We start from the raw sequence: 71,688 nt of genomic DNA on the forward strand, positions 1-71,688 counted from the left end.
CGCTGGAATAAGTTTAAATTTGGAGAGGGGGCATGTAAGTTCAAAATTAAACAGCAAAATCATCTAGCCCTTCGTCTAATGATTATGATGGTTGAACACAAAGCTTTCTTCGTGCGAAATCGAATGGGAAATGGTCAAAGTCAAAGACGCTGCGATCAAAAGACCAAACTGCGTGCTGGTCAAATTCGACGCTTAACTAGTCAAAGTTTAAATCCAAAAGGCAACCAAGGAAACCCATACGATAGAGCTTTGCGATAAACCATCATCGTCGTTAGACGGTGTGCATGATTTTTCAAGCGTAGGTGGCAGCTTGTAAACCGACCGCAGCATTCAGTTATGAAGCTGAGTACAGATTTCGGGCACCCTCCTGTCTTGCGTCCTTCAGCCACGCAGGAATTGGTTTTTGAAAAACCATTTACCAACTAACCAGCAACCATTGCAATTCTTGTAAAGCAATGCTTCTCCACGACAAGCAATAACGTTCTACTATCATGCGGTATTTATTCTATCAAAGATTCCCGATGGCTGTAGGAAGAGCATTTCTGTGAAATTAAACACGTTTCAGCCGGAAGCGTCGTCCGCCACGATTTCTGTTTTGAGGTAAATCTTCGAAGACACCCCCGAACTTTGTCTTTCGCTTGTGCACGACGTAGACGCCGTTTCGTTGGTTTCGTCATTAACTGCCAAAGGCCAGCGCCGCAGCATTCCTAGATCGGTTGCACACACCGGCTTTATGGGAGCATTTAGCGGCAATATACTCCTCGATTCTCGAAACTGCATGCAGGCATGAAAAAATTGCATGAAGCAACGAACTTTCACTTCCAGCTTGACTTCCAGCTTGACGCATTGAGCGTCGTCTGCTATTTGTAAATACTGAGTATGGGCGTAAATAACACACATGACATGCCTCGTAAACGTCACATCCACGCTCAAGATATACCGATCTGAAAAATGCACGGGGGGTTACGTACGCTTTGCAAGCCGCACCGCATCAGAACGACAGAAAGCCATGCAGAACTACGCTGCGCTGAAAGCCACCGGCATTCAGCGCAGCGTAGTTCTGCATGGCTTTCTGTCGTTCTGATGCGGTGCGGCTTGCAAAGCGTTGGTAAACCCCACGAACTTTTTTTCACATCGGTAAATCTTGGAGTTAGAGGCGACGTTAAAGATGCATACCTTGTGTGTGATTCACGCCCATGCATTTACGTTTCCTGGGGAACCAATCCCTGTGTTCATGCTTACTTTTTTTTAGTAACGTGCACAAGACGATATGAAACCGACGCCCAAACGCGCTACAAGGATATCGCCCATACTACCAACGGTTCACACACCACCCTCGTCATCCTGGACTCTACCGGCCATCTCGCCACTGCAGCCACCTACAAGCATGCACCTACCAGTTCCCACAGCAGAGGCACTCGCCGTCGCTCACGCGACCACCACCCACCAAAAACAGCCCTACCTGACCATCATCACCGATTCTCAGCAAGCATGCCGGTGGTATCAAGCTGGCCTGGCACCCCCTCAAGCTCTTCCCATTTTTACTGCCTCCCCGAATAAATAGAGATAACAATAGTTTGTACCCCTGGCCACTCTGGTCTTGCTGGGAATGAAGCGGCCCATGCCGCAGCCCGCGCTCTCCACAACCGGGCGCTCCCCTCTGCTATAGGCTAGACACCACAGGACGTCCAGATTCCGTTAACACCGCTCGGCTATACCTATAGCTCCATCCTTTCCCTCTACACAAACAACAGAAGAAGGTATCCTCCTCCCTACCCATCCTGAAGCCTGTCTATCGCCGCCTTCAGACAGAAACTTTCTATAATCACACGATTCTCTCACACATCTCCCCATCCCTCTTCCCCCATAACTGCCAAGCGTGTGACCTTCCTCTTACTACCTACCACCTAGTCTTCTTCTGCCCGGGCCGCATCACCCAACCCCCCCTTCACTCCCCCACCCTTGATCAGTGGGAGTGCACTCTGACCAGCTCGTCACTGGAGCAGCAGCTCGCCCTGGTGAAACGAGCTCTGGAATCGGCGCGGGCTCGCGGCCTCCCGGACATGGGAGGCTGACCACTTCCCCTTCCCTCTCCCCTAAAGCTCAAACAAATGTTTTTACCACCACCACCAGCCGACGATACCCCGATGATCTGCTCGGATAGGAATAGCGGAAAATATAATATTTGCTTTGTCCTGAACACTTCACGAATTCGTTTTCCAAATTTTAGAGCTGTAGCTATGTCTTAGCCAACGCCCACGCTGTTATATGTGTAAGCCAATTCACGTTACAGCTTACTTCACAAAAGTTTTTGTACGAAACCCCTGCAGCCACTGAAGCTACTGCGGAGGCGTTATCATTCGCTCTAACTCATCGATCGTTAGTTTCAAGTGCGTAAACAATTATTCCGCTAAAGATATATCTAACATGGGCATTCACAGGAATTTTCCCACAGGGCGACAAAGTGTGGGTATTGCAAAAGGAGGTCAGGTCATTCAATGTGTAGAATTTTAACCAACTTCTAAAAAAAACTGCTCATTCCATTTTCCTTCAACAATAGACGAACGCCATTTCCCTTTGCGTAAAACATACACGATGCGCAATTATCGTAATGACTAAATAAATGACGGTTTGGTCAGCCTTTTTAGAGTCAATATAGGGTTGTAGCATGGCGGCTAGCATACGCTAACGTTACGGCGGCGGGTTACCAGCACCCGACTGCGCATGCGCGCGCGAGGAGGGCGAGGAGGTTGCCCCATCAGCGGAACGAACGCGCGTGCTCGGCGAGGCGTAGTTTCTCCTGGCGCGAGCAAGGTTCCGCAGATATCAACGGCTAGGGATGACACAGGAAGGTACTATCACTGGCTTGGACGACTATGCCCATCTTGCTCACACTTTGAATGCGAGATTTTGCGAGTCCCGCCAGTGTCAGGTAACTTTAACCAGCATCAGATGCAGAATACCGCAGCTTAATTTTTATTTGCATCGCGCTGGTCTCACCTCCTCCGGTCTTTGTACTGCTTGCGGTGAAATTGAAACAATTGAACACTTTTTCCTATACTGCCGCGGTTTTTCTTTTATTCGGAAACGGTATCTAGCCGCACCAATTCAACGCATTGGCCTTCCTCTGTCGATGCCTGTGCTCCTTTCATTCGATGCCACATCTCTGGGGTTTTGTCATAGAGGGATTACTGCGGCCATTCACGCGTGCATATATATTAGAGACCAAACGCATGTCCTGCTAACCCGGTCAAAATTTTTTAGCTTTTTCTCCCAAAAATGGCAACAGTCACTGATTCTTCTCCAGATCTATTATATAATTCGGTAACCGTTTCCCCAATTCCTACAGGCTGATTGTATAGGGCTATGAGGTGGGCGTTTTAGCCCCAAAAAGCCACCCCGTTTCTTGGCCAATCCCCCACGTGGGTATGTGCCACTAGAAGAGGAACAACAAAAGCATAGGCGATCGTCCCCGCAGAACGAGTGCGCACCTGCCCAGCCGAGTCCCGCACCCGCCGCCGTAGCGTTAGCGTACGCTAGCTCCTATGCAGAAACTCTGTAACAACGTCAACATAACATTGGGGCCCGTCAACATCCGAAGATCCGCGTCTGGTGCCGCTGATTTTATCGTGATTGACGGCTGACCTTTAAAGAGCGTTTTCTTGACGCTACCTTGAGTAATTTTTATAATGTTTGCCAAAATTATAATGTGCACATTACAGCACTAACGCAACAGAAGAAAACAAGCCTCTGCGATGTATGGTTAGGCAGGGCCCATCGATCAAGAGCACCTTGCGTGCGCTTGATCGAAGGGCTGTGGATTAGGGTAACTTCTAATGAGGAGTAGCATTGACTCGGAAGTATCTTCACACAATCGGGCGAGAGGACAGCCCAGACTGCCTTCTGTGCGGTTGTCCTGAGACTTTTGAACATTTTCTTAGCGCTTGTCCAAAGCCCTCTAGTGAGCGAATGAACCTTGAGACAGCTTTACTACGCTTGGACACTCGCCCTCTGTCTGAAAAAAAGATTTTGGGCCCGTGGGCTGATAACAGGAAGCAAAGCCTAGCCGTTAAACCATGCTTACATTTCGTGGTGACTCCTCTTTTGATTCTCGCCTCTAGGTTGCGGCAAAATTGAACGGACTGCGAAATAATGTCTGAGCAGTTTCTTTTTTTTTTAATGGATGATAGTCATCTGCTGAAAAGTGAACTGTAGTCATCTGATTCAGCGCCCCGTTGTACGTGAGACGTTTATTGGTTTTACTGCTTGTACATAGTTCATTTCGGAAACGGAAAAAATGGTCCCGGAAAAAATGGTCCCGGAAAAAATGGTCCCGGAGAAAATGGTCCCGGAAAAAATGGTCCCAGTGACCATCTAGGAAAAAATGGTCCCATGGTCCAGCCAACGTGTGTGCCTTCAAGTTAGTCCGATCTGAACTGTGTTGCAGTTTAATTTTGTCCCTTTGCGTTTGAGCTAAATGTTTTACAAAGAGATGGAATGCTTTAATATTCCTATAAGGGGCCGAAATTAACGCCTTTGGAGGCTAAAATCTAACAAAGGAAATTGGGTATACAGACAGACCGACGGACGGACGCTTTGATGGATGGATGGATGGATGGATGGATGGATGGATGGATGGATGGATGGATGGATGGATGGATGGATGGCAGGGATGGCAGGGATGAGCATGGATTAAACATTTTAATGCAAGTAATTGGATTAAAACCGCACAAGCAACTGCGAGGCCTGGAACCGTCGGTTTAGTAGCTTAGTCGAACACAGCCATCTCAATGTCCGGAAGGTCATAGAAGCTCTACGCTGCGAGGTTTCGTCAGTATCGCTGAAAATTGCACAAGAAGCCGTGGGAGCTTCATCAAAGAAGCTCACAGCGTCGTCCCGGGTCTAGGACATTTCGGTGCAAGGCATATCGGTGCGGGACGTTTCTGTGCAGACATTTTGGTGTACGGATATTTCGGTGTACGTACATATCGGTGTATGAATACCGTTTCGCTGCAGGGACACCTCCGTGCGCAAACATTTCGGCGACCGAATTATCGTGTGCTTGCTTGTTTAAAACAGCCGTTATATTTTTATTTTCGCTTAACATGGGTTGTAGACAACAATCTAGCGCAGCTTGCGCTTGAATTTTTAGATTGGTGCCGTCTTCAATTTTTTCCAGGTTTTTTAGAAAGTGAACATTTGTATATATTTTTTTAATACCTCGTTCATTTTAGCAAGACAAACGTTCTTGGTTCGATTAACCGGCTTTACTCGAACAAGACTTTTTAGTACCTTGGCTTCGGGACCAATTTTTCCGGGACCATTTTTTCCTACCTTGGATTTGGGACCATTTTTTCCGGGACCATTTCTTCTGGGACCATTTTTTCCAGGACCATTTTTTCCGGGACCATTATTTCCGGGACCATTTTTTCCTACACCCGTTCATTTGTCGCTTTCATTGTCATTTCCCATACCTTCCATATTCATTCCTTTCTCTTTCTGTCCCCAGTACCCTCCCCCCAGAGGGAAGTAGCAGGCCCAAGATCAATTCCTCAGGCCGACCTCTTCTCCTTTTCAATAAACATTTACTTTCTATCTCTATGGAGGTAACCTACGCAAGTTTAAATTTGGCGCGACACCAACAAGCCAAGCGTTTGCTGCGAAGCTTACAAAAACATTAACGTAATAAACAATTGTATAAACTTAATTATCCTAATTTTTATTATAATAAAAACAACTAAAAATTACTGCTTATGTGATTTGACAAGTTATCTGCTGCCATATGATCTGCTGCGGGTCGCCTGTCTTGTCGTCGTCAATGGCAGCGTAGGCAGCGTCGTTCCCATGGAGGAAAGAAAAGCTTTTTTTCCTCCATGGTCGTTCCAAAGTTCCAAAGCCGGTCGTGGTCGTTCCTACCTGTTCTCCCTCCTCCCTGTTCTGTGGTCGTTGTCATGTTGAGGTTATGGAGCTGCCGTCTTCGTAATGTCCAAGAAAAGTGTGATGTACTTTTGGGACCCGGACTTAGGGAACTTTCACTACGGTAAGTGCACTGCCAGACCCGAAAGCCACGACAACAGCGCACCTCTCTTATTTGTTCCGAAACCGGGACGACCTCAAGCACCGCCGATGCCGAGAAAGATCGGTAGTGAATTGCCCAAACTGCTCAGAGCTTCTGGACGTGACATCACTTTCATTTACCGAGTCGCATGGAAGTTGGAACTGCCGGAAACAAAGATTTTGGAAAGGCTGTTCGGTCACCTACCGCGGCGCATATTTCGTAGTAGAACCGCTAAATAGTCTACTTTATAGTCTGTCTAGTTAGTTTCACAAAGTCCCAAGTCCTAAAAGTGTCCCCGCTTTATTGAGAAGTGCTTGATATGCTGCAGCTCAATCGTCTAGAGAAAGACGCGAGTTCCGGTGTCGAGAAAACAGACATTTTGTGGTAATGAGAAACTAGAATTACTTCGATCATGTTCTGCGTGCTTTCGCCGATTGAGTTTGACATGCGCTCCTTTTTTTCCACTCCCAGGTCCGGGCCGCAGCGACTGTCGGTGGCGCACAATTTGGTAATGCACTATGGCTTGTACAAGGAGATGCAGGTGAGCGGGCACTTGGTGAAGGCCGTCACCCTTGATTGATGATTGTAGGGTTTAACGCGCCGACGCAACGCTGGCGATGAGGCGCGCCGTAGTGGAGGGCTCCGGATTAATTTTGACCACCTGCAGGGGACCTTTAACGTGCGCCGAAATCCCGTACACACGGGCGTTTTTGCTTTTCGCCTCCATCAGAAAAGCGGCCGCCGCTGCCGGGAATCGCACCCGCGACCTCGTGCTGAGCAGCACAACGCCTTAGCCACTGAGCCACCGCGGCGGGTGACCGTCACACTTAAAGGGTCCGTGAAGACAAAATAGAACTTTGTTTAATTTGGAAGAACTTGGAATGTTTTCACGAGCCGAGACAAGTCCGCACGAAAACCGTATTGTGTTTTTTTAGGAGCAGTATTTTTTGGTTTGTTGCTGGACTGTCTAGCGACGAGCCACTGCTGTCGAGGCTACTCATTTGGAAGTGCGCAACCTCATATTCTCGTGTAGCGCGCAGCTATTGGCATTTTCTCTCAATGTCATCAGATCGGCCTTGCCAGAAAGTTATTCCACAGGCCTCTAATGCCTGATGTAAGGTGAGAAGGGGCCGTAGGCAGGTGCGCGAGGCCCAAAAACAAGGCTTGGGGTATCCTTCGTCAATGTCTCCCACGTCGGGCAATCGTATTATTCAAGAGGGCAAAATCTCCTTGGGAGCGTGTGGGCCATGAGGCAAAACGAGGGAGTCGGCGTCCTTCCTTAGCGTCGGTGAACTCGCATACAGACACGAGGCACAGGGTATGGGCACGAATGCAAAAACTCAAAGGACAGCAAACCCAGGGCCTGCCCCTGGTTAGCACAACAAGGGACACACTTGAGGACCAGGCTAATGCCAACGCTTCCAACATGTGTCCAATTCATGTCACTACACGAACGCCTTCCTTTGAAAGAACGTCTGTACGCTCTGATCGCGTGTACAGCTTGAGCCTGGGGGGCAGATACCATTGCTTGCACCGTGATACAACGCTTGCACGCCGACACCCCTGAGACGCCCCTGCACGCATTTGTACACACGTATCGTGTTTGGGGTGCCTTGCCAGGTCTTGGAGGGAGGATGTTGGGGGGGGGGGCCTGACAAGCTGTCTTGGCAAACTTCTTGAAACTTTGAGAGAGCTGCCAGGGAGGTTTTGCGGTCAGTGGTTGCCCTGCAGAGGGTTTTTTTTTCTTGTAACGAGTGTGCACTTGTGATTCATGCAGGGATGTGGCCTGCCTTGGGAGTGATGGCGGAAGCAAGGTGGCTTTTTGCCTGTACATTGCCCAAATGCTAAGCACGCTGTGTCTGGACGGACTGCGGGGAACAGTTTGTGTCCTTGTGTCGCCTACGAAGGAGCTGGCCATCAAGTCTTACGAGGTGATTAAGGATGTCGTGTTGAAGGGCACCGCGATCTCAGGCGCATACTTGGTGTGCGGAAGCCCAGCTAGAAAGGACGCCGACGTCGCCACTCGTGGCTACAACATCCTCGTTGCCACCCCAGCCAAGTTCCTGGTGGTGATGAAGGTATGTTAGTGGCTGTCTCAATCGTGGCGGAAAGGGGCGTCATGTACAGTGTAGATGCGCATGCATGTGAGCAGCATGTGCACGACCGGGATGTTTGGAGGCAGTTTTTCAGCTGTCGTTTTCTTGAGGGCAGGCACTCACGAGTGGCCGATTGAGCGCCCTCGTCTCGGTGTGTCCAATTGGGAATCCCGGGGCTTGCTTCTGCCGTTTACTGTGCTGGGACGGCACACTTGCCGCTAGGAGTGATGGTCTGGCACTTAGCCGCAGCACAGTCTGTCGCATTTCGAAATGCCACACATCACTGTCGTGTGCCTTGCACGCCGGCAGGAGTCTCCAGTCTAGTTTGGCCATAACCGCACGCTTGATGCATTCTCGCTCCCTGCAGCACTTTTGGTAGAAAAAAAGCCATCATGGGCCTTAATAGACCGAGTAAGTCGCATGTAGGGCCTCACCGTGCTTTAGTTTCAGGGAGCCACTCCCTGCGTCCTGTGCTGTGGAGTGGCGGGACTTGAAGGAAGAACTGGGGTGTGGCGAGCTGGAGCGCTGTGCCTGTAACGGCGTCTGTTAGACGAAGCGAAGATGCATGTGCCTGTCAGGGGCGATTCCGATGTGTTATGAACATGATTCCACGCAGAGCCACTGAATTTGGGGCAAAGTTCTTGCGTGTAGTACAGTGGATGGGGCTCAAGAAAACCTTGTTGCGTTCCAACCAATTTCGGCAAAACCTCAGGGACTTCTGCAGTTTCTTTAGCTGATTTCAAATAGTTTTCCTGCAGTTCAATTAGTTCTAGATTGTTTCCGAGAACAATAGGAAAAATATACTGCCCGAGAAAAAATTGCAAGCAAGGCGTGAATAGAATCGAAGTTGTGGGGAATGCAATGTTGGAAAAAGCTTGTTTTTTTTGTCCCGTGCAAGCTTACATCAGTCCGTGCTAAAAGTGCACCCTGCTAACCAAATATCTAACGCTGATTTAACAATTGTTTCCAACATTGCAAGCTTCAAATATTCGGCTTCACTCTGTAACACGAGTGATCTTCTTAGCTGCACTACATGCTGGGATGTACCTCTAGAATTTCCAATCGCTGCGATGGCGCTCGTGGTAGAGAAGGGGGGGATATATGAAGAAATAGTTACTTTATTTGCTGAAGTCGGGCCTGTGCAGCTTTTACAAGTACCTGGTACTGTTACAAGTGCGGAATTTTCAAAGGAGAAATTGCGCAAACCAAGAAAAAAAGGGATATCTAAAAAAATGATGCTTCTTCCGGAAATTATTCGTTCCCAAAGACCCCTATGCCCCTTTAAACGTATTTGGCACACCGACACCTTTTGTCGATATTTTCTGCCTATGCACCTTACGCCACTAGCCTGGATATAAATGGAAGATTAGAATTGCTCTGCTTCTTCGCTAGTCTGTAGAGCAGTTGTGGCGTGTTGAAAAAATAGTTGTACTGTGTCTGCTTTGGAAGCCTAAACGTTTAGAAATTAATGATTTAAATGCATTGACTTGAAGGAGCACTGACACGAAAATTTTATGATCCATTTTTATCGCTTTTATCGATGCTAAATGGTCTGGCGAACCTGACACAGCACTTAAAATACTTCAGCGCGCGATAATTAATTACGTTGAACGGCCTGAAAATCGTTTGTTTTCATTTTCCCGCGCTTTCAGCCCCCGAAAGGTGCATATGACAAAATCCCGGCATGACCTCACCGCTTTGTGCGGACGTCAAAACACTGCGGAGGCCGGTAGGGGCGTTGTTACGACCGCGCCACTGCCAGAGCGGAAGGGCTGAGCTGCCTGTAGGTGCTAGGCCTACCATTGTGGCGGAAATTCGGTGACTGCTTTCAATAAAAGCCCTGAGGGTAGCTTCTATTGCGATTCCGGGCTATATTATCGCATCCTTTCCTGTGTGTGGAACTTTATTTTTGCCAACAGTGCCTTCTTGGTTCTGGGCAGTGGTTATGCCTGTGGGTCGGGCTACGTGCACCCGTTTGTGAATGCGCCGGCGCCTAGTCGCCGCTCGCGGGGCTGTGCGCATGAAGTGATGACACGAGTTTTTGAACAGCGGTGTTCACGTCACTTCTTTTGGGTACCACGGGATGATGTCGCGCTGATGTCCATTTCCTGAGTGCCGCTCTGCGTGCTGTTCCGTCGGCACGATAAATGAGATCCAATTAAAGTGTGTGCTTTGCGGCGCAAGCCACTCATATTTCAGCCAGTGTATTCTGTTGAGCAAAGGAAGCAAAGTGTGCAATATTATTAAGGCCGAAAATTGGTGTTGGCACTCCTTCAAAAGCATTGCTGTGTTGCTGTTGGCTGACTTGCATTACAACGTTCGGAGCCTTTCCTGTTTTTTTTTTTTTTTTTTTTCATAATGTTTTCGTCTTTAATTCTACAGACAGTCACACTTTCAACAAGCGGCAGAAAGTAACTAAGCCGAGGAAATTGCAAAGCCGTTCTTTTACGGTTTATGAAGTCGATTGCGCAGATTTTAGGAAGAGATGCTGGAGGGAGGGATGAAAAAAATTGCTAGTCAAAAATACTTGTAACACATCAGCAGGGATCACAAAGGTGTGCTTTCCCTGAGAAACTGGAAAATTGTGTAAAACATGTCACCCGGGAATCTCGTGGCCTATGTGAGCGTGGTGTGTAGCACTGTAGGTAGTGTTAAGATATATATATATATATATATTTTTTCATTGCCGCCCCCCCCCTTCTTTTTTTTTTCTATTCCAGATGAGTTCTCGGAACTTATGGTACAAAAACCTCCGTGTTGTGGGTTTGAAGAGATTGGCCGACTTGGCGACGGCAGTTTTGCCAAGGACTTGAAGGAGATCCTGAGCCTCCTCCCAAGTAATCATTCGCCTGTTGACTGAGTTTCCCCATGTCTCTGCAGAGTCGCGTAACGTGCTGCAGTGAATGCAGCCATGTAGTGTACCTGTGCCTCTGTTTAAAAAACTGACGTGATGTTATTGGTGGAATTTGTACACCTGTTACGTAATTGGTAGAAACGAGAAATATTGAATTTTCCGCCAGCAGAGTAAGGAACATTCATTGGGTCTGAAAAATCTCTGCCAATTGCACACTTTGTTTAATTAAGGGGGGGAGGCTGGTCTTAGACAAAACTTTTTTATTTTTCAAGCTATTGAGATGAAAACTTTGAAACAGATGTATTTCAGCATTCTGATTTCAAATATCAATTTAGATTTTGGATATCGCAAGTAGTTCTAATTTCATACAGATTTCATTGTCAAAGGCCTATCCCCAATAAAAAAAAAATCTGCTTTAATGATGCTTCTAAACTGCACTTCATTGCATTGCATAGCAACCAGGGAGTGCAATAAAAGTATTCCCATGCTTCTAGCCTTCCTACAACCAATTGTATGAGGGTTCAAACTTCGTTGTTTGAACAAACTTCGTTGTATGAGGACGAAGTTAGTTCAAACTTTGTTGTTCAGGGTGTTGCGATTACAAATCCACCGTTTGCAAACGCCGAAAATTCCAGGCATGTGAAAACCAGTGTCGACAGCACAAACTGCGAGTGTGTGGTGGAGCGGGGTTTGTGGAGCTTGCCTAGCGTTTTCTGGAACCGACGCAGCGGCAGCAGGGACACGCAGTGGTAAAGCAAATGTATGTGGGAACTTCGGTGGTTGTTCGCTTTTCAGAAGACGCAAAAGCACACCGAGAACGCAGCGTAGCATTTGACGCCACATGCCAGGCTGTAGGCCGGGCTTCAGTTTTGACTTCACGGAAATGTTTCGCTTTGCGTGCAAGCGCTGCCAAAAGACGCACGGTGCAGTCGGCGTGATCGACCCGAAACGGGGAGGGCGAGAATTTATTTTCCAACACCTGCTACCAGGTGGAGGCGCGTCCCAAACCGTGACTGGAAAGCCTCGCCGATGTTATTCTTTTCCGTCAATGACGAGTAGGCGCTTGGGCACGCCGCCGCACCGAGCTGGTGTCAAACGAGCCCTTCCTGATTGGCTGCGGCGGCATTGGAAGCCGATGAAGACAGGCTTTCAGGGAGCTGGCGACGACCTTCCAGGGACGTGGAAAAGTGGAAGGGAAAGGAGCGGGAGAAATGCCAGCCCTAATTGCATTTTTCTCTCAGCTGACAACGCATCGTTGGCTGTCAAGCCAGGGTGGACGGGCGGGCTGCGGAACGTGCGGTCTCCGAAGCGGAATTCCACCCGGCCTTTGGTGTCTGGTGTCTGGGCCTGTGGGTCCATGTTGTTCAGGAAAGAACCAGTGATAACACGCTACACAAGAGCAGAGACGAGGTCCAAGGGCAGTCGCAGAGGCTTTGCTTTTTTTCCCATTCTGCTTCGAGAGAGGAAGCAAATGTTTGTGATGTCCAGTGGAGGATTCAAAGACAGTGAGGCAGGCTTCAGAGTGATACTGCGGGGCGAGCCATATCTCTTCATGAACACGGTGGAGCAGGGCGAGCCGGACTTGGCCAGGTGAGCGTGGGCTCTTGTCTGCATTCACTAGGACTGTTTGCAGGCGCCTCCTCTTTGGCACTGGGCCCGAGGACTGGAGCACTATTTCTGAGCACTGGGTGCGGAAGCGAGCTGTGCAAAGCGTCCGCCCAGTGCTCGACTTCGGCACCTGGTTTTTAGAGCGCTTTCCTCAGGGGAGAGAAGTGGCAGATGCTTCTCTTGGAATGGAATAGCCGGAGCCCTTTCGTTGGTGGCACTGTTAAAGGGTGTTGGCTGTTTTCGGAGGCTACAGCCACATCACATGACACTTGTGCATTGGCTGCTAAGGGCTTCATATGTGGGCTCCAGCAGTGCACGGGGCATTCTTGGCAGAATATTTTGGCACCAGTTTACAGGAGAGGGCTTCCTACTCTCTTTAGAGAGAGAGAGAGAGAGAGGAGATGCACGTCTGGGTCCGGGCTACGCAGTGCCTCCTTCCACTGCTCCTCGGATGTGATTAAGGGAAAGCTATTTTGAGGGCAGGCCCACATTATGTGAGGTAGATTGGCTGGGACGCCGCATAGGGGGCAATCAGGTGTGGGGTATATTGTTGGGTGAATGTGCGTTAGCCTTGCGGGGTTTGGAAAGGCGTTTGTTTGTAGGAGGCACCAGATGTGTGCTTGCTCGTTAGTTAGGTTTTTCTCGGCTGGAGGGTAGACCCGGCGGCAGAGGCGGTAATATTGCATGATGTCATTGTAAGACACGGGTCTGTCTCTTGCAGATCTGGTTTCGTGGTTTGGATACAGGCTAGCTCCCGCCTGGATGGTGAGGCCTCAGGCCATTTCGTGAGCTGCCTCGTTTCTGTCGAAGCCAGAGTGTGCCGGTGTCCACACCAGTTCTAGGCGTCGTGGTAGCGGCGCTGTCTGTATCGTGCAGCTTCGTACCAATGTATTACACTAGCCACTGTGAAGAGGAGGCGCGCTTCAGCGAGCGGAATTATCAAATTTTTGTAAAATGGAAAGTCCAGAAAGATTTGGTTCTCGCGGATTGTTTAGAAGCGGCACGCCAGGTGAACCAGAAAGCAATGTGACCCTTCTTTGCTGATTTTGGCTTCGAGACAGACAAAAGAAATGTGCGCCAGTCCACCCTGTGCAGGTGGTTGGAAAGCTGTCACCCGTTTCCTTAAATTAGGGTGCACTGTCAGAAGATATGGGGAGTCGACTCATGAGAGCCAACAAAACCCCACCGAATCTACAGGGCACAGGTGACAAAGGGGGTGGCCGTCTGATGTGCGGCTTTCGCCGAACAGAGCGGCAAGAATGAGCAAGAGCCTTGATCGGAAAACAGCACCAAGACTTATATTTAAACAGGCAAGTTACAAACACAAGCACGAGATAGCGGATCGATAATGACAGACAACTTAGATGGAATTCAAATACAAGAAACAGTCCAATTAGACCAAATGATACAAACAGGAGCGTTAACAAATGAATATTACGAATCGGAGCAGTTAACTAAAAGAAAATGAACAGTTCGATGCTTATGAGAGACAGAGTCCCAGCATATTCACCGACCGGGCCGGACGATGCACCGCTGTCGGAGGCGAGTCGGCTACCTGGGAAGCGTGGCTTCGCTGTAGGCCAGGCCGTCCGAGACGATCACGGTCATTCGAGGCCCGGGAGCACGTTGGAGTCCTCCAGGGCGCGGGTCGCCGATGGTGTGATGAACGAACTGGCAGGGGCCGTTGTCAATCACGACGTCCAAACATAGCTGGTTTGCTTAGGCGCGGCTTCTCTTTTTATAGGTGCGCCGGTGCGGAGAGGGAGAGCACAACACACAACGCGCCCGCCGCCGTCAGCGAATAACTTCACTCTTCCCCCTTCTAGAATCATCGACGCTCTTTAGAACTGGCAAGGCCACGCGCACCTCCTCGAAAGTACTGGAAGCTTCGACGAAACCGGAGCGGCGGGGGTTTTATTTTTGTTGTTTTCTTGCCGGCGAGCCGGCGGGTGATCGTATTACCGCCTATTCGTTCGCGAAAGTTCCAGCCTTGTCTCGGGGCGAATAGAACCGGACTGAATGAATCGGACGAGTGTAAGAAGAATTAGGCGCTGTACAATAAATGAAAAATTTATACGGTACGTTTAGATGTCGTACGCTCGAGTTTGTGACAAAAGCCCACCGGGTGCTTCACGGTCGACATCTTTAATTTTGATGAAAATTTTGCTCATAGCTCCTGGTGCACAGGGGAAAGCAAATCGGAAGTTTTCTTGGGCAAAAAAAAAGAAAAGAAAGAAAATTTCCCTTTGACTAAAAAATCCCCAAAGCCGGCTCGGGTCACGGCGCATTGAGCGGCTCACGGAAAATTGGAAACTTTTACAGCTGTAAAACAACTGCTGCAGCTATCGCCCTAGTTCTTTCCATGTCAAGACTTTGCATACTCTCAAATGATTTGGCGTATTCGTCTTTAGCTTGCAGAGCGAATTCCTTTTAATAGAAATTCCCAAATTGGGAGAAATTTTCAAAGCTGCCCAATTGTGGGGCTCTTTTTTTTTTGTCCGAATCTAAACTAGCTAGGTAGTTGCAATTTTTTAGTGCTATTCTCCTATCCTTGTTCAATCTTTCTACCAGTTTTAGTTTATGCGGCCAAGGCGCTTCACTATGAAGGAAGCCCTGTGCTGCAGGAAAGTAACGGATATGGGTATAGTTTGAAAGCCAATTAAAGGGGAACTCGCGTCTTTGGGACCGAAAAGGTGCCTCAAAATGCACACTTTTCATAACCATCATTTTTGAAATGTACAGGTCTTTTTCTCTCGGTTTGCAGAGTTTTTCCCTCCGAAAAGTCGGTACTTCAGCAGTAACGGCTACTTATAAAAGCCACGCAGGTCCGATTCTTCGAGGTTCTGACGCCAAAATAAGAATTTTTCTGTAATCCCTCACTGCTGCAGAACGGGCGGTATCGCAGCGGTCTCGGTCTCATTTGAAATAGGGGACTTCGGTCTTCAATTTCCCGCAACTGCGATTCCTGCCCGCTCAGTGGTAGAGTTAGTGAACACGCCAAAGAAAGCAAGAATGCGTGTTCCTATTCGCCGGCGAGCGCACGTGACTAGCCAGCACGATGCGATTGGCCGAAAGCGGCGCCTCTCGTCTGCTCCACGCCATTGTCGGCGCAGTCAGGCGGCAACCCACGGCAACGACGTCCTTTTCTGTTTACATTTTCTTTCCCCCTGGTTTTCTCCTTTTTTCCCCCAATCAATTCTGTTGGAAAAGGGTACTCATCGTGCAGTTAGAAACGCCAGTCGTGGTCAGGCAGTGCTGGATCACTCGCTGTAGACTAGTTGCACGCTCCTGCCAGTTCATTATATCTGGAACAAGATGCCATTGCCTCAATGCATGCCGTGACGGTCTTGTCGCGTTTGTTCCTTGTAACCGAGCATTCGTTATAGCTGCGGCTGTTATAAATGGGCTCGTGGGTACTGCGAAGGCAAGTGTGGTGTACCCAAAGTGGTTTAATTTCGACCATCCAGTCCCGATGGGAGTATGCGCCACAGCGCCACATGGATCATCGCTTGAGCGAGACTGCAACACCAATGGAGCTCTCTTGCCGGTTCACCCTGCCCCGCTTTATTTGGCATCCTTGTCTCACATGCTCAGTTACTGTGTAACTGGATAACCTTGCAGTTCTCCGATCACACGGGTACTTGCACTGCCTTTGCAGGGCTACGTCGTCTGCAGACGCCAGCTGAAAATGGCAGCACTCACGAAGATTCTCATGGAGCAGGAAAAGAAAAAAGTGGTTGTCCTGTTCAGGACATGTGCAGACCTGCGGCTTGTGGAGCGCCTCTGCCAGGCCATGAACATCTACACCTTTGCCGTCCACGTGAGTGCCACTGCTCTCACCTTTTAGGAAACAAAGTAACGGACTGAGCACTACTCAACCTGTTGTGTTTGCATCCATCTGTGTCAGGGGTCGCAAGAGACTGCCGAGCGAGTCTCCACCTACCATATTTTCCGGTGTATAGGTCGCGTTTTTTTTCTGAAATTTTCGTTGGTGCGTCTTATCCACCGGTGCGACTTATGTATGGAAGAATTCCGGTTCGCGGCGGCCGCGCGTGGGCAGCGCACGTTAGGAGACACAGCTCTATGGTCAAAATGAATCCGAAGCCCACCGTTACTGTGTTTCTCATAGCCCATATGTCGCTTCAGGACATTAAATAAAAAAATTAGCAGTTTATTCCAGTCGGAAACAATGATAATGGCCTGCGACAAGTCAACCGCGCGCCACTTTCTGCTATGCGCAGTAACAACAGTTCAGAATAAATTCAAAGTAATATCAAACTGGGTAGCAAAAATAAAATGCAGCTTATAAATTATCACAGAGAGTTACTCTGAAGGAGGTAAACATGCTGCTAATTTTTAAAATGACAGCTTGCTGATAAGTTTCGATTTTCAGGCCGCTTCCGGTCGCATCACTTCCGTCTGCCATGACACCTTTATGCGCTGATTTACGACAGCACGCAAGAGACGCGCGACATTTGGAGAGGTGGCCAAATGGGTCTCCGACTTATGGGACTCCATTTCTACAAAAGCAGTTGTAGCCGGGTTCATAAAGGCCGGAATGATCCGTTCCGCGAGGGGTGACGATGTCGGCGAAGAAGATATCAGTGAGTCGGAGGGTGATAGCGATGTGCCGGCGGAACTCCCACTTGAAGTTGCTGAATTGTTTGTTAGTGAGTCGGAGGAAGAAGACTTCGATGGTTTTGCCTAACGCCGTTTGTAAGTACATGCCATCTGTGTGTACCAATAAACCATTTTTGAGAACTTTGTTCTGTCAAGACTTTGGACGGGAGATCCACATGTCTAGCCCTCCTCACCGGGTGATGCGTTGATAAGCGGCGGCCGCCGCAACCATGTACTTTCGCCGCCCTTTCTAACGATCTGATTCACTGTGAGTTTACCTAATTAACAAGTGCATCTTGTACACCGGTGCGACTTATATGCATTTTTTTTTTTCGGAAAAATTGTCATTTTGAGGGGGGTGCGACTTATACAAAGGTGCGACTTATAGACCGGAAAATACGGTACTTTCAGTTCATGGAACCATCGGGGACACTGTTGGCTTCACACTCACTGTCCAAGCTCCTCTACCTGGATCCAGTGCACACCACCGTGTGGTTCACCCTGTCACATGGAGAGGTTTGCCCACAAGATGTTTTCTCTATTCTGTTTATCTCGCATCCTCGTCATTGTGCCAGCTACTTGAGGCACGTTAGAGCAGAGGCCAGGCCTTGAGGCCGAGTTCAGCATGTGCCCAAAGCAGGGACCACCGTCATTTTATCTACCATGTCCAGTTGCAAAGCAGCGATAGTGTAAGGCACTGCGACACTCCTTGCTTCCAGAGCACTTTCCGGCTGTTGTCGCGAAGGCTGTTTACAGCTCGTGTGGAAAGTCAAATGTTCCGTTATCTTATTTGGCACTTGTACTGGAGGGTCTACCAAAGCTGCCCGCCATTTGATTGTGAAATGGCAACAACTCTGTGGGCAAATTGCAAACGGCCATCGAGGTTGTCCTGAGCCACTCTGTCATTTCTCTTCCCACGAGGAGGAGTGACGAATTCTGGAGGAGTGCGCCCTAACTTTTCTCTGTTCACATTGACAGTGCACTCACAATCAAGTTTCCAGCCACATAGAAGCTTCGATGTGAAGCACACATTGGCTCTGACCAGTGAACTGCTGCACGATTACAAAGCCTCAAGGGGGATATGGCATGTAAGACTATTCTTGTTTACAGGATAAATTTCGTCAAATTAGGGGCATTTATGTAGTTTGTCTTCTGTGAGCTACACGAATAATGATCACAGTTGCTCCAAGATTCAAGGCACAGCGCGCAGAAATTTATGACCTCTTGAGACCCTTTTCAATGTAGTCGGTCTAAAGAAGACTGCAAGACGCAAGGTGTCACAGCAAAAATATGCGCATGCACAGTGCAAAATAGTGAGCGGAAATTGGCGATTTCGAGGCGGAAATTGACGGGTGTGGCCACCATGGCCAAGTTGACGCGACATGGCAGCGGGCTTGCGAATAGCTGGCCGCACGTGCTCGGAAGCCCCAAAAAAGAAAAGAAGCATGCCCAGCAGATCTGGACCGGTGCCCCTGGCTGGCTAGCGGACCAGGCATCCGGCTGGCCACTTTCACTTCGTGGCTGTTTGCGCGATCTGGCGGTGCTTGGGGCGTTCTCTGCTAGGGAGCTGCTTTAAATGCTTCTGGCCGACAGGGCATCTTATGGGGCCACCAGCCATGCCCTTGTTGGTTTGGGGGCGCGTAAATGAATTTGACCAGTGCAAAATTTCAGTGCAGTTGGCCTTACAATTTTTATTTCGTGTGGTAGGAAGGATCTTTTATTTTTTTTTTTAATGCAAGAGACGTCAGAAATAAATTTCACATCAAAAGCAGGGCAAACTCTGGGAGGAGCCAAAGTTTGCGGGCAGGAAGGGGCATGTTGGGCGGGTTTGGATACGCTCCGTAGGCGTTGGTGATTCGATAAAGCTGCCTTTCAGTCACTGTTAAGACTGTCGGGCTCCTTAAACCTCGTACCAATGCAGGAAAGATGCCTCGTTTTTCAGAACTTGCCCTGCAAACCTGAAATTCGAACTGATTCAGCTTGGCTGCAACTGAGGCTGTTGTGCGCGAGGCAACCTGAGCATTTGCGGTCACTTGCAGGAAGAGCAAGGCGGGGTGGGCTGCAACACGCTGGTGATGATTGATAAGGGAGACTGAGTCCCTGGCCCATGTGAAGACTGAGCTGAGGCTGGAGGAGTTCAGCATGGACGAAGAGGACCTAGAACGCATCGAGCAGATGGTGAGCGCAAGAGAACGGTGACGTGCGGCATCCTGGCACAAGTCCATTCACTCCTTGTGCTTGCCATAATTTGTGCGCAAGCTGTGGCATGTCTTGCAGGCAGTTGCTGGGAGGCTGACCGGCACTTGGTGTTCACTATTGCCACGTTGGTTCTCGGGCCCCTCGAACGGGTAATGGGACACCGGGGACTGCGAAGTCTTTACTTGCAAGTAGCACCACGGCCAGGCGCATTGCCAGGGACGACCTTTTTGCCTTGTAAAGAGCCACAGACACAATGTTCTTGTCATAGCTTATGCAAGGGTGGCTTGGTCGAAAGCAGTGTTGGGCCTGCGCGCATGAGGTGTGAAGCACGGTAGCTCGCAATGGAGCTTGCTGGTGCCGTTGGACAACAGACTTCGCATCACATGGTGAGAGAGAGAGAGAGTAAATGTTTATTGAAAAGGAGAATTGGTCGGCTGGAGAAATTGATCTTTGGCCTGCTGCTTCCCTCAAAGGAAGGGGGGGGGGGTGGTACTAGAGACAGAAAGAGAAAGGAATGAATATGGAAGGTATAGGAAATGACAATGAAAGCTACAAATGAACTACGTACAAGCAGTAAAACCAATGAACTTCTCACATACAACGGGTCGCTGAATCAGATGATTACAGGCCACTCTTCAGCGTATGACTATCGTCCATGAAAAAAAAAAAAGAAGCTGTTCAGACATTATTTCGCAGTCTGTTCAATTTTGTCGCAACCTAGAGCCGAGAATCCAGAGAGGAGTCACCAAGAAATGTAAGCAGGGCTTTAACGGCTACGCTTTGTTTCCTGTTGTCAGCCCACGTGCCCAAAATCTTTTGTTCGGACAGAGGGCGAGTGTCCAAGTGTAGTAAAGCTGTCTCAAGGTTCTTTCGTTCACTAGAGTACTTCGGACAAGCGCTAAGCAGATGTTTGATAGTCTCAGGACAACCGCACAGAAGGCAGTCTGGGCTGCCCTCTCGTCCAATTGTGTGAAGATACTTCCGAGTCAATGCTACTCCAAGACGCAGCCTGTGTAGCAATGCCTCTTGACTTCAGCAAAGACGAGGAGCATGAGTGACCCAAAACTTGCGCTCTGTATCGAGCTTGTGAAGGCGTTCATGTCGATTCTGCGGGTCCGACGAATGCAAGGGTGCAGCTTGTTAGAGTATCGCGTTAGCATCCTGCCTTGTGATCGGTATAGACAGGAGAGTTCCATTGTGGTGTGCCTGCTGTGCTTCTGCATCTGCCAACTCATTTCCAGCTATGCCACAGTGACTTGGTATTCACTGACGCGTCACCGTGTGGCCCTTTTCATTCAACTCTTTAAACAGGATAGCGACATCAGTGGTCAGCTGATCATATGCACCTCGCTTCATTGGGTACTTTAGTACCTGCAGTGCTGGTTTGCAGTCACAAAAGATAATCTGCTGCTGTGGCCTTTCACAAGCAATTGTGGGAGCGCTTCGTGTAAACTTGCGGTTGACGGCGTCCTGGGAGCAATCTTAAAACGTTGGGTCAGGCCCTTCCCAGGCACAACCACTGCCGCTGCCGACAAAGACGCCGTGACCGAGCCGTCAACAAAAAACATGCGACGCCTCCCCGTACACTTCACTGATGTAAAATAGGGAAAGTTGTGGAAAGCAAATCAGCCAAAGGGCTGGATTTCCGCACCTGGGGAACCAGCCCATGTCTCCATGACTGGCTGAGCTGAGGCTGCCGGTGCATATTGTCAAGAAAGCACACAGGGGCATGTAATTGAGGGGGGGAAAGAAAGCACAACGGGACGCTTGAGCCTTTGTGGTGGGGAGGCTGCATTGTGAGGGAATAATCGACCTGGTCGTGACGAATGAAGGGGCCCGTGCGAAGAAATATAGTTAAACATCTGTGGTGTGGCATTCATGGAAGAGAGGAGGTCAGCGCACATTGAAATGCATCTAACTTTGTTGACTCGTGGTTTCCTTTTTTTTGCCTGCTCCAAGCAGCTCCTCATTGCATTTGCCCACAGGACTTCTTTGGTGGGAGCAGTTTCGGGCTGCTTGGAGCTGCTCTGGGCAGGCAAAAAAAAAAAAGAAAAGAGAGAGGAGGAGGAGACCAAGCGTAAGCAAAGTTAGACGCAGTTACTGTTTTCTGTGTCATGTGTTTGGCATAAACAGAACATGCCATGCAAGAAATTTGCCAACGCTGGGCTGCTGCAGTAGCCGAGTGTGAAATGCTTGCCATGAAGTAGAGGGGGAGGGGGAAATCGAGACGCGTAAATGTAGCTTGTACCGGTCTTGGCTTGTCCACAGATCCAGGGCCACGTGGCGCGGAGCAAGACGTTGCGGGCCCTGGCTGCGTAGGCAAGCCTGGAGGAAGTGGAAGAGGCCGTTGCGGGAACAGACGGTATGTGTTTGTTGATCACAAAGCCGTGTATAGAGTTGCACCGAATGGCAAGCACGAGCTCCATTTTGGCATTGTTACGGGAAGTGGGGCTCTGTCTCGAGTGGAAACTAGTCCGGTCAATCAAACGCGAGAGAAAAAGAAAGTCATCGGCCCTCGCCGTATGCGTTTGTGGTTGAGCAGCCAAGCTGCATTCGTGGTCGGCTGAGCTCGGCAACCAGAGCCACAACAGCTCTGACGTGAGCAGCGATGTGTGTGTGTGTGTGTGTGTGTGTGTGCTGTGGTAATGTGTGTTCGCCCCGTCACACGTTTTGGGGAAGAGTGTTCCCCACGTCATGAGATCCTGGCATGGAGGCCAAAATTATTCGGTTAATGAATTGCATGGCTCAATACTTTTGTGGAAGATGCTCAGGGGGCAGTTAAAGGAGTACTGACATGAAATTTCTCCGCTTTCAGTTTTTATGCTGTAAAGAATACCTTTTGGCCCAGTAATTACGAAAATCGAACCGAAAGCCGTCAGCCGCCAACACAGAATTAATTATAGCACGTTTATTGCAACCAATTTCAAATTTGGTCGCCGCGCGGGAGAATGGCCGTTCGAAGGCCAGCCTGTAAGCGGGCCAGCCTTACGTCACGGTCTCACCCGTGACGTCAGGGACGTTTTTCTTTCCTCCATGCATTGGCCGCATCGTCTGCTACGATTGCACATGGTCCGCACTCGCCCGCGCAGTCGACATGTCTGAATCGTCAGACTCGGATGAGTCGCTGCCACCCGACAGACAGAACAACTTTATTAGGCCGGCGATGTCTTCGCCGTCGTCCGTTTTTTAATAACACTGTGGCTCGAACCGGCGCAGACCGTGATAGCAACAGCTTGTCGCCACTCTTCTAATCAATCTGATCGCGAAAAAGAAGTTCCACATGCGAGAAAGTAGATGTTAGTGTGTTGAAAAATTGTGCTAGGGGTTGTTATCAGCGCTGAATATAAAAGTGGCGTTCAGATATTTGCCGCGATAGTAAGCCTACGCTGACCGGCAGTGGATGTTTGGCGCTCCGACCCAGCCCTGCCGGCACCGCGGTGCGGCGAGCGGCCGAAAGATGGCGCCACCTGCGCGCTATAATCAAAACAGGCTGCGGCAGATGTCTTGGTCACTGATCGCTGAAACGGAAATTATTGCCAAAATAAAGCTCAATATGCGAAAAAGGGGATGATAGTGTGGTGAAAAGTTGTGTAAGGGATGGTCATTCGCAGTTGTACTGATACCAGCGATCAAATAGTCGCCACGATACTAAGCCTAAAGTTCCCAACACCCAAGGTGACCCGTGCAACCCCGAGCCCGCTGGCTTGGGCGACAGTTCTAGCGGCCGCCGCCGTGCACGAACTCAGTCCACGTTTAGCGCTGCATGTCGTCGCGAGGAAAATAATGCATGCATCTTGGTGTCGTCGTCGATTTGCTCATACAGGCTTCCACGAGCAGTACTTCGCATACCGCGAGCTTGCCATAGCACAACTTGGGTGAGCTCGGCGACGCGCACCGCCACGTCGCCGCAGTGCCCGTCGACATTGTGCACCGCGCAGTTTTCGGCACCAGTGCAAGGGAACACCATGCGCCGGCCACGAACTGAAGAGCAAAGACGTCGAACACGCAATGTTTACAAGCATTGCTCACACAGCTACGACCACGTCTCCTGTCCAAACGAATACCACCGACAACAGCAGCGCAGGATATCGTTTCCGGTTCCGAAAACGACTATATGATGTCACCCTGAACTGGCCATACACGCAGGCCGATGTTTCGTCACGCTGAAAGCCATTTCGCTAGTGCTGCCGATTTGTGGAAGCTCGCGGCCTGGACAATCAAAACCGATTTTAGATGTGATTCCGGCCTCGGATCGCTGCAAAAATTTCTGTGAGGCATCTGTACAAACTACTGAAGCCAATTATATCATTTTTTAGGCGTCAAAATTTGGTGTCAGTACTCCTTTAAGTTACGTGGCTGCGCATTTCAGTGTTTAGGACCTCTTCGTTACACCAAAGCAGCAAGGAACGTCCAGGTTGGCATTGGCTGGCTTCAAAGACAAAAGGTCCTTCCTTACCCATGTGGAAGGAGCACTCAACTGGCGGAGATGGAGGAGTAGCTGCGTTTCGCGTGGTACGGACCACTGCCAGCTGGGGGCTGCCGCTTGGCGACGGCAGGTCTGGTGCTGTCTTCGTTACCCCAGCGCTCGAGTTCCCTTCCCTTAGTCGCGCAGCAGGGAAAATGCTCATGTGCTTTTCAGGGCACAAATGCAAAGCTTGCTTCCCTGCCCCTTTACTTGTCCCTCTCCCCCGGGGTGGCTGGCTGGCGGGCGGTGTGCGTACTGCTTCGCACCTCTCAGCCAAGCCCAGGAAGGTACCCAGTGGGATCCCAATATTTTGATTGCGGCACTGTGCGAGTAGTTTCTTTTATTATCATCGCCACCGTTTGTTTGCCCAGGTTAAAAGAATGCGCGTTGTGGAGACAAATTAAGGTACGAAAGCCCCGTCAGCAACACAGCAAAAATCGGCACGGCCTGACAACCTCCAAGCGCTGCAAAAGGAATGGACCCAGTGGCACTCACAATACCAGCGTATTTCTCGGGCAAGGCATTACTAATGCGTTTTGCATTCACTACAGCAGCAGAAGTTATGAGGTGTCCTCAGAAAGGCCCCTCCGGCTTGCCTCCCTGCGTAAGGGATGCCCCACAGCTCTGCCCATGAAGCTGACAGTCTCCTGCCAGCAATTATCCGCTGCACCGCAGAAGGCCAAATGCTGGGGGTGTGTTGGCGAAGCAACGGGCTTCCAGCAGTCTTTCACTGGTGGTGCAGTTTCATAGTGGAAGGTGCCCTCTTGGCGGCCAGGTGCAGTTCCACATATGGAGCAGTGCAGGGATTCCTGCTGTGTCCTGTGTGCTCGGGGACAAGCGTCCGCCTGCAATGCCAGGGCACGACGCGGCCTCCCGCGCTGGAGTTGTGCAACACGCAGCGCCCTCTCCTGCCTATGGCAAAATGACCCGCGGATGTTCGCGTTGTTGACTTTTTAAGGGGCCCCGAATGGGCTTCCAAAGGTCGCAATGTCACATGCACAGTCGCTAGATCACATGTTGTGGGCACCTCCTGTCGGCACACTGCATTTAGCACTGTGGCCCAGCATTAGGAGTAGATTGCAGTCGAATCCCCCACATTAACAACACCGCCAGGGAAAGCCAGAAGATTCGCTTTTGCAGGAATGAAACGCAAACTGCAGGAGAATTGCCCAAAAACCGAAAATTTATTTCTGAAAGTCGGCCACAACACTCTGCGAGCCCCACCTGCAAGCAGCTTCAAGTGGGGACGTGGGGATCGGAGTGCGCTTTTTTCTTTTGTGGCATATTGTGGTGAAATTTGGCAGGCACATTGGAGAACACTCCAAATGGTGAAATTTATAATTTCATGATGATATCTTCAGTACGTCTTGTGTTACAGAAATTTTCATGTTTCCCCGCTCGTGGAAGGCCCAGCAAGGTGTTGACGCATGCTAGGAAGTTCTGGATACTTTTCAATTGTAGTCAAAAGAACACTACAGGGCAAGACAGTATCAGAAAAAAAAAGTTTTGCGCCCTTCGTTTTGTTTTCTTTGTGTGTGTGGGTTTTTTTTTGTACAGCAAACATTTTCACTTGTACCCTGAATACACAATTGACCTAGCGGTTAATTCCACATAAATAGTAACTGTGCCTTAAGAGGGATTCACACGACGGAGAAGCCCCGTCTTTCAGGCTCGCGGGACCCACTTACGTGACCGGTTTTAGACACCGACCCTCGGTGGGGATCGCCCGCGGATGCTCCGGGAAAGAAATTGCCTCTGCATGTTTCCGCTCGAAGGCGACAGCCCTCTGCAGCGAATGGAACCTGTTTTTGGCACATAGGGCGGCACGGAGTCTGGCAATGCGTGCTCATTGCGGTCACATGGTGTTATGTCGTAGCAGGTGGAAGCGGGTGGAAGGTCGGCTTTTTCAACGCGGTGTGGTTGACTCGTGGTGAAGTGACAGGTGCGGGCGCCGCTTGGGATATTGCTGTTACTGCAGGTGCTGTTGGGAAAGCAGGGAGAAGCGCGCCTTGGCATTTGGGGGCGCTGTGGGCGAACATGACCAAGGTGAAAAAAACCGGTCCCGCAGGGTGCCTCGCTGAGAATCCCGTCGCTTCCTCCGCGCTGTCCTCTGCTAGTCACTCCGCGTACCGCTGCACGTATGGATGCGCCGCCAAGCCGAATAACCTGGTCACGTGCTGTTGACGTCGCATATCCGTCCGCCTCGGCACGCCTCCTCCTCCATCGTGTGTATCCCGCTTTAGCAGCCGCATTGCCGCTTTTATTGCGGTGTTACGAGTTACCATGTATCTTCACCGTACGATTTTTGCTGCCACTTGCAGCCAGTAGTTGAGGGTAAAGTTCGTTGTTGCAAACACATCTAGCACGTTCGTCCACCTGAAACGAGCGTCAGCCGACGATTTATTTATTTATTTATTTATTTATTCAGCCTACTACATTCGACCAGAGGGCATTGTTGTAGGAGATGCATAAAAAGTGTTCAGTGCAGAAACGGAATCATGAATTTCGTAATATACAAAAATAAAAATCAACAGAGAGGCATCTTTTAAAAGCTTGCAGCAAAGAGCATTGTACAACATCAAACGACAACAGGGACGAAGGCAGGAAAATAAAGTAAAATAAGAGAAAAATGAAAACTAGGCGGAAGACGAAATAAAAAAAAAATCGGCATTCTATAAAACGAGTCACAGTGGTCATCAAACACTGCAGTGGGCAGCAACAAGCAGCAGCAGTAATGAAAAAAAAAAAAGAAAAACAAATAATTGACAGGAACAAGATCACGGCAATTCAAGAAACGCCATTTTCACTGTCGCCCCACAGATAACACTTTAGAGCGGTGTCCAATCTAACGCCAAATGCGGAAGCGACGTTTTCCGGAAGCTTATTCCAATCGCCAATTGTGCGTGAAAAAAAAAGATGATTTAAAAAGCAAGGTGCGGCAGTGAATTTCTCTGATCTTTTTGTGGTTGCCTCTTCTTTTTGATACGTAAGCAGGCGGTTTTAAATAAGTCTGGCGGTTTATACTTGTTTTTTCGTTAGTTATCTGGTTCAGGAATAGTAGGCGACATTCTGTGCGGCGAGCTTGTAAACAGTCCCAAGACAGTGCCTTTTTTATTGCGGAAACACTGGTATTCTTACCGAAACAACCAGTGACAAAGCGGGCAGCACGATTTTGAATAGCTTCTAGTTTGTTAATGAGTACCTTGGTGTCGCGATCCCGCGTAGCAGCAGCATATTCAAGTATTGGGCGCACGTTAGTTACGTACAGTCTCCTTTACGTCCTGTGGTGCATTTTTGAAATTTCTTCTAATAAAATTAAGCACACGGCCAGCCTTCATTGCTTCGGTTTCAGTGTGTTTGGTCCAGGTCAGGTTTGATGAGAATGTGAGGCCCAGGTACTTAACATTTCTTTGCAGAAGAAAATTTCCCCGTTAGCAAGTGTGCATCTGGATGCAGTGCTGTGTCCATGGAGCAGGTTGCTGTGCAAATAGCCTGCTCGTGACAGCATATGCTGGACTCGTTAATGGTCGGAATATTTGGATATTTATGCGAACATGCAGGTTGCTGAAGGGTAACCCGGAAGCTTTTGTGTTTTTGTTTTCAAACGTTGTCAACGTTTCATAGCTATCTGCGGCCGTGAATACATAGTTATATTTTAATTGTAACTTAAGGGGGGACGTGGCTTTCAAAATCAACTTTTTTATTTCTGAGTGGATTTTGATGAAAATTGGCACAGCAACTGGAAATGCTTCTGTGATAACACCATCAAAATTTCAAGATAATATTTTGATAACTTTTTTATTTATGAAATTTTCTTTCTGTTCCGCTTGTACCGAGCTTGAGCGACTTATAAAACACGATAGAAAACTTGTTCGAAGTGCTTTGCATTCCCAAATGAATGGGCGAGGTCGTGACAGTTTTAGAATTTTTTTTTTACAAAACAATATTTTTAGTTTTCATTTTTTTAGAGGTTAATGTGCAACAGGCATGTTGATTGTGAACGACTATTTGAATAAAAAAGTCACAAAAAACAAATCTGGAAAACCAAAAGTGTCACGACCTGAACTGTTCATCAAGGAATGTAATGCAAGAAACGGAATCAAAATAGACCCAGTGGTCACGAAGAAATCCCTGGTACAAGCGACATAGGTGGCAAAAAAAACTGTTTTGAGAAAACGGCTTCTGAAGTTGCAACATAGGTTTCACTTATCAAAAGTCGCCACGGTTGCAGCCTTTCATGTCCTTTTGAACATGGGGCTTCTGGAAGGCCTTGCATTGAAATTGGGAGTGCCTTTTACAGCCTTTCTCTTTCCAGAAAACATCATTTTCAGCTCCTCCGTGAAGAGTACATACCCCCTTTGCAAACCAAACGGAGGGGAAGATGGGTTTCAATGGGCTTTCAATGCAAAGTAGGTTAGCTGGTTGGCTGTATCGCACTGGACAACCTCCTTTTGCAGTGTTGTCACCATGGCAACAAGTTAAGCATTTTTTTTTACTTAAATTTGAACATTTTTGGCTTTTTTTTATGTTTTATCTTGCCTGGCACAGCAACTTAGTACTCATACGTGCAGTTGTTCATTGCCAAAAGTTTGCACACCACAAGGATGAAAATGAGCTACTTTGAAGCTTGGTAGAGTATTCTGCATAACTCCCAACTTCAATGCAAGAGCATATTTTTTTACTACTTTTGACATTCAAGGCATCCAATATTTCTCGCAGCACAGCCAGTATGCCCTAAGCAATGGTATCAATAATTTCCCTAAAAAAATCACTGTTAAATGCTGCCACAGTAAAGTACATTTTTAACGCAGAGAGCATATTTTTATTCCTATATTATTAACTCAAACCTGTTTGCATGAAAATTACAAGTGCACGGGAAACGTAGCGCAAGAAAGGCGATATGGCTCGCGCGCATCGCAGCGCACGCTTACCGCGACATATCGAACTTTGATTATACCTGATATGGCTGGTCAGGTCGCTTTTAAGATTAAATCTAACATCGCAGGCATTAATTACAACTACTGGCGTTCAATCGTAACCGGTTGCCCAGTCATGTGATGCTCCAATGCGCGTCGGCTATGCCGTGCGCGCTGCAGCGTTTGACGCGTCGACCGTTTCTTTATCAAGGCTATCGAGCCCACAGTCAAAACACAGCAATAACTAAGCGTGTAAACATCGCAAATCCGGCTAAAAGTTCACTTCACGAACCGCTTTCGCAAGCGCGCACATCGCGTCACCCTCCAAGGTCTGGCGACGGTAGAGTCACGCGCACCACGAAGCGTTCGATGACCTCCGCCTTTCGAGCCACACAACTTTCCGTAATCTGGCTCGTTATCTCTGGCATTCCCATCGCGATAACGTGCGTGTTGAATACCACAGATTGAACAGAAACTCGGCCGAGCGAAGCGGCGAGAATGAACTCAATCCGCTCGCTACGCAGCTCAGGCGGCCGCCATCTTGCGTTGCGCCCGCGACATCCAATCAGGAGGGTCGCTGTTCTGCGCCCCGACCGGAGGACCAATAGCGCTTCAGCATCTATTTCTAGCTTCGTTTGTGCGTCGTTTCTTTTCTGCCGTTTGTGCGTTTGTGAATGAACGAAGATACAAGAGACGAGCGGAACCGGAAAGACGATCGCTCGGCCGTTCTAACCATATCAAAACAGCCGCGCCCGGTGGCACCGTTGTGGAGATAGAGCGCTCCGAAAATTGCCGTTTTTTCGCCCTTTTGCGCTGATAGTTTGTCACCGCGCCTGACAAAAGTATTTTTTTATGCCACTTTGCGACGCTTTTCAGCGTAAAAACTTTGCAGACGCACAGAATAGGAAACATAGAAGCCGAATATGTGGGTTTCAAAAAAACGATGTTTTGGTCATTTTTCCGAAGTTGAAAGCCGCGTCCCCCCTTAAGCCGGCAGCAGTCGTCTCTAATATTTGTTTATGTGTAGATGGAGTAACGATTAATTTATACGGTAGATTTCGCTGAGCTTTCCTCTTTATTAAAGCATTGTGTGTATGTAACGCCAAGCAGTGTGCATGCAAAATTTGGTGGCATTTCCGTGTGTGGAACAAATTTGCTAAGAGGACGAGGAAAAATTGTTCGCGTTTGACAGAGTTTTTTGTGATGTGTGTTTTATGCTTCTAAATTATCATCCGGTATGCCGTAACGACGTTGATTGTTACCGTCTGCATTCATAATGACCCAAGAAAGTAAAGCTGTAGACTGGGCTAGTTGGTAATTCATAGTGAACAAATGTAGCGCAGCAGAAACACAAGAGACGGGTAGAATACACACGGACGAGCGCTCACTTCCAACTGATTCTTTATTCACAAGAGGCAAATATATATGCTTAGCCTTAGCAGACAAAAAAAATGTAGGAAACAAAAACAAAACAACAACAAAAAAACAAAAAAATGCTGACAAAGAAACATAGAGTACACCCAACACGCGCCAAACATCTTCACAATCACAGTGGCCTGTCGCGTATAGCATCACATTGCAGAAAATGTAATTCACGCTCAGATAACGCAACCGACGGTTTGCTAACACAGTCGTTTTTTTCCCGCGCCCAAGAAAAGCAGACTTATCGTACTGTCAGAGTGTGTAGTGTGTATTTTTTGGCACTGAGACTGTCAGAACCCTTACCTGGACCATTACGAGTTTTCTCCCGGTTACAATTAAGAAAGCATCGCGTTGATCGCCTGGATTTTTATTGGCGCGTGGGTTCTGGGGCCGTTCTGCCGTGCTGTAGTGGCGCAGATGACACATTCGTTTGAATTCACCAGTTGGTTGAAAGCCGCAATAATGCGAGTACCTATCCCAATGCTAACGGGGATTTGCGAACAATACCTGATTTAGTAGGTTGGATTGTCGTGCATTCGTCAATAAATCAGTTCTGATGCAGACAGCGCTGGTTGCGTTGGGGGTGCTCCATCGCTAGCAGCACAGCAGTGCTTCGGCCTCAAAACGTGCTTTCATCGCGGTTGGTTTCTCAGCCCGCAGACGCATTCATACGCACGGCCGTTTCAGAACCAAGGTTGATTGAACCATTCACGGAGCATGTTGTGCGCGTTGCGGTGCAGATATTCGCCTAATCATTGGCTGGCCTAGCTAGCCTTGTTGTACTCGCAAACGGCAGCCGTGTTTAGTCGCTACTAAAACAAGCCCCGAGAAATCACTCGCTAATTTTCAATCGCTACTATAGTCAAACCCGTTTATAGCGAATTGCAATATGCACCGCGATTAGTTCGATATATCCAATAGTTCGATATAGCCGAACCCGCCTATAACGAACTTATCGTTACAAGTTCGCAATCCGCGGGAGCCCCCCTCCCCCTCCTCAACTCCACCATCCCCTCATGCAAAAACAAACACAGTAAAGTAGCCATTACCATACCCAAAATATTCCATTTATTTTCCGCCTGAACTGCCTACTTTGCAAAGAAAAAAGCGGTGATTTTTGTTTTCACTTTCGTTTTGGCGGCTTCAACTAGCATAGCATTCTCTACACGAAACATTATTTGCACCAGTTCGAGTCCGCGTCCTCCAAAATCAAAGAAGCATTGGCGGAGCACATTGACTGCTGAAAGCGCTTCATTATAAGCGTCGGACAGCTTTCACTCACGACATCATCGGGAATGTGGGGGCGCTCTTCCCACAGTTCACCAATGCTGCTGTCTTGGTCCGGACTCGCTGACTGCGCGGGTTCCGTCGTGAGTCCCACGTGTCGGGCGTCCCGTCGCTCCGTGCGAGGCGCAATGTCTAAGTCGCAACTCTTGCTCCATGGTCGCGGCCAATCCACATCTCAATCACCGCTCCGAGACCATGCATTTCGGCGGCCATTCTAGGCGCGCAGAGTTCGATATATCGGATGTGAACTTCGTTATAAGGAATATGTTTCCCATGCATTTCCGTAACTGAATTATTTTTGTTCGATATATAGCATAATTCGCTCTATCCGGGTTCGTTATAGCCGGGTTTGACTGTAGACCCTAATCACGACCTCCGAATAACAGCAACGCTAGTTACGGCCTTTAAGGGATGTCACGCGTCATATACTTAGTCAGCGACATAGGCCAGTCGCCCGCTAGTCAGGCGTTGGTCGGGGGACATGAATACGGGCCAGTGTTGTTTGGCACGCGGTGTACACTGCCAGGTGGCATGCGCGAAGGCCTTCTTCACACTGAGCCTTGCTCATCAAGCATTACATACCTGGCTCAGGTGGGGAAAAAAAGCGCCGTCCCCGGACATGCGCAGCCACAAGGTAACTTAAGGAATGTGGGCTCAGAATTCTCCATTGGCTGCGAACGCGGATATGAATCGGCTCCGACAGTGCGTATGTGCCAGCCTGATTACCCACAGGTTGCAGACGTGGGTATGTGTCGACCTGCAGTCCTTGCTGGCTGGCTTAGCCTGTACCTATTTATTATTTGTTTGTACATACCGCAGCCCAAGAGAGGAGCATGTCAGATACAATGCATTCAGATGAAACAGGGTAGTGGATTCATGGTGTTATACGAGGAACATCCAACGACTCGCAATTTCAGATGCAAATTCGTTTGAAGAGGAAACAATGGCTTGAGCTGGGGAGTGCTTTTTCCATTTCTCTATTGTATTGGGAAACAAAGTGTACTTGGAATTAATTGTGCAGGCAAAATATGAGGCAGCGTTGAGGGGGTGACAACTACGCGTAGCGGAGAGTTTTGCAAAGGTCACATGATACTCATCATCCCTTTCAGATGCTATATACACAACCGTGTGCACTTCAATTCTGCGTTTTGTTGCAAAAAGAAATACCAAAACTGTGCGTTTTCTCTAGTTTAGCATAATTTTGTATCCTTCGCCTAACAATGAAGATTCTGGGGCCGTCTTGCGGCTAGTAAGATTACTACGACCATAAACAAACGAAATGGCGACGCACGCGACGGATTCAGCGGCTGAGCTTTTTCAACTCTTTCTCCTGTGTTTTCTCAAGACTTGCGACCCTGAAAAAAATATCGATACAGTCCATATCACACAAATACATGACGCTCCTGACCTCAGTGACACTATGTACAGAATTATGTACGACTGTAAAAAAATAAACACAAGATTGTGTTGCGGTTAGTAACCTGCCAATTCATCTTATTTGGTGAGATACACAGCGTAGAAACAACAAAAAAATATTGCGGGGGCAAATAGCGACCAGCGTCTGAAAGGGTTATCGAGGAAGGCAACAGTGCGAGTTGATAGGGCGATAAAAAATCTTCAATGATTTGCTAGTGCGCCACACAGTGGGGTGTGTTAGTCCCAGAAAAGGCAGGTGAGCGATGGGGGGAAATTGAAAACCAAAGCTAAGGCAGACAAAATGTGTATGCATATTTTTGCAGTTCTCATTGCGTCTAATAACGAAGCATTATGTTGCGTCTGACAGCCATCGAAAAGTACTTTCTTGTTGAGGAATTTCAGGAATGGAATTTAACTTGGGAATTCCAGGAGTTGGACTTCGCAAAATCTGCGGAATTGAAAGGAATGGAGTTGTGTAAATTTATAATTCCTCCAACTTGAATGGTGCTGCCCATACTGCACCACTGCCCTAGAGACACCATTGGTCAAAAAATCATGCTCAAAAATGTCAATCCCAACTTTTACAATCCAGATGAAAGCTGCACGTGAGGCATATGTATCGCATCTATGTTCCTTGGGGTTCACGTTATTTGTAGAAGGGGAAGGCCAGTAAGTTAAAGGGGTTTGAAATGCAAAAATTCGGGGGTAAAGACCCGCCTTGGTGGCTCAGTGGCTAAGGCGTTGTGCTGCTGAGCACAAGGTCGCGGGTTCGATTCCCGGCTGCGGCGGCCGCTTTTCTGATGGAGGCGAAAAGCAAAAACGCCCGTGTGTACGAGATTTCGGCGCACGTTCATGATCCCCGGGTGGTCAAAATTAATCCGGAACCCTCCACTGCGGCGTGCCTCATCGCCTGCGTCGCGTCGGCGCGTTAAACCCTACAATGCGTAAAGAATGGACTTCAGCCACTTCAGCACAGGACAGGGCTAGTTGAAGGTCAATAGGAGGGCCTTCATCCTGCAGTATACTGGAGTACACTGTTGATGATGATGATGATGATTTTGAAATTTCAAACTGCAGCGATACGATTCGCTGACTTAATAGAGTGGAGTTGCTACTCAGCACTTTCAAATGTGCACACACACCCTTTACCATTGTTGTCAGGTTTTTCTTTCCTTTTTTTTTTCCCCGGCTATCTCTACACTCTAAACAATGCATAGACACAGTTCTGCTATTCTGCAACCTTATTTTTTTAACATTGCTTGGTGTAGGTTCAAATGACATGCCAGAAATAAGGAGTTAATTTTTTTAGCCTATTTCACTGTGCTTATGCACTTTTCTGCGTTTTCTTTTCTTTTTTCTTTCAGAGGAGAGCATGAAGAGAGGCGGGAGCGGGTCCAACCTTCCACCGGCCAAGCGCTAATCACATGTTCAGCTTTGTAAATAAAGTGTGTGTGTTTGCTAATTGTCTTCATTAACAACGAGACTTCTGGCCCAATGGGGTTAAGGATTATAGGGAGGAGACAGCTGGGTGCACGCCTTCGTGCCTTCAGTCGTGGATGCCACCTTGAGAGGTTTTTCAGGCTCGCCTCAGACTAGTCTAAAGGGACCGCATTTCAGCGCGCATCGCGGCCAATTTCCCTGATCAAAGACGGTTTGAAAAACAGCACGAAGTGACGGGACGCAGAGTAGAAGACGCACACTCGGCGCTGACTAACAACCAAGCTTTATTGCTTGCAGGCGGTTGGTTGTTAGTGCCCTGTGTGTGTGTGGGTGTCTTCTACTCCGGAAGATCGCAAGCATGCTACCAAATGTTGCGTGTACGTTATTGCTTGTATTGAATGGCGAGGTGCGAATGCAGGCAACCGTGTGAGTGCGCCGTCGCTCATTACGTCGGGCTCCGCGGGATGGCAATACTTGTCCGTGCTCGTTGCAAACTCGACCTCACCGTACGCAAAGTCTTGTCTCGAGTCCATTTTGAGTGTGAATAATAACATCTCTGTTGACACCACAGTTGAGAATCGGGTTGAAACGAAGCAGACGACGCACGCCAGTGCTTTTTTTTTTTTTTTTTTTTTTTTTTTTTTGGCGTGCGGGCACAGTGGCCCAAGCTGCGCCATGCCCGTGGCGCATTGGCCATGTCTGTGGCCGTTTCGAGTGTTGCCAAGTGAAGGAATTAACAGCTAAACTTTTCAATGATTACCACCTATACAAAATCACTTTTCCCGTCCTACAGCAGCTTAGGCTGGCAAGAGAAACACACTTCACATTAAAATGGGTGTCAACACCAGAAGGCGATCAAGTAACGTTGATCCAAAAGTGAGTGGCAACATCACTTGAATTCACACACCTGGCTCTACAAAGAGTGAAACCAAAGATTCTGCCAGCCGTTACCTGGAATTCGCGGGGGCGGTGTCCCGAATGCAGTAGCATCGGCCACGGCCGGGCTAGAGCGGTGGACGCCACCGCCGTAGCCCGGCCATGCGTTGGCAGGAAGAAAACGGAGAGGAGCATCTTTTGAAGGGCGAGACAGCGTAGCCTAGCCGTCCTGATGTGCTAGCTTGGGGCTACACCACCGCGCGACACAAGCGTAGACACCAAAACAATTCGGCAAGTGAGCTTCGAGATTCCCATTTATACCAATTTAAACTAGTTTTAAACTAGTTAGTTTAGCAAGCTTATAATCACTATTTAACCTCCTAAACGCAACCGAATTGGTATTCACAAGAGTCCCATTCGTGGCAAGCAGTGCACAAAAGGTAGTGTTTCTCTAGCGGCCAGATGCCTGTATGTGGTCTCTACATTTTGTTTTCCCGCCCTTCAAACCAATCCTTTACGTATCCTTGCCGTACGACCACCACTTAATTCGGTCGGGTGCGGGTTACCCAGGAAGTGCTGTCGAACACTTTAATCAAGCCGCAGGTAGGAAGCATGCAATGGACGCAAAGCTGCACCAAAACAGGCCCGAAACAACCGTCGCCAAAGCAGACGACAAAGCTGTACCGCTGACGCACCCGCCGGCGAGCAGGCACCTCCGCCCAGAGAACTGAGTAAATTCGCCGCGCCATTTACAGTGTGAAACCCTCCACGCACCCCCTCCAAAGTTAGAGCCGGGACACTTGCGGAGCAAGAAGAAAGTGATTGTTGTGGAGCGATTCAGTGATTTTGTTGCTCATGCCCTGCCAAAGTGCAAAAAGAATAGTTTTGCAAAGAATTATTAACACTGCTAAACTTTTTTCTTTGCGTGCGCGTATGACAGTACTTAGTGGTGCTTTGTATCATTCAGTACTGAATTTTATCATTTTAGCTCTGAAAGCATTTCTAGCCCTGTTATAAGGAATTTTAAGTTTCCATTGCTGTCAATGCATACATTCAATGCAGCTTGCCTTCTTTTCTGTACAACAGTTAAAATTTGTAGATTTTTAGATACTGTAGTCGCAGACTATCGGCTAATTAAACCACCTGGGTGCATTAAGACTGTGCGCACGAAGGTAATTTTATTTGCCTTCATGAGCAAAATGGCTGCACTAGAAACGCATGCCTCGTGCAATATTTTAATGACAGCGGCAGAGCGAGCATTGAGTTAAAAAAGAAATTGAGAGGGGGTGTATGAAAAAGTTTTAGCCCCAACCAGCTTTATAGATAGTGACCTAGCCACGCTTACCGATTTCGCGTGCCAAATTTGTTTTTCCTTGTTTGGCTTTTTTTAGTTCTTTCCTATGCCAGTGCACCAGCTTGTGCTGCTTGTGATCCCCATTCAAGCGTCGTGCGCTATTCGTTCGGTCTGTCGTTGACGGTATTTCATGTCTTTCTCAGTTCGTTGCACTTATTATTGTCCCACTGACACTGTGCGAAGTACACACCTACCATGGGCTCAACCTAGTGCTTCAGTGAATCACTTTCTGAACGAAAATATTAATTGCTAGGTTGCAAAATGCCTGCACCCGGTGGGCGCCCACAGAATGCGCATTGGGATATTGTTTACCAAAGGCACCCACAACAGCTAACAATTTCCTTACAGGCTCCTAGCATTCCACGTGTCACAGAACGGTACACACATCCACGACGTTCTACGCATGTCTGTTCCATGACGTGGACCACAAAGAAATAAACACGAAGAAGCACTTGGCATGCACTGTTGCATATACTGCTTAAGAAAAAAATAAAACAAAGAAACATTTGGCGCTTGGTCAATTCCAATTTCCTGGCGACACGTTCCATAAGACGTGCAACACAAAAATAAATGTGCATGCAAAGAAATTGCTCCCGCAGTCTTTTTGGCTCTCCGCTTCAGTCAAGGAAATGTCGCAGCAGCATGGATAGTGATTCTGTAACAAGTAGCTGCAGTGAGTGTGCTGTCGGCATTGTAGGTGATTGTCGGCATTGGCAGAATGCTCGGCAACAGATCTAACCAAAAGAAAAGCTTTCGCTCTCTCATCCCTTTAGAATATGATTATGAATCCTGTGCAATTGCCTTGCGTTGCACTTTCAGTGAACCTGATGGTATATGTAGCATATAGCTGAGCAAGGCCAGCAGCGACATGGCCAAAGCATTTTTCATTTTGGTTCCTATCACTTTGGTACGAGGGCGTGGCTCAAAAAGATATCTTGAAGATAACTACATGTACGGTTCTCATTGCCGGCCTTGACCGGCGTCAACTGTTGTATACCCAACTTGGCCACTTGTAGGGCTGGCGAGCCACCTTGAGGAAGGTGCTACAAGAGGGGCGCAGCTTATCTGAAAGCGCCACAGCCCCTGAAGAAATTTTTGTCCAGTAGTGCTCCCGCTACTGGAAAAACATTATGCTTCCGCGCAAGAATGACGGCGTTGCCACGCTTGAAATGGCCAAGTTGGAACTGTTTTGCACACACTCAAGTGTTTCCGCATGTGCGCAAACGAGTGTCACGCCAAAAAAAAAGCTTCTCCATGTAAAGACAAAGTTGGTAAAGGTTCTGAACGTTAGAATGAACGGGTATGCTAAAAAATTAATATTGGTAGTCAAGCAAGCAGATATAGTACCTGTATGGTTTAGTTGTGCACTTTGACTTCTGCATAGGTGAGAATTGGGTCCGGCTGACTGATGCTGATTTGTGACTAAGTGCTGAATTCGAGGTGCTGACTGGTGATATACATACTAACTGGAACGGTCGGTACTGATTGTTACAGCCACTACATCTTGGGCCAGCAGTCGCACTGTGAGCAAAGCAAAGCTGGTGACGTTGGAGATTATTTAGCCCCTCCTGACGGAGCGTCCCGTTCCTACCCAGCAATTTTTTGGCACACTGGCCCGCATTGTCGCTGGCTGCCATGGGTAGGTCACTATCTATGAAGCCAGTCGTGGTTTTAGCCACAGCAAAGTAAAAAAAACAGCGGAGACGGATAGATCCTTTCTTTCATCCTCTTCAGCTGACTATACACATAATCCACATGGATTGTTTATGTATTGTTGTTGAAGTGCAGTTGCAGCATGCCAGAATATAATTTTCAATGGGTACGTGTGCCTTTCATGGCCATTGCTATTGTTTTTGGTGCCTACAGTTTTGTACACCTCTATGTAAGCACAGAAATAACCCAAATATATTTGTTACGTGCAGTTGTACGCCCTATAGCATAAAACCTGCATTACAAGTGTATGTTGGTGTATATATTTGTGTGGATTGTTATGACTAAAATTTATTTACTAGTGCGATTCCTTTTCTTCCGTTGCATCTTGTCATTATAGTTTGTATCTGCTTGTTTAAGTGTCAGTTCTACTTGCCGCGGTGGCTCAGTGGCTAAGGTGTTGCGCTGCTGAGCACGAAGTCGCGGGTTCGATTCCTGGCAGCGGTGGCTGCTTTTCTGATGGAGGCGAAAAGCAAGAACACCCGTGTGTACGAGATTTCGGCGCATGTTAAAGATCCCCAGGTGGTCAAAATTAATCCGGAGCCCTCCACTACGGCGCGCCTCATCGCCTGCGTTGCGTCGCCGTGTTAAACCCTACAATCAATCAATCAACCAAGTGTCAATTCTACAAGTAACCTTGACTGCCAGGTCCTGCTTAACAGTTAAACCCTACAATCAATCAATCAACCAAGTGTCAATTCTACAAGTAACCTTGACTGCCAGGTCCTGCTTAACAGATTTAAATGAAAATATGGCAGCACAGCAAGCCATAAATCCTACTTTATTTTTCACTAAGTGCAGACAAAATTTTTACTGAAGAGTTGTCAGTTCGTCTGTGTACACTAGCTGGCAGGAAAGGCCTCCACGGCACTATTACAAATTTAAAAGTTCCCAGTCATAACATGAATGGGATGACAACTTGACCAAAATGTTTAGAGGTGGCACAACTTTTCACTGCGACCGATAGCATTATCTACTTGTCTGCTCTTACCTGAAATGGTAATATCTGGTGTACACAATGGTTTGCTCACTGTTGAAAGCAATACCCTAAATCCTGAAGGGCTGCGATAAAACACCGGCCTGTCAAGGGAGCACCAAATTTCTGGGTCAATATTATGAAATCTGAAAGTAAAGGTCTTTTATTGGTATACGCCTCGAGCGCGGCCTGTAGGGGCGCCACTGAAATCCCCCTAGCGGCCCGTTTCGAAAGCAGGCGCGGGAGTCCCCGGCCCGCTCCCCCCTGTCGCCGTTGCTTTTGGGGCTCGTTCAAGACAGCGATTTACCGTTTTTCCGCGTTCGAAATACCGAATAACGTGGAGCAGGCACTCTGTTTGCAAGCGTGGCGTGTTCACGGGAGTATAAACGTTTATGACGCGATCTTAGTGAGATGTATATGAGCGACGGGCGTGTGTCACAGGCCGGCGTTCCGAAGCCAGCATTTGCATGCAGCTGATTGCAATTCCGTTGCCCTGAAATTTAGTGGCAGTGTCTCCGTAAGCAGTGTTTCCTCCGATGGTCATGTAGCGGCCATACACACTATGATGTAAATCGACTTTGTGCAGTTAGAAAATCCAGCGGAGCACTCATACCTGACAGCACGAAAGTTACGCCTGCTAATATCACAAATCAGATATTGATCAGTACCATGAACAAGCCAATGCGGCATACATTTCACAAACATTGTACCAAAGAAGTACGATGGATAATGCAAAATTACACTCCGGAGTCAGCACACGACGACAAATTTAATGCTGTGTCGTCTTGTCCCGAGGTGAGCGCTCGCAAAGATTCATCTGTTACATTTATCCTCCGCAGAAGCGCGAAGATGGGCTTATAGAGTAATCCGCGTCCGTGACCAAACTCTTCTTCGAAACATCGTCATATGACACAGGGAGACTGCAGAATCTAGCATAAACCGAAATCAGAGACTCTTATCAGATACGACACTCTTCCAACGAGCCCGTGTGTACGAGATTTCAGCGCACGTTAAGGATCTCCAGGTGGTCAAAATTAATCCGGAGCCCTCCACTACGGCGTGCCTCATCGCCTCCGTTTCGTCGGCGCGTTAAACCCTGCAATCAATCAATCAACTCTTCCAACGACACCTCGTATCGCTTGTGAACTGCCTACCCTGTATTCTTCAAAAAATGCGTCCGCCGAATGATCAGCCGTTCGTTGAAGGCGAAAAACAAACTAAAAGTGAACACGCAGCTTGTGTGTGTGATTACTAAAACGTTCATTCGTTGATTTCGCTCCGCATTTGTAAACAACGATAGTTGAGCGTCCTCCTCCTCACCCCCCCCCCCCCGAATGTCTAGCGAAATAGTGCATTTCGCATCTAGGTGGTCTGGTGAATACTACCTTGCTCAAACAAACGTCTTTAGTATTTCACAGGCTGCACTCGGTTTTTTTTTCATTCCCGTACGACTATTCTATTTATTCCTGACTTGCGGACCATTCATTTTCCCGTGGTTTCATTGGTGCTTGCTATAAAGCTTCATTGGGCACATATTTCTTCACAGAGTGGAAGGGCACTAATTTTTTTATTGCCTTACTTTGACAATACAACAACAAAACACTACATTGATAAAACATTGACAACGCATGGCCTCCGAGTGTACTTAACATTTTCGCGTGGCTTATACTCCCATAAAAGGCACAAGTTTTTGTCAGCTATCGGGTTATCACATCCCCGAAACATATTTTGCTACGACGTACATATTCGAAGCAAAGCCGCATTTGTTCTCTGCGCTGCAAAACGAGTCAACCTCTTACAGTGCCAATATCAGGTCTAAACGAGGCGACAATAAATAGAATTCACTTGTGGTGACGTGTTCGAAGGTGACAGCTGTGATATGCTGCTGCCGTCGCCGACGCCCGCAAGAGCGGCCAAGAAGCGCGCAGAACCGCCTCCCCGGGCAGCTCTTGTTGGCGTTAGAGCACTCTACCAAGACGCAGCTGTTTTTTTTTTTAAGTGCCCTAAACGTGCAGTTTGCTTACAGACGTCACCATAACAAGTTGTTTAGTGCGCGGAAAGGCAAAGATAAGCGAAAGAGAACCAAAACACTGCATGACCACCTATCAGCCACGCAGCGCTAATCCCGCAAACGCCGCGGAGAAGCGGCGGCAGGCGGCGCAGCGATCGCGAATCCCGAGGCGTATAATGTAGTTGTGACCTCAACAACTGAAATACGCAACCTTTTTGCAGGAGGGGGGTAGGGGGCGTTGTTTTACGTGCCGAAGCTGTGGGATAGAATGGAGGACCGCAGCTTGGTAGTGATAATGGGGGGTGTGAACGATGTGTTGCAGGGACGCGGGGGAGGGTTCGCAAAGCAGATTGCGAAGGGGGTCACCGAGCTGAGGGCGGTCTCAGAGGATGTGCGGATTGCGGTTTGCACGGTGCCGGAGGTGCAGAAACGAGGGGTCCACGTAGAAAGGGCGGTGGTTGCGGCAAACAGGGAGCTTTGGACCCTGGGTAAAACGATGAAGTTTGAGGTGGTCAACCTGAGCCGGGACCTGGTCCGTGCGGGCCGCAACGGGGCGTTTGTGTTCGACGGCATACACTTCAGTGGCCGTCTAGCTGAGCCTGTAGGGCACCGACTGGCAGCCCGCGCAGTGGCTTTTTTATGGGGGCCCCGAACGTTCAAGAAGAAGGCGGACTGAGTGGAGGCGGTAGCGAAGGACAGGAGGGAGGGGGCACTGATGCATGGCGGCGGAAACGTAAAGCAAAGAAAAGGAAAATAAACCGTGGGACTAAAATTAGTTATATAAACATGCAAGGCGGCCGCAAGCGGGAAAAATGGATTGAGATACAAACCCAACTCGAGAAAGAAGAAATTGACGTGTACGCCCTGACTGAAACCCACCTGAGAGATATGGAGGAGCCACCAGTGATGGATGACTACGTATGGGTGGGGTGCAACAGGGCAGCGGGAGAGAGGAAAGGTGGGGGCGTGGGCATGTTGATTAGGCGAGGAGGGAATTGGCAAAGGGAGAATCAGTGCTGTAAGGAGCACTTATGGGTTTGTGGAACGGTGGGTGGAAAAAAGACACGGTTGGGAGTGGCCTATCTGTGGACAGGGAATGACGCCAGAGAACAAAATAAAGAGTTGGTGGACTGCCTCAGGAAGGGCATAAAGAAATTTAAAGAATCCGGCGAGGTGATATTAGTAGGCGACTTAAATGCCCACATTGAGGATCTAGATGGATATACGGACTATAACGGCTCGATGGTTCTAGATATGTGTGAAGAACAGCAACTAGTAATAGTTAACCGGGAGCATAAATGCGACGGGCAGATAACGTGGCAAAGCGGCAATAGACAGTCTTGCATAGACTACGGCCTGGTCTCGGAGCACACGTACGAGCGGTTAAACCAAATGACGATAGATGAAGAAGGAGAAAACAGCCTGGGCAGCGACCACAGGCGTATAATCCTGAAATTTGACAGTGGAGGGGCTAGGCAGGAAACACCGGAGGTTGGGCTCCCGAAATTGAGCGAAAAGCAGGTAGCAGACATTGTCAATAGCATCGAAAGAGAATTAGAGGCCGAGCCCACGAAGGTGTGGGAATATGACGAGGTTGTGAGTTGTATACAGAAGGAAATATATAACGTAAGGAAACAAAACCGCTGGAGGGGTAAAAGGAAACCACAAAGCTGGTGGGACAAGGAAATTAAACTGGCTATTGAAGAGCGACAACGGGCTTCTAGATTGCACAGAAAGGCAAAACAAATGGGATATCAGGATGAAGAGGTGCAGTTACGGTGGAGCCGGTACCGAGAAAAGAAATTTGAGGTGCAAAAACTAGTACAAGCAAAGATTAAAACTGCGAGTGAGAAATGGGTATCAGGTATACGTAAGAAGGATAAGAGCGCCCCCCAAAAATTCTGGAATCATTTAAAAGCATTGGGAACAACGACTAAAGAGGTGCAGACTCAGATACAGGACGGGGACGGTAACGTTCTTTTGGGGGACAGCGCTTTAAAATACCTACATGGAGTCATAGCAAATACTTTCGGCCAAACACGCGAGATATCGGCTACCCGGACACATGTGGCCAATAGAAGAGCGGCAGATAAAGAATTTAATATCGAATTTTTGGACTGGAAAAAGGCAGAACACAGTGTTCCCAAAAGTACGGCAACAGGACCGGATGGTATCCCAATAGAGATTATCAACCATTTGGGACCAGCGGGAAAGACGCACTTGTATAGAGCCATCGAGCGCGCTATAAAATCCGAGAGGATTCCCATGCAATGGCGCGAAAGCAGAATGAGTTTGATTTATAAAGGCAAGGGAGAGAAGGACAAGGCGAGCTCTTACAGGCCGATTACAGTCACGTCAGTGCTCTATAGATTAGCTATACAAGCCATCAAAGTCGAGTTGTTGAAGTGGGTAGAAAGTAACGGTATTTTAGGGGAACTGCAAAATGGATTTAGGCCGGGCCGACGCTTAGAAGACAATATTTTCATAATAACCCAGACCATCAAAATTTCGGCAGCACAGGGCAGACCAACATGGCTACTGTTTCTGGACATAAAGGGAGCCTATGACAACGTAGATAGGGGATTGCTGTGGCATATACTGGAAGAAGAGGGGATTGGGTCAGATTTTGTGGGGCTGCTAAGGGCAATATATGAGGATAACAAGGCGCATATTACATGGGAAGGGCGTACAGGCACAGAGCCCGTATACATTAGAAGAGGTTTAAAGCAGGGGTGTCCCCTTTCGCCATTGCTGTTCACACTGTACATTAGAGGAATGGAAAGACGATTAGAGGAGAGTGGATTAGGCTTTGACTTGTCATACCGAAGCAATGGAGAGTTGGTGGAGCAACGGATTCCGGGATTGATGTACGCGGACGATATAGTGTTGCTGGCAGATAATGCGGAAGACCTTCAAAAACTGGCCGACATTTGTGGTGATGAGGCAACGTACCTAGACCTACATTTTAACCCACAGAAATCTGCAGTCATGGTGTTCAACGAGGAAGATCATACAGCACCAATAAGAATTCAACAGGAGGCCATACCATTAGTAAATAAGTACAAATACTTGGGGATCTGGCTTAATGACGGAAAAAGCTACCTGAATGCCCATGAAGAACACCTCAAACTGAAAGGGAGACGAAATGCAGCAGTAATGAAACATAGAGCACTTTGGGGTTACAATAAGTACGAGGTAGTGCGAGGCATCTGGAAAGGGGTAATGGTGCCGGCGCTCACGTTCTCTAATGCCGTATTATGCCTAAAGTCCGATATCCTGTCGGGACTGGAGGTTAACCAAAAGGCAGTCGGCAGATTAGCACTGGGAGCTCACAGTAAGACTACAAATGAGGCGGTACAAGGCGATATGGGTTGGGCTTCATTTGAGGCGAGGGAAGCGCAAAGTAAGATACGTTTTGAGGAGCGGCTTAGACATTTAGATGAGAAGAACTGGGCAGCCAGAGTGCACAGGTACGTGTACCTTAAAAGTGTGGACACCCAATGGCGGAAGAGGACGCGAAAGCTGGCGACTAAATATACCTTGACCGCGGCAAATAAACAAGGGGGGGCAGTTAAAAAGCAAGTGAAGGAAACAGAGACGCTCATGTGGAAAGAGAGGATGGAAAAGAAGGGATCGCTGGGAATCTACAAAGCAAGCAAAAAAGAGATCCGGAAAGAGAACTTTTACGACAACAATAAAGGTAGTGCGTTGCTTTTTGAGGCGCGGGCTGGCTGCTTGAGAACTCGAACTTACATGAGCAAATATTCGTCCCAGGATGAGACATGTGTTGTATGTGGCAGGGATAAAGAAACAATCGACCACATAGTAATAGGATGCCAAAAGATTCAGCCGGATAGAATTGGGGGAAACGTCCTACTTCCTGAGGCACTGGGCTTCGCAATAGATGGAAACATTAACTGGTCAGCAGTAGGTATTACTAAGCAGCGGCTAGAGTATTGGTGGAAAAAAAGCAGGGAAGTCGAAAAAATAACATCGCAGCCAGGGGTAGCGGCAGGGCAGAAGTAAAAAGAAATCCGAGTTGAGGGACTAAATTTAAATTCAAACTACTAAGATAGGCTAGATGGCGCACGCCATCACCCCGATTCAAAGGGGAGGCCTTTAATCATCATCATCATCATCATCAAGCTGTACGTGCACCTTGAAGGACACCATATTAGGAGCTATGGATCTAGTTGGACCACTTGGGGGCCTTGAAATGTGCAACGAAGTCTCTATACAGAGGTTTTCTTTTCCACCTCTACCAGAAAAACGGCTGCCACAGCTGGGATTGAACCCACGTCTTCGATGATGGCAGCAAAACATCCTAGCTGCTGGGCAGTTACAGTGGGTTACCGCAAGACACGCCTGCTTAGGTCGGCTTTATTGCACGCCACCTAGCCATGCAAGAAAGCCTAATGCATGCAAAACCTTGCCCTAAGCCAATTTGTTCACTCTGGTATACATTAGATGAAGTGGAATGTTACCAGTACAAAGTTTATGAGCTGGGAAGAACCATCTACTCAAGAGAACGGCATGAGCAAGACATTGAGTTATTACTTGTTGGCAATGCCTGCAGTAACATACTGGTCCTAGTAGGCATGCATAGCAAGGGCCTCTTTTGAATGACTGGAAGGACTGCATCCAGTCAAATATATACTGCTATTCACAGCATGTTGAAGAACCACATCCATGTGTGCCAAATTTTTTTCACTGCTCTGCTGTCTTTTCTTCTTCTTTTTCTGTACCATTTTTTAATCAGTGCAGACACTCTCGTGTCAGGTCGTGATTGCCCAAGTTATCTTTGACCTCAGCTTTGAAAGCTGTTTCACTAAACCAATGATATTCATATTCGAACATCATTTATTATATTTGCAGTTACTTTTTTATTTGCACATGATTTGCAGTACCGAATTTTATCATTGTACACTTCTAGCAAAAAGGAATATCGCAGAAGTAGTGCATATAATTCCTTTGGAAGACAATGTTTTTGTTTTCGCAATTTGATGCAGCATGCACAGTCGGCGCTTCATTTTCGTTGTTTTCTGTGAACTAAATATCCCCCATTATAAAGAAGAGTTTGGAAATCATTTGACTACAGGAAGTGCAAGTAGGAGCGCTTGAGTGGAGGAAGCACAGCTTGGTCATCGTTCTGATTTGTTTTTTGTTCAGTACGACGACTGTGTGTGACACTGAGCTTCGATATCAGTTGAAATAGTTGGCCTGTCCATCCGTCAGTGGAGCCTGTGGGGCCAATACACTGCACAAGCATGAGGCAATAAAGCCACACAGGCCAGAACCCGGATATATATATTGTAAGAAAACTGCACCTCTCTCTCGCAAAGCCATGTTGATTCCCCGAGCTGGGGCTCCCCGCTTTTTCCGCCCCTCCAAGTTGGTGGCTGCCCTCTTTGCTGTCGTAGTAAATTGACCACTGGCCATGCTCAGCTCTTTTTTCCCAAAGCTTCACACCTCTACAAGTACCAGACTCCGGTTAAGATGAACTCCATGAGCCATGATTAAGATGAACAACACTTTTGTTCACTTGTAACATCCACAACGCAATAACGTCCGCTTAAGACGAATTTCTGGTAATACATATTTTCGCCGTCCCCTCGAGTTTGTCTTAATGCATATATATATAATGCTAACCGTCTCTCCGTACTATCGTTCGCTGCACATCCTGTGCAGCTACAGCACTCACTAAGTGGGTCCAGATGGACCCTGCTTCTAGTGCCTCCACACTATGGGCCTCGTGCGCTTGTATGGTGGCGCCACTGATGTGCTGTGTTCAGCGCCATCTTGCGGGCGACGGAGGCATAATTTCTGGAAGTCCGTGAGCAAACGACGTCCGGAGTCCGCGCAGTACGATTATTAGAAGAGAAAGAAGAAATGACCGCTATTCTGTTGCCAGTTGCCATGCGATACGAACAGCCAAACGGTATTTTATTAAATAGAATATGGTTCGCAAAGGCGACAGGAAAGCGATGCATCACACAAAAAACAGTTTTATACAAGCGCTGCGCGGTCACGCTGTCATTTTGCAACGGCTTCTACTGAACACCAGCAGCGGCGCCCAAATAAAAGATAAAAATAAAAAGACGGAAGCCCGCGATGTTACCAAGAGAACGAGAGGAGTGCAGGAGTGTGCGTCTGTGTGTGCATCGCCTCCCGGAAGCGATAATGTATGTGTGAGGGAGGGTGTGATCGCTGGCTCTACCAGTGGAAAATTTTTTGTGGGGCCGCGGGCCCCCTAAGAGCATGAAATAACGGCATAACGTCCCAACGACGCCAGCAACGCCTTAGAGTTGGTTGCTGTGGTCGCTTTGGTGGATTTGATTTATTGAGCCTTAGATCAGAACGGCTGGGTTAGAACTGCTGGCATAACCAAGCAGAGGAGAAGACCGACTACGCGACTTCATGGTGCTTGAAGAAGCGAATTTCTCCCGTGTGTACGCTCCACTGTGCCTTGTACATGTCAGGAAGTGATTTGATGTGTTGTGCATGTGTGCGAAATCGCGGCGAAAGGTTTGTGTAAATTGCGACACCAAGGATAAGCGGCTTCAAGAGCCCGAAGATTCAGGTTTGTAGAGGCAGGTATTTGAAAATGCCAACTGCTTGAGTAAACTCTACCTCAAACTGTTGAAACTACGATGAGTTCGTTGGATGGGCTCATAAAAATATCGCAATGCTTTTTGAAGTGCTTTCATAGGTTTGTAAATGCGTACTTACTATACGAATAATTTTGTACGTAGATGCGCGAGACGAGGCTTTCATGAAAGCCTATGGGTGTTTATTTACCTTGTTTATCGCTCCACATAGGCACTGGCACAGATATGGTAGATAGCACAAAAGGAGCTTTAATTGTGCACGAATGATTCCTCTCGCATTCGGAGTGCGCCCTTGATAGAATAAGACCATTTTGAATAATGGAGATTGTTTCAAAGCTGACAGAGGTGTACGTGATGTTTTTGCGTGACTACGCTGGCATGACTACATGCCAGCGTGAATAGTTGTAGACTACATGCCAGACTACATGCCAGCGTGAAAAGTTATTTTTGTCAGCAAAAATATTTTGCGCAACAAGCCCCACTTGAACTAGTTTTTCAAACGCAAACTACAAGTTGCACATGTTTGAGATATTTGAGAGTCCTTTCAATAAAAGTGCAGATGCGAGTCTCCGAATTGTGGCTGGTTTGTGTCCATCTGTTTACGGTTGTGTCGCAGTGTAGCGTGAATATTTACGTTTCTGTTTTCATTTTGAAGCTTCATATTTTGCTGGTATGACTACGTACAATTCAAGCATGCATATCCGTGGGTTGTTCCATGTATTTTCTGATGCGTGCGCACCAAAGGCTATTTGAGGCGCTACAAAAATATGCACTGGATACACGGCATTTTTTTTTTTTTTTGCAGCGGTCTTGCCCCAATTAGCGTGCACATACGCAAATGCATTTCTGGATCTGTGCTTTTTATTTCTTTTCGGGTAGTATGTGCTTCGTGAACGTCGGCGTCGCAGGCAGCTGATCCGTGCAATGTCGTCTGCTTTTATTGGAGAAGGGGCGCCTTCTAACTTATTTCGGCTTGTATTCCCGCACAACTCGTCAGCGTAATATTTCTATTATTATAACAATTGTGAATTAAAAAAAAACGTGGTAATTGTTGTATACTTATGTTACGGTTGTTGTTTAAATTAAGCCGCGTAGCGAACTACTGTATGTTTATTTTGTTCTTCAGAAAAAATTCCGCCGCCGCTCCCAGGTAGCGCCACATGTTTATTTGAAACTGCAGTGCACGAGGCCCATAACAGTACCCTGTCCTTGCCAATCCCTGAGAGAGCATGCGCCACTATTCAGGGCACACTCAGGCATCGCCTCCTAAGGCGATGACTCAGGCTTCACTCAACAGCGGGCACAAGACTACAAAGTGGGGAACCTAGTGCTCCCGCATAAAAATAGTGCTGGTGGAAACGTTATCTGTTGTGTAGTCCTCTAAACATCTTGGCTGTGACTCTTATAAGGCAAAAGCTGTGTCACCAACGGCTACTGCACACCATTTTTGAAAACTCTTTCCAAGATCATACCAAGGTCACACCGAGTTGTGCACAACTTTAAAAAGGTCGCCTCCAGATGAAATCTTCCGACTGTGTTTTCGGTACCTTTAAAGTGTGCCATGCTTTGTACAACAACAACACAAGGAAAGATGCACAAAATTTGTGGTAAGAAGCATGCTACGCCCCTTGTTAGTTGTGCGATGAGACACCTTTGACTTGACATAAAGCTTTCATTGGCCAAATGAGCTGATGTATGAGCTGATGTATCAGGGACCACTTGAAAATGTGCACCTTCGGTAGAAAATTACACTGGCCGTTTGAGTGCAACATTGTAATTGTGCACCCAAGTTGACAAAAACAAAAATAGTGGAAGAAAGCACGGATGTAATGGCACATAATGTAACAAACGTTTTGTATCAAATGAAAGAACAATTTGTGAGTGAGCCCCCTCTTTATCAATCTACTCCAAGGAATGTGCTCTTGCCAAATGCCCGTGACCTTTTTGTATGCTTCTTATACCTGATCCTGTGACCTTTTTTTATGCTTCTTATACCTGATCGACATAGCCTAAATAAATCGGTTGCAAGTAGCACCCGTCCTGTTGTGGTTTTTGCACCCAGAACTGATGCATGTACCAATGAGCTCTTGAAGAGTGGTTGGAAGGTAAAAGTGGCTATGGTGCAGCTGTTCTAGAAACAGAAAATCTGGGGCGGTTGGGTATAAAACAGATTTTCACCCAAAGGCCAAATTGGGCATAAAACAGCACATAATCCTATCCTAACGCCGAATGCAAGCGCAAAACAGTGCGGCACTTTTCTGCTGTATATGTGGCAATTATTTGGAAGCAGTCTGTACCTGCCTTGCTGACATAAATATAAGCGAAGCAGGCATCATAAGCGGGTAGCACAGGTCACAGCTGTAACTAGAGCTTCTATGTACAGTTAAAAAGCATTGTGCGTTTCGTTGTTCACCCTTCGCACAAACTTAAGACTACATGCTCATTAAATTCTTCTGAACGGAACATACATATGCCGACACACGTCAAAATATGCGACTACGGATACCACATACACTACTAACATACTGAAGCGGAGCTTGCACGCTCTAGTAGAATGTAAAACCATGTTGAAGCACACTAGGTTATCTAGAAGTTCTGAGTTATTAGTCACTATCGCTAGGTATATTCCATCACAACTATGAGATAAAAGTGACGATCGGAAGCACGCCGGGCAATACACGAAGCAGCACCGGCACCAATGCGAAAGCTTGCAGGAACCGTAACGCTCGCCTTCCACTCATATTCCTTGGCACAAACGGGTGGTGGTGCTGCACCAAATGCACCACGGTGAGCCAACTTCACACAAGGATCGCCAGTGCTGGATTAAGGGGGGGGGGGGGGGGGCTAAGGAGGCTGCAGCCCAGGGCCTCGTCTCCAAGGGCAGGGGAAGGGGGCCACATTAACTGGCCTAATGTACGGAACCTCAGATAATGAAACTTCGAGCGACACGCGTGACAGGGAGAAAAGCAGAACGAGGAAAGGGGGCCCCACTTCGCTCGGCCAACCCCAAGAAAGCAGCGGGGGGTCGCGGCGGCTTGTCCGCCGAAGTTAGAGTAGTTCACTCTACCGAAGTTTCGACGCGGCCCCTTGTTTCCGAGCGAGGGGGTTCAGGTTGCCAAAAGCGCCATGTGTCTCGTGTTGTTAGTTTGTTTCGAACCCTGCGGGGATCGTTCGGTCTCGGGGCGTCCGCTATTAAAAAAGAAAAAAACAAAACATGGGTTAGCCGCTGCGCGCGGGCTTGGGTCTCCCGTTTCGTGTGTCTCTTCTCCGTAGACGGCGGAAGGGAACGGCTCAGCCTCCCAGGAAGTGGAGTCCGAACTCGCAGCCAGCCGAGTTGACAATTCAATGGGCCGAACTAAGCAAGCAAGATTTGCAGCGGTGTTCGGCTGCTGCTTCACAGTGTTCGCAGAATTCAGCTTCTGCGTGTCTTTCGTCAGTTGTCATCACGCCGTGCGAGAGTCGGAGCATAGGAGGCACACACGTTCCTGTGGTAGCTTCCAATTACGCAGCGCTCCTCTGAAGGGATGGGCCCTAACAGTGCCAAAGCAGCGAGCTGGGTCGGCCCACCCTGTGTACATCGTTCCAGAGGATGCTTGCTTTCTCGGCGTCTGTTTTCTGTTTCACCGCCAGCTGCAATGCGTTGAGCTGCCATCGGCAAGCCGCATTCGTCTTGACTTGAAACGTCCGTCGTACGGAAGGAACACCGTTCACCAGGCTGGACAAACCTAGACGCGCTGAAGATTACGCGGCGCCGCGAAGCCGTTAAAGTCGCAGCGGGTGGCCGACCAGCGTTACCGAATCCATCAGGCGGCCAGCCACTGTGAGTGGTACGCTTCCGATGCGTTGACTGTGTAAATCTGACGGTTGTTTGCGCCGGCTGCGCCGCGGCTCGAAATTCGAGAAGCCCAGAGTCGAGGCGGCGCGTCAGTTGTGCCCGAGATCCCGAAAAAGGCGGCCTGCAAGAGGAACAAAGCAGGAACGATACGTACGATAGACATCGCCAGTGGACTGCCCGAGCCCCGGCTCTGGGGCACCAGTAACATGGCATGAATAGACACCCTGCTCATACCGAGAAACAATTTAAAGGCAGCGACGGCTGCGTTATTTATTGGCAAGCCATTCGTTTCAAGGCCGGATCGCTTTGACGGCGCGAGCTTAGACCCTGCGTCGCATTCGCCCGACAGGTTGGCGCCAGGCATCGCGAACCCTGGGACTTACGTGATAGAAGGCACGTAGTGAAAGGCGTGGTTAAAGCAGACCAACGGACACTATGGGAGAGACGGGTGCGCAGAAGGTGAATGGTGCACTTGGACCGGGGCTGGACATCTTGAAATCAACCAATCGGACTTTAGGGAAGAGGGAAAACCTCGCATTACGATTGGACAGGACAGTATTGTTTTTTTATGTTGCAAAGTGTTTGTAACGTCATGTACATAGTATGTAAAGTCAGTGGAAATAGCGTTACTTCTGGTGTAACATAAATGACTTCGCCGCTGTCGTCTCGTTAAGATGCCAACAGATAGAAGCAACGAGTTTTCCTTGGCCTAGCGTTGGCGCGCGATCCAATTGTTTCATTTCACCAGCTTGGTGAACGAAAGGAAATAGCTAAAAGAGAAGATGTCCACTCGAAAGCATCAAAGTGGTGCGTCCAAACGAAAGGCAAAGTTGGAAAGAGAAGAGCGTGAAAAGAAGCTGCCAAAGATAACGAAATATCTGTTGAGTGCAGCTTCCGTGAAGTCGTGTCATTGCTCCAGTACGAGTTCGTTTCAAAATCCTGAGTGTGCCGGGAGTGCTTCTGTGGAGGACTTATCGACTCCATCACAACGATTCCCCGGTGAGCAGCAAGAGTTCACTCCCCTTGGTTCACCGGGTTCTGCACAAAGGACGGCAACCTCCTCCGTTTCTACCTGTGAGCAACCGACGTCAAGCAAGCCCTGTCCTGTCCCTACGCAAACAACATCCATGCCGCTCGGTGCAACCCCTTCCATGGAGTTCCACGTGTGCGTTCTGCCCCACCCGATTTCTACTGCTTCTGATCAACTGGCGCCACACCTCTCCAATCAGCCCGCTGATGACGAGCTCCAGCAAACGACGCTCAAAGACCCCGCTGACTTTTTTCACGGTAGCTCGACTGCGGATCATCTTCCCGCGTGCCTCGACAGGACGGATCAGCTGGCGTCTTGTGGCGACAAACTACAGGACCCACAGCAGCAAGAGGTAGGCCCCGAGATTCTGCAAAGTGACCCAGCTAAGTAGCCGGACATTATTACTGATAATTTTCGGGGCGAATGCATTGAGAAGGGGCCGTTGTATTTTCAAAATCGGGCAGAAAGTTTTCCGTCTTCCGAAAGACAATACAAAACTCAGAAACGCTATATGTCACCTCATCTTTTCGCGAGAAAGGCTGTCAATGGGGAGGCATACGAGCGACATTGGTTAATTTATTCGAAGTCCAAAGGCTGTGCTTACTGTTTCATGTGTAGACTCTTTTCGAGCAACCCGAGTTCTTTCACCACGCACGGATTTTCTGATTGGAAAAGAGGAGAAGAAAAGGTTTCCGCGCATGAAAACAGTGTCGAACACCGGAACTGCGTGGCAGCATGGCTAACCCGCTCTAACTCGAGCAGCACAATTGACAAGGAGCTGGTTAAACACCTGGTCACTCAGACCGCTTACTGGACAGAGGTGATGAAGCGCGTAGTCGTAGTGATCAAGCTTCTAGCTGAGCGTGGCCTGGCGTTTAGGGGCAGCGAGGAGGTTTTTGGCTCCCCGAGAAATGGCAATTATATGGGAGTACTTGAAGCCATTGCCCAGTTTGATCCCTTCCTAGAGGAGCACATCAAACGCTATGGGAACAAGGGGAAAGGCCACCCATCTTACTTGTCAAAAACAATTTGTGACGAATTCGTCGAGCTCATGGCCAAGGCTGTCAAGGACAGGCTCACTGACGAAGTAAAAAGGGCAAAGTACTTCTCTCTAATTGTTGATTCGACTCCAGACCTTACTCACGTTGATCAGCTGTCAGTGGTTTTACGGTACTGTTTAAATGCGAAAGTGCACGAACGCTTTCTGGGGTTTGTCCCCATTGAATCCCACACTGGCTTGTACCTTTTTGATACCGTGATGTCCCTACTGACATCCAACGGCATCTCAATTGGCAACTGTAGGGGGCAAGCGTATGACAACGCGAGTAACATGTCAGGCAAATACAAAGGACTGCAACCACAAATCAAACAGCTCAACAATTTGGCAGTATACGTGCCGTGCGCTGGTCACTCACTGAACTTAGTTGGCGCATGTAGCGTTGACAGTTGCCTTGAGGCCGTCAAATTCTTCAGTGTCACTCAAAGACTGTACGTATTCTTTGCTGCCTCCCCCAAGCGGTGGAAATGTCTTCTGGACAGCATGGATTCCACTGGGGAACACCTCGTACTAAAAAGCCTTTCTCAGACCAGGTGGTCAAGACATGCTGAATCATGCAAGGCTATTATGAAAAATTTCAGTGCAATTTTGCGTTGCCTTGAACACATCGCGAAGAACGAGGAAGAAAACGGTGACACTAGGAGTGAAGCGTGCTCGCTCCTTAAGAAAATGGCAAAACTGGAGACGGCATTCATGGCGATTTTCTGGTGTGAAATCTTGGAGCGTTTTGACAAGACGAGCCTAGCACTTCAGAAACCAGGCTTAGACATTTCAACCGCTGTAGACCTTCTGAGCTCCCTGGAAGGCTTTGTTGATTCGTTGCGACCTCTTTTTGATACCTTCGAGGCGAGAGCACGCAAGCTGAGTTCTAGTCAGTGCTATCAGGATGAAAGCAAACGTATCGCTTTGAGTAAGTACCCGGACGGGAAAAGCGATAGTACGCTGCGTGGTAGAAAAAAGTTTCTTGTAGAGACCTATAATGTAGTACTTGACTGTCTAGGCTCTGCTCTGCGAGTGCGAAAGGCTGCCTACGCTGATCTTTGCGAGAAGTTCGGATTCTTAAAATTGCTGACGGAAAATGGAAGCATGATCTCTCTTGCACAGCAAGCGGAGAGATTGGTGGAGACCTACCCAAACGATTTGGAGCCAGTATTTCCGGCTGAAATCGTTCAGTTTGCGAACTTTCTGCAAAGCTCTGTGTGCCGAGTGCCCTGGGTATAATAAAGTTGCTACACGAAAGACAACTTATTAACGTGTTCCCGAACCTTTCCATTGCATTAAGAATGTATCTAAGCATACCCGTGGCGAACTGTGAGAGCGAGCGATCGTTTTCCAAGTTGTCACTGATAAAAAATCGCCTTCGTTCAAACTTTCTGGACGGCAAGTTGAACTCGCTTGCTATCATGTCCATTGAACGTGACCTTGTAAGAGACCTATCTTTCGAGCAAACTATATCGGATTTTGCCAAGGCAAAGGCCCGAAAGATGCCGTTTTAAAAGAGCACTGTTAGCGCTATACATGAGTGCCCGTGAGATTTTTTCTTGTGTCTTCTCCCAACCTGCGTGAGTAAACGTTGAACTGTAACCCAAAAAAGGGCACGTCTTCTTGTTCATCTTTGTTTGTTGTTCTTGCAATGTAACTCCCGCTTTTAATCATCCATAGTAGTCTGTTTTCTTCTCTCGAATCATTACAAATGGCGTTCGTTCGCACCACGTGTATTTGGTGTCCTCTTTTCTTCGTTTGTTAACTGAGCCATTATCAAAGAAATGCTTTATAATTAAAGTTTGTCATTTAATCTGAAGTATATTGTCCATTTTCTTGTGTTTGCAAGCTCTTAAAATGAATATATACCGAATCTACTATGTACTTATTGCATAACATGAATAACAATTTCCGCACTGTGATATGCTTCCGTTGAATTCCAATAAACACTGTTCTTGATACAACGGCATGTCTCCTCACGAGATTATAGATTTAGGGGCCCACATAAAACCAAACGCTTAAGAAAACATATCTAGATAAAGCGAATTCACATAGTAAACATAGCTGTTGGTGTTTTCACTGGGTGTTTTTCTTTTTTTCTTGAGCTGGACCAAACTGTACCAATGGCCGCTCTGTGGTTTACGGCCACGGAACGGACTCGTATCGCGAGTTCCGACGGTCGTGTTAGTGACTGCGTTTGTGTTGTGTGTTGCAAAAACAGATCTGATGCATCACTATCGCATGAATCCCATTAATCGTACTTTGTTCTTTTGTAATTGGAATACCTTTTTTAAAATAAAAAACTGCTTTTAGCTAAAATAAAACAAAATGGTACATTTTAGTAGTGGAGCGGGGGGAGGGTGGGGACGGAAGCTTTAAGAGAGAGAGAGAGAGAGAGAGAGAAAGAGAGATATTTTTATTTCGGGTAAAAAAAGGCGTAGGGGATGCAGGGGGGGGGGGGGGGGGAGTCGAGGGCCGACACTAGCGCAGTAGCCCAGGGCCCCCATTTTGCTTAATCCGGCCCTGAGGATCGCACGGAAAACACTCAGCAGCAGTTTGAAGAAAGCAACCAGCAAGAAAGGCACATTGCAGGAGCTTCCAAATAAAGCTGGGCTACTGATTCACTGTAGCTCGGCAGACGCGTCCTGTTGGTGATGGGTAGCACAGCTGAGCGAAGCGACTAAAACCCATCCATGCTAAAACCCGACCGCAACACGGACGTTGTCATGGAGGAAACCTCCATGGACGTTGTTCAGTGCGCGTCGCAAGTGTTGCCAGCGTAGGCGTTCAGCGTTCAGCCAGTGGTTCAGCGTTGGTAAGGTGGCTTAGCGTTGGTTGCGGTCAGGACTAGCGTCTGTGACGCTAGTAAGTACAAAAATTGTGTGGAGGGCAGGCCAGGCGTTCCCTAGAGAACTCTTGTTGCAGCCAGCGCCACCTATAAGTTTTTAAATAAAATTAAGATTAAGTCTCCTGCCACGCCCGTGGCACGAGCTGCGCCCCCCTGGTAACGGCTGCTGCCACGCAGAAGTGACGTCAGGCTAAAATAATAACGTGACTTCCTGTGACGTCACAAAACAAACGTAATATTTACGTTATTTGATCATGCCGCTTTTTTTTGTGTACGACGACGACGGCAGCCGGGTGTTCACGTCTTGTGTCCCGATGTTCTCCGCCCGTGGTTCGAATGGCAGGCCTGACGCATCGTTACGTCCTTATCTCCCTGTACAGCGGCTGCCTCGGGGCGCTTTTTTCTTGTTGGGAGGTGTGCTTGTAATTATTTAGATTGGGTATTTTTTGTGAACTTGCTGTTGCACGTCTTGGTAAGCCTAACGCATTGTTTTCTGCACGCTGCTTCGCCCCACTTTTTACATGCTCCCAGAACTGTAGTGTTGTCGATTAATATTTTGTAAGCTTCACGCGTTGTCTTGCAGTTCGCGTGCTATCGGCTTTACGCGCCTGCATTCGTCTACTTGTGCCTAGCTTCTTCCATGCCAAGCCTTGTGTTCTAATTCTAGAGTGGTGGCTCAATTATAAAACGTAGGGATCAGTATTTTCCATCGCGTCGCGCCGTGTCTAACGCGGTAGCTGTCTTTGGTGACATGCCAACGCGAGCTACGTAGTGTCAGCGTGTGCACGAATCGAGTGTCGTCAGGTAGCGCACGGCATCATCGAACGCAATCCGACCTCGCATGTACCTTCTGCAATTTTTCCCCCGGGGCAGTAGTACTACCGCCGAGAAATGTATCCTGACTATTCCGCAGAAACGATCTGTGCACGCGGCGCTGCAGAATCCGTGCAGGGAGCGCAGCGTCACTTCCGTGGGTGGAGCCCAACTGCCCGTCCAAAGATATCTACTCAAGATACCACTGAAACCATTCGCTGACAGGCTGGCTTCTTGTGCAAGGAGGCTCAAGCTCCAACTGTACAAGCATGGGAGAAGTGCAGCCGATAAGATCGCCGTGTGAGCCAAGTTTGAAACTTCTGCTAATAGTTCTTTAAAAGTATGGTGCATAAGGTTAACAAGTTACAGTTCAGTTATTGTTCATTTTTGCTCAGATTTGTTGCTCTGTCAACTTTGAAAGTCTTAATGAAATGATAGGCAAGGCTTAAAATTACTGCTTGGCTTTTATTTCCCGTTCCTTCGCTCCAGTACCTTTCGCCTCCTCTAACCTGGTTAGGCAACAAAACTACCTCCTGCATCTGCTTTGAGTATGTATTTTGATAGGCTCGTTCCTTCTTTACTCTTGTGTTTGGCTTGGTTGGAATTGAACATAACCAGCCACAATACTTTCATTCACTCTCAGCAGGATGGGCTAATGATGGGGAAGAAGAAGAAGACGACGCTGGCTGATGTTGGTGTGCGCATCGGTTCCTCGCTTTTTCGGCAAAAGGCCCGATAATTCACCCCAATTCGTGCACGTTTTCACACTATGGCATCCGCGAAGTTACAAGGAACGTGTGGATACCAAAAGCTTAGCCGTACGAGCGACATGGCTTCGGCGATGGAAACGGAGTGCGAACCTGACGTTCGAGAAGAGGAAGTGCAAGCCCTACAACCACAGCTTGGCCATCTCGACGGTCGTACAGCTATAACGGTACAAGGCGAAGACCTACAAGACAACGACTTCGCGGGATGGGAGACCGCCGTGCGGAAGCCACGTCAGCACAAGCCAACATCGCAGTCCTGCTTCGCCGGTGAGTCCACCCCCACCAAGAAGCATGAATCGCGCTATACCCAAGCGCAGTATGTCAAGAAAGTTACTGCAAATATATCGCGAGCAGCTCGCATGCCGATGAACATTCCGCGAGAAGAGAGCAAAATCATTATACGGCCGAAAGGCGGTCTGAACACGGGTCGCGTCGAAGCCCCAACCCTCACGGCAGCCATATGGACGTCCGTAGGGATTACCAAAGCAGAGGCCATGCAGGATACGATCTGCGCCAACGTGGCACAGAATATCATTGTAGTTAGCACCCCGGACGAGCAACGAGCGAGACGATATGTCAAGCTGCGCTCGCTGATCATTGGGGGACAGACTCACGAAGCTAACGCCTACTTCGCGGCTCCGCATGATACTTCGAAAGGAGTCATTCATGGTATTCCAACGCCGGACACCGCGGCAGACATCCGCGACAACATCATACACGCAGGGAACCCTACAGCCATCGAGGCCCATCGTATTGGAGAATCAACGGCGGTACTGGTCCTGTTTCAGGGACAGAAAGTACCCTCTACCGTGAAATACGGCGCGACACTCGTCCGATGCAGCCTGTATCGTCAACACCATCAAGTGTGTCGAACCTGTGGCAAGATAGGCCACCGGCAAGATGTATGCCCGCAACCAAACGTGAAAGTGTGCTTCGCTTGTGGTAAGCCTAACCCAAGCGAAGCGCACGCCGAAGACTGCAAGCCACGTTGCAAGTTATGTAACGGCCCCCACCCGACGGGGGCGCCGGGTTGCAGCAACCGCTTCAAGATGCCATATTTGGTAAAGAAGCGAAGATGGGATCACGCGAGACCTACGTCACCGAAACGCGTCAGCATAGCGAGCGGGAACCCTGCAGAGTTTCCTCCTCTCCAGGCCAGCCAGCCAATGGGGAGACGCCAGCGCAGCACGAGCCGCAGCTGCACGCGCGCCGACTCCGCCCAACCGAATCGCGCCACGTCGCGCGGGCGGGAAAGCAGGAGCAGAAGCAAGCAGCGCGCCGCTCAACCTGCACGCCGCGAGTCTCGCTCCCAAGAACGTGCCACGTGGACTGCTTTGGTAACTACCCGGCGCAGAAGCAAGAGCCGCACACCGCAGCTCGAGGACAAGATGCGAGCTTTACAACAAGCCAACGCAAACCTACAGGCGGAGAACATGAGCTTGAAAGCTCAGGTCAGGGAATTGAAGCAAGGACAGGACGAAATTCTACGACTACTGCGTACGGCACAGCTACCCGCGGGAGCGCCTCAGTTGAACCCCACATGGTCCCTGGGGACTGCACAGAGACCACCCACCCTAACGCCGCGATCACATCAAACGCCCGTTCAACGACAGACTACGCCACCTCAAACAGAGGAAACACCTGCAGTTACTCTCACAACACCAGAGTTCACAGCACCGGCCCCGCAACAAGAGGAGGAAGACATGAACGAGCAAGAGGTAGAAATATCCCGATCCTCGTTCAGAGACCGCAAGGCCGTGAACAAAGAACGTGAAAGTACTAACGTACGCTTGAGTAGGCTCGAGAAGCGCAGCGAACTGCAGGACAAGCGCCTAACTGCGCTCGAACGCCGAGTCACTGCAGGCTTTGCAAAAATGGAGGCACTATTGAACCAGCTTATTAACGCGAAGAATGGAGAGAGCAATCCCTGCAACCGATCGCCAACACCGATTTCACCAACATGGACCGAAACCTCACAACCCGCACAGGACTGAAGATCTGGCACTGGAACGCCAACGGCTTTCGGTGTCGGAAGGCGGCACTACAGCAACACATGACAAGCGCCGGACAACTGCCAGACGTTATAATGATACAAGAGACCCACATGGAGGACACACCGTCACTGCCGGGATACCGAGCCTACTCCAGCCCGCCCAGTGCGCGGGAGTGCGGCAAGGGAGCCGCGCAGGGTGTGTGTACCTTTGTGCGGAAGGGACTCACTTCCATCCACCACGAGAACTTTCTCGGCCGCAGCTCCATTGAGTACTGCGTTACCGAGATCGTGGTGGGCAGAAGGAAACAAGAAGCCATACTACTGGTGAACGTTTACAGCAACCCCACACACGGGCAGCAGAAATTCAAGGCACTCCTACACAAGACTGTGAAGACTAAGCCCAACGACACGACGGTGGTGTGCGGCGACTTCAACGCGCCGCACAAAGAGCTGGGGTACAGCCGCACCTCGGTCAAGGGAAGGGAACTATTAGAAGAAGCGTCGAACGCCGGCTTCGTGCTTTTCACGGACCCGGACACTCCGACAAGGATCGGCACATCGACCACAAGAGACACGAACCCGGACCTCACCTTCGCTCGGCTCTCTGGCAAGACAAGAGGAACGGCGACCTGGCACAACACCGGCCACAACCTAGGCAGCGATCACTACATCATAGAATTGAACGTACCCACAGCGGTGCACAACGACCACAGAAAATTCAAGCACAAGCTCACAGACTGGACGCGCTTCCGTGCCACCCTCGACGAGCTCGACCACAAGATTGACGACATCGAGGCATGGACGGGGCGGATCGCTTCTGCGGCCGACTCGGTCACCGCCGAGCTGGACGTAGAAGAAAATGTCAAGCAAGTCGACACTAAGCTGGCTCACATGATTGAGGCCAGACAGTCCTTGCAAAGAAGATGGAAGAGGCAGCGACACAACCGGCGGCTCCGGAAACGGGTCGCCGAGCTGGGCCGCGCCATCGAAAAGTACAGCAGAGAGTTGTGCTCACAGCAGTGGTATGCGACGTGCAGCGCCGCCGACGGACAGCTGCACAAGGGGCAGACTTGGAAGCTGCTGCGGCATCTGTTGGACGACAAGTCCACCAGGGGCCACCAACAGCACAAGCTCGCCCAAACGATTTACACCGCCGTCAAAGAGCTGGGCGAAGAGGAGGCCAGCAAGCGTATCAACGCCAAGTACCTCCCCGTCGAAGCCAGCGAGACTCACACCGAGCATAGCGGCCCGGACAACCCTGAACTGGATCGAGAGATCGAGGAATGGGAGGTTCGAGCGGTACTGCAGGAGCTTAACTGCAAGTCGGCCGCAGGGCCGGACCGGCTTCACAACCGAGCGCTGCGTAACCTCAACGACGGGGCGATCGCAGCGCTTACAAGATATTTCAACAAATGTTGGAGAGAAGGTAAACTACCGAAGCAGTGGAAGACGGCCCGCGCGGTCCTCATACCGAAGCCCGGCAAGCCACCCAACATCGAAAACCTGCGACCCATCTCCCTGACGTCGTGCGTCGGGAAGGTGATGGAGCACGTCATGCGAAACCGATGGAACCGCAACCTCGAAGAGAAGGGCCTGTACCCGGACGCCATGATCGGCTTTCGGGAGAAGCTCAGTACCCAAGACGCGATGATACAGCTCCAGCACGAGATCCTGGACGTGTCGGTTCCCACCAACGACAACAGAGCCGTCCTTGGCCTAGACCTGCAGAGCGCTTTCGACAAAGTGCGCCACTCGGCAATCCTGTCGCAGGCCTCGCGGCTGGGACTTGGACGAAGATCCTACAACTACATCAGGGACTTTCTGTCGAACCGGACGGTGAAGATCCAAGCGGGCAACCTACAACTGGACGAGAAGACCCTAGGCAGCGTCGGCACGCCGCAAGGGTCCGTGATATCACCGCTGCTCTTCAACCTGGTCATGATCGGCGTTGCGGAGCGGCTGAACGCGCAAGTCCCGCAAGTCCGTTACACGATCTACGCGGACGATATCACGCTGTGGGTGCCTGGCGGTAGCGACGGGCACATCGAGGAGACGCTACAAGAAGCTGTGAACGCTATAGAAGACCAGCTGGAGGGCACCGGGCTCCGGTGCTCGCCGCAAAAGTCCGAGCTCCTGATCGTCCCGCCGCCGGGGCGGTACAGGAGGAAAGGTACCGAAGACTCGGAGCGGATCGTGCTCCGAACGAGAGACGGGACCGTCATTCCGAAAGTCTCGAGGCTCCGCGTCCTGGGCATGGTGCTCGAGGCCAGTAGGAGCAACGGCGCTACCGTGGACAAGCTCGTCACGAAGATGGGAACTGCAACGCGACTCATCAAGCGAGTTGCGACGCGACACAGGGGGATGAAGGAAGCCAGCCTGCTACGACTGGTCCAGTCCTTCGCCGTCAGCCACGTCGCTTACGTCGGTGCGTTCCACTACTGGAAGGTACAGGAGCGCGACCGGATCAACGCAGCCATCCGGAAGACGTACAAAGCAGCGTTGGGCCTATACAACTGCGCAAGCACAGCCAGGCTGCTGGAGCTGGGGGTACACAACACCCTTGAAGAAATTGCAGAAGCGCAGCGGGCCTCTCAACGCGAGCGGCTCCTGACTACGCAGACGGGAAGAAGCATCCTGGCCAAACTCGGCCTGGGCGCGAGTACTACAAGCAATGACGGGCGTGACGGCGGCGCTCTCCCGGAGGGAGCCCTCCGCCGATTAGTGGTGGCACCCTTGCCGCGGAACGTGCATCCCGAGCACAACCGCGGTCGACGGGAGGCGCGGGCCAAAGCGCTCACCGAAACCCATGCCACCGACACCGGCGCCCTGTACGTGGACGCCGCCAAGTACAAAGACACAGAAGACACCTACGTAGCCGTCGCCGTGCGAGCTACGACGGGCGAAGTCTACAGTGCCTGCAGCGTTCGCGTGCAGCGGGCGCATCAAGCGGAGGAGACAGCCATCGCGCTGGCTCTCACCGACGACACGTGCACGACGATCCTGAGCGACTCCCGCACAGCGATCCGGAACTATGGCAAGAACAGTGTGTGTGCTAATGCAGTGCGCGTTGTGAAGTGCGGTGTCAGACAGTGCGACGAGAGACTGCGGACTCTTCTCCGCTGGTTCCCGGCGCACCAAGGCTACAGTTGCGGGAGCTACCCCAACCGCAACGAGACGGCGGATGCCGCTGCGCGAGGACTCACTCGCCGCGTGGTGGCAGCACCGTCCCTCGTCTCTGCGGAGGAGCAAGCTGCTGCGAACGACGCCAGCGACGGCGAAGACAACAGCTGCGACGATGAAGACGCCGAGCCCGTAACGAGCTACGCGGATGTATTGGACTGGTATCGGAGCGCACGCTGCTCTATGCCGGGCCCGCACCCGCTGCTCTCGCGGGAACAGGCGGTGCTCTATAGGCAGTTGCAAACGAACTCGGTGCTCACGCCGGCGCTCGCGCGCTACATGTGCCCCGACGTCTACGACAGCGAAAAGTGCAGTGTTTGTAAGAGTGCGACTGCTACGCTGACTCACGTGTTGTGGGATTGTGAACTGAATCCAGAAGAGGCGGCTGCCTACCCAGGCAGGCTGCCGAAGGACATTGCTAGAGCCGTGTTAGCACAGGACTCAGTGCAACAGCTACAGGCGGTCCAGCGGATCGAGGCAGCTCTCGCTCGCCAAACGCGCAGGGATGCATCCGACGCGATCCAGGGGCTGAAGCCTCGCGGAGAGCGTTGGATTCCCCGACGTAAGCGACGGGACACGACTTGATGACTGCCCCCATATAGTCAGGTAGCAAGAGGGCCCTGCGTGGCACCCTGCTACCTCCGCCGGAGATTTCAATAAAGTTCACTTCTCTCTCTCTCTCTCTGGGCTAATGATGATGAGAGCTTATCTCAGAGGCTTGCAGTCTATGCACAAATTCCAAGTGGCCCATCCCAAGCACTCTGCGGAGTTCAGCTTGACACAAATGCTTGTATTCGCAACTGGTGAAGCGTGCTTAAGCGTCTACTGTCCAAGCCTTTGGGGTAGTGAACTGGAAGAGTTTCCAATTGTGAGGGGACGTTTCACATTCTATTGCTTTTTAACTCCGCACTGTGTAAACTGTTTTGGAAAATTGCTCAAGTGAATTTACTTAGTGGTAAGGGGCATTATAAAATGTCCCATATTTCGTTCACAATGATGCAAGTCTCGTCAGAAGCCAGCTGCTAGAAAACACATTCACGGGTTGTGTGTTGTGTCCCATTAGCTGTTTCTTTTTCTTCCACAAAACGGGCACTTAAACAATCCTTTAAGCCAACAGGCTTAAAAAATAGTTTATCAAGTACAACTTCAGGGTAATGGTTGGTGTCGAGCGTGACATTGCCCACTCCCAAGAGTACTTCTTAATACCTTGTGCAAGAACTGGAGCCAAGGCCACGTGCGTGGATGTGAATGTCTGTCGGTGTTTGTGAAAGTTGCAGTACAGCTGGAAGGTGTATGGATCATAGGTGGCTTTAACAATAAAATGACTGCTGAACGTATACTTTGCTCTGGTATCAATGATCAGCATGTGAGCATTGATAAGTGCTTCACTGTTGACATTTTTGTTACACAAAAGCAGGCCATGTTAAGGCCCCCTGGCAAATATTCATGAAAAACACTGGACCAAAAAGCTGCCAACACATGGAAACCATGTTGATCACGGCACCTTTCCTAGTACTTGAGTACCGTTTATCACCGCTGTGTTTTTCCCCCCAACTAGTAAACTATCCCAGCGTTGCACCTTAAGCCAGAAATCAAACACTTGCTTGTCAATGACAAGTGATCTGCCAAACTTCCGTGTCTATGCAAAAAGTGAGTAGCTCTACTTTCTGTGCACTGTTTGTGCTGTGAAGCTCCATTTCTAAACAAAATACCACGGTTCTTCTGGAAGATGCACAGCATTAAAACCTCCACAAAAAAGGAATAAGCAAGCGATACTTTCTTGCACTACACTAGAGTCCTGCGGGAAAGCCAAACCAGCAGGTGATCTTTTTCTACAAAGCGCTGCAGAGGAGCCAAGAAAAAGATTCCTTTTTGCGGACACCAAAGCTACGCTGGAGAGCCAAAATGTGTGGTGTCTGTTACTGCAGATTAGCTGCAAGACGGGCATTTTCACGCAAAGATTTATGAACCAGGCTGGCGGGGTAACAAAATTATTGAATGAGGTTACAATAAAATGTGGTATGAAAAATGATATAATACTGTTTGCTATAAATAGCAAATAAAGGTATAAAATGGTTTTGACACCAATTAAATGGTCTGTTGGAAATCATCGGCAAAACCGAAAGAGCAACATTTCATACAGCTGCAATTGAGAAATAGCAAAGCGTGGTTGGGGCCTGAATTCAGCAGGCGTGCTCCAGCTGAGAATGTATAATTGCAGAGCAAAACAATTATAAAGGCCTAGGGAAAAGGTGAGCTTAGTTGAGTTGCCACCAAGGTATTTGGTAGAGAGAATAGTTACAAAAATAAAGAAGCAACATGGGAAGCTTTATTTTCCCTGATTTAAGTTTATCAGCACTGAGCTTCATGTTCTGCATGTTCCATTGAAGAATGTTACACCTGCATGCACTCGGCACATCACATTTTACGGTATAACACAGTTTACTTCGAACATAGGTAAATAAGAGAATATTGCATAAGCAGTTCATTTATAGTACGTGAAATAGAAATAGCAGGGTTTTTAAAACGAAGCCCGTAAGTGTGTTGAATTAAAGGGACCAATGATGAGTTTATGTTGTCACTAATAACAAATTTCAACGACCTTGTCAGAAACAAACCCCTTCCATGGTGGGACTGTATGCAATCATAAGATTTTTTTGATGAAAGGTTGTAAATGCCCTATAAATGTATGTCAAAAGGTATGTTAACGCCCTAGTCGTGGCCTGTGAGTCATCGGCGCTTTTTTCTGGTGTTTAGATGATCAAGGGCTGTTGTACGGGATCCACCTTCTCTTCTCACTTTGGTCACCATCTTTCTTAGTCACTGCATTCATGTATTTGGTCAGGGAGCTAGCAAGCGAGGACGACAGTCGGCACCAACTATCAGCCGAGTTCCTTCAGGCTGGGACAATTGCTGGAGAGGCTAAACAATTTTTTTAAAATCCCTAACTGAGAGCTTTCACTTTTTGTTTTGTTAAAGAACATTTAGGCAACCCTTCAAGAACTGTCCGAAATAACAAAAATGACTTGTGCCCGTTAAATAGTTAATCTACGTACAGTGAACGATGGCATAAGATCTATCAATGCGAACCTACCCTTTGAACCTGCTGAATATTTAGCAGAGACTCACTCCATTCATTAGCTGTTTTGTGGCACTGTGTGGGTGGGCTACTGGTTTCAACCTATGGAGCCTGTGGGCCGCGCTAGTTTCCAGTCCTCCTGTCAAATGTTTTTGGAGACTAGCACTACCCTGCAGTGTACGAGCCATAGATTCCTTGGATTGGCCATGTGAAATTCTAGTGAATCGTTACAAGCTACCAAAGAAAGTGAGCATTTGTTTATCGACCACTGTTCTGTGGCCACGAAAAGTTTCGTTCATTAAAAAGACTAACAAATGACATCAATTTTATTGCAAACTTCAAACAAATAATTGGTATTACAGAAAATGTGTGAAGCAGCCGGAGCTCCATAGCCACTTTCCAGCTATTTCTCCATGCCATCACAGAATTTTGTTTGTGCGACTAACAGATATCGACCTATTCCACTGCAAAGAAACATAACTGGGTGATTGCAGTGGGGCCTCTAGTTCCGTTTGATCATTTCACTTAAGTGTTTACGTACAGTTAACATACTGATGACTATGTTTATAGTGCATGCACATATAACATCAACGTAGTTTGAAATTGGGATCTTTTTCACCATTTCTTTTTGTTAAATTCGCCCCATGACAGCCTTGACGTTTGCCTATCAATTACATTTGCAGCATGCTCGCTGCTTATACGTGTTTACACAAACAATCCGTAGATGCTTTCTCATTACAGACACATCTTAAGATTCTCTTTGACGTTGCTTATTGAGCCTGTGCAGAACCCATAGGTTTTCATATGCTGGAGTGCATGTATGTGTATTAGACATGATGGCCGGCCAAGTGTACACCCTTCCTATTACCGTCTGTGCAGCCTCTTCTCTTACCCTATCTTCTGGGTGTCCTGAATTAACTTCCTTTGCATGAGGGACTCAGTCAAGACTGGCCAACATAGCGTACACCACGGTACAGTGAGACGTGAAAGTTATACCAGTGCAGTAGCTATGAGATGAAGCGCCTAGCTAGTCTACCTTTTGAAGGTCGCAGGTCCTAAACTGTCGTAGAATCATGTATTCTACTACGAAATCTTTGGTTTCTACTAGGACATCTTTTTAAGCGCTGAATATCACGCAATTATGATGCTTGTGGCGCATGCTCACAAGACGTTTCTGCTCATAAAACGTATCGTGGGTGTAAAACAAATTTTAAGTTACAATTTCGCCCACTAGAACATAAGAACTTCCCGATTTTCGGAAGTTTTTCTTGCTAATATTTCAGAAGAGATCTACTGTAGTGGCACGTACGCGGTACATGTGTGGGGACACCAATTGTCTGTAATTGTAATGCGCACATGTGCCTAGTAAAAAACAGTTGGCGCCACTACCCTTCGTCCTCGGCACTGTACATTCGGATTATCTTTTGGCGCTGCTAAGTTGTCTTCATTTCGAGAACACGCACCGCGATTTCAGGTCGCCCATTTAAGCATTCTGAACTTGCCGTGGTGCAAACTGTTGATAGCAGATGCCGCCGCGCCGACATGCGTTGGAAGGTTCACAGAAGTACGCTCGGATGGTGTCTTTTCTTGTGTGGAACGTATACTATAGCTTGTTCGAACGGGGCCAGTCGGCTGTGCGATGTCGTCTCACGTACGCTGAAACTGTACGCAGGTACCATCGGCGTCATAGGTCGGCGTACTCACTCGTGAGTATACTCATTTGTACTCATTTGTACTCAAACTCACGAGTGAGTACGATGATGATTGAGTATACACCCAGAAAAAAAGGTGAGTATGATGACGAGTGAGTACAGTACTCATGAGTACACTACTCATGATTATGAGTACTCATTAGTACAGTATTCATGAGTATGAGTACTCATGAGTTTGAGTACTCATGAGTTTGAGTACTAATGAGTACACAGTACTCGTGAGTACACAGTACTCATGAGTGCACAGTACTCATGAGTACACAGTACTCATGAGTACACACTACTCATGAGTACAATACTCGTGAATACTGGTTTTGAGAGTGCTTGCACTCTTGAGTATACTCGTGAGTACAGAAGTGCAAACAAGTTTTATCACGAGCTCGAGTCCGGACGCGCGTGTACGAGTCGCAAACATTTAGCGGTGCTGCTGTGCAGCTTAACAGTCAAGGGTGGCAAAATTAGACAACGAAAACTGCACCTCCCCCCTTTCCCGGTCCCTGTTTGGCGCTGTAAGCGTTTCTGTGCGGTCGCTCGCAAAGGGGTCACGGTGAAGAGGGAAAAACGAGGGGGTGAGGGCCCGGTGGGAAACGCGGCCGCAGTTGCTCTTCTCCTATGCACTTGTTGACTGCGGCAGTTATTTTTGTTGACGCGGCCTGTGAACGTGTGGCGGCTTCATTGCGCTTTCTCCCTTCCAGTTTTTTTAGGGGAGAGGCGGTGGAGGCTAATAACAATGCACGCACTAGGCGTACTGAAGTCCCTCTTTTTCGATCTTCAGAAGTTTCCGTAGACGCATGTCACGCTGTGTAGTCGTTTCGTGAGCCGAACCGCTCAATTCAACAGTCGCAGTTAATTTACGTAACTCGCGCCAAACCGACTGCGTGGTTTGTAACGTTTGTCTCACCGAAATTGTCCGCACCATTCCGCTGTGCGTATTCAAGCGACGATTTGGCTGATGCACGTGCGCCCATATGGTTTTATAAAACATTTTGCTCAGGTTCGCTAGTAATATGATCTCGTGTAGTGCCATTTACAAGTGAGCATATAGCTCCACCGTACAGGCGCGGCGGTGGAATTTGCCCCAGCAATGGAAATAAAATATCCGAGTACACGTAAGCACGTTTGTGAGTTGTGAATCGGACATCACAATATCCAGTTGAACGCGTGCGACGCCTTGTTTAGCCTCGCATATTTTGTTTAGCCTCGCATAATTAGTTAAACCTTTTATTTTTTTCTGTTTAGCCTTTCATTCGAGCCACGACCTAGCTAAGATGTTGCAGTCGACAGGATCAGGATTTGAGGCCATGAGAGGACGAACGGACGAAGAGACGAACAACGTGGACGAACCGCACCATGACTGCGATAGTGAGGCACGCAGACGTGAGGCACCGACGGACTCCATGTCAGTGGTGGTCGACACACTGCTGTCTTCAACGGAACGCTACGTCCTATGCTCTGCGAAGAAACAGCAGTTCGTGAGCGCACTAGATTACGAAGGCTACCCTGCTCTGGCCGTAAGGACGACATCGTCTTGCGTCTTCTAGAGGACAACGGAGAACGTCGCCATCTCTCCAAATGAACGAATGTGCAAACGCTACTTCAGGCTGCCTCCGACACCAAAGGGCAGAGGACCCTGCAAGCGGCGCTGTTTGAGAGCAGGAGGCTGCGTGAGAAGGAGGAGGAGGAAAACTTTCTTAATGTACAAGACAGAGTTAAAGAGAGGGAGAGGTGGTTAGGCCTTTCTTGCGTGGGTGGTATTCCTCAGTCCGGGATCCCATTGGTCGAGGCCGCCGCCCGTGCCCGCTGGACGAGAGCCCGCTCATACTCTAGGTCCGCGCACCCGCACAGGGCCGCCTCTTAGCCCTCCCTCGTTGGGTTCACTTTGACTTTTAACCCTGGATTATACTGGCAGGCCCATACCATAGGATACGTGTCTGCCCACTGACCGCAGAAGTTTCACGAACCCGAGAAGGACGGGTTGATGTGTTTGAGCATTGCGGGTCTGTAGAATGAGCCCGTCTGCAGCCGGCGAAGATGGCGACCCTCAGTTCTATCCAGGCCCTTGGCGCCTACCGTAGGGCAGTTATGTTGTGACCTCAGAGAATGTGGTTAGCGGGAAAGGTACAAGTGTACAGTCAGAGCCTGGGAAGTCAGAGGAACTCCGGGGGAGAGACGCTCGGGCGGCTGTGTGCGCAGCCTCGTTCCCCTCTACTCCCAGGTGGCCAGGTACCCATACAAGTTGTTTTATGGTGTCGGATATTTCTGGATTGGCATTTGTGAGAATTTTTTTTTAGCTAGGAGTCTTATCCGACCCCTGATGAAATTTCGGCAAGCTTGTTGCGAGTCAGACATTATGTGCGTTGCGTCAGAGTGAGGGGCGGCCAAAGCTATTGCCGTCTCTTCAGCAAACTCAATTTTACTCGTTTTCACCGATAGTCCATCCACCTGTGTTCCCTCGTGCAGGACCGCAACCGTACAGATGCCCTCCGGTGTGGGCCCCGCTGCGTCTACATAATACACGCCTTTACGGGTGCCATATTGTTTTGTTATGGCTGTTGCTCGGGCTTGCCTTCTTCCTGAGTTTCGGTCAGGATGCATATTACGGGGCAGAAGTTTAACGATTAGTTTGCGGCGCCAAGGGGGAGGGATGTCTGCTCTGTCTTCAGTGGTAGGGGGTAGAGCGATGCAGAGATCTTCAAGGACCTGCCTGCCAGTAGTTGTCATTTACATGTACAGTGGCATGATTTGACTCGTGTACTGAGCCTCTATGAGCTCAGTGATCATATTGTGCATCCAGATCTGTGTTAAACGTTCAGTGGACTTTTTAGAAGGGAGTAATAACAAATGCAATAACGCCATTGCCCTTAACAAACTTAAATCCACGTGTGAACAAATCAGCCGCATGATCGGTCGAGTATCAGGCAAACACGGGGGCCTCCAGGAATGCGAGACGCTCCGCCTAGTGCACGCCTTCGTCATCAGCCGCATAACATATGCAGTGCCCTATCTCAAGGTACGACAAAAGGATCTTAAGAAACTTGACAATATGATCAGGTCAGTTGTTAGGAGTGCGTGATGAACGAGAAAGTTTTCAGAGACAACTGGCGAGAGCCGGCCGCACGTTTCCCACGGTGCCTGGACTGCACGAGATCCAGACACAGGCAGAATGCACGACGGCACACGCATGAACGAGACGACGCATGCAAAATTGTGATTGCGTGCTCACCGGACCTCTCCCAGGTAATCGCCACGATTACGGAAACGCATCGAAGGTCAGTGCATTTCTGGCGAGATAAGGAACAGACGTTGCTCTGCTACATCGCCCACGAGCTACATCGCCCACGCGCAGGTCATTCCAGCAACGAGCAACGAGACGCGCAACGTACGCAGCGTGCACGAGCCAGAAGGCACCACGTTCCTGGCACCCACTATTCCGGTACAGACGTACACGAACGGAACGCTGAGAGCACGGAACGCAA

The 71,688-nt window shown here is 48.9% G+C and overlaps 1 protein-coding gene across 8 annotated transcripts; it reads left to right on the forward strand.

Annotated features, from left to right (window-relative positions):
* The first annotated feature begins 5,811 nt into the window (after window positions 1–5,811).
* On the forward strand, window positions 5,812–34,974 carry LOC144162540 (uncharacterized). Of its 8 annotated transcripts, none has more exons than XM_077693119.1 (10): window positions 5,812–6,040; window positions 6,530–6,599; window positions 7,836–8,136; window positions 10,875–10,991; window positions 16,275–16,436; window positions 17,648–17,752; window positions 19,276–19,414; window positions 19,514–19,584; window positions 21,704–21,797; window positions 34,306–34,974. In XM_077693119.1, the coding sequence occupies exons 5-7, from the start codon at window positions 16,305–16,307 to the stop codon at window positions 19,330–19,332; spliced, it is 294 nt and encodes a 97-aa protein (XP_077549245.1). In that variant the 5' UTR covers window positions 5,812–6,040; window positions 6,530–6,599; window positions 7,836–8,136; window positions 10,875–10,991; window positions 16,275–16,304; the 3' UTR covers window positions 19,333–19,414; window positions 19,514–19,584; window positions 21,704–21,797; window positions 34,306–34,974. The 8 variants fall into 7 exon arrangements, 7 of the variants coding, with proteins under 7 accessions (XP_077549245.1, XP_077549248.1, XP_077549244.1 ...); XM_077693118.1 differs by lacking the exon at window positions 19,514–19,584; XM_077693121.1 differs by lacking the exon at window positions 17,648–17,752.
* The last annotated feature ends 36,714 nt before the right edge of the window (window positions 34,975–71,688 follow it).

The sequence above is a fragment of the Haemaphysalis longicornis genome, unplaced genomic scaffold (assembly GCF_048455015.1).
Source record: "Haemaphysalis longicornis isolate Haplotype H1 unplaced genomic scaffold, Haemaphysalis longicornis Haplotype H1 scaffold_12, whole genome shotgun sequence".
NCBI classification, from domain to species: domain Eukaryota; kingdom Metazoa; phylum Arthropoda; class Arachnida; order Ixodida; family Ixodidae; genus Haemaphysalis; species Haemaphysalis longicornis.

What these genes read in the sequence shown, in the direction of transcription:
- LOC144162540 (XM_077693117.1), top strand. Translation starts at nt 6,577, where the DNA reads ATGGCTTGTACAAGGAGATGCAG. An exon ending in GCTTGTACAAGGAGATGCAG is followed by an intron (nt 6,600 to 7,835) that starts GTGAGCGGGCAC and finishes TGATTCATGCAG; the next exon opens with GGATGTGGCCTGCCTTGGGA. An exon ending in AGTTCCTGGTGGTGATGAAG is followed by an intron (nt 8,137 to 10,874) that starts GTATGTTAGTGG and finishes TTTCTATTCCAG; the next exon opens with ATGAGTTCTCGGAACTTATG.